At 45.0% G+C, this 55,288-nt stretch overlaps 1 protein-coding gene across 17 annotated transcripts; it reads right to left on the reverse strand.

The window, feature by feature from the left end:
* Nucleotides 1–765: 765 nt before the first annotated feature.
* On the reverse strand, nucleotides 766–36,650 carry LOC142563813 (uncharacterized). 17 transcript variants are annotated; one of them, XR_012824425.1, is made up of 8 exons: nucleotides 27,674–28,217; nucleotides 12,282–12,367; nucleotides 12,125–12,207; nucleotides 11,946–12,034; nucleotides 10,304–10,339; nucleotides 8,172–8,223; nucleotides 3,513–3,740; nucleotides 766–1,039 (listed from the first exon to the last, which is right to left on the reverse strand). XR_012824425.1 is itself a non-coding variant. In XM_075674447.1 (5 exons), exons 3-5 carry the CDS (start codon nucleotides 12,148–12,150, stop codon nucleotides 807–809), a joined length of 348 nt encoding a protein of 115 aa, XP_075530562.1. In that variant the 5' UTR covers nucleotides 12,151–12,207; nucleotides 12,282–12,367; nucleotides 31,532–31,683; the 3' UTR covers nucleotides 766–806. The 17 variants fall into 17 exon arrangements, 11 of the variants coding, with proteins under 11 accessions (XP_075530562.1, XP_075530567.1, XP_075530563.1 ...); XR_012824421.1 differs by having other exon boundaries at nucleotides 10,304–10,406; nucleotides 27,674–28,204; XR_012824423.1 differs by lacking the exon at nucleotides 3,513–3,740.
* Between the last annotated feature and the right edge of the window lie 18,638 nt (nucleotides 36,651–55,288).

Consider the following 55,288-nt stretch of genomic DNA (forward strand, 5'->3'; position numbering starts at 1 on the left):
CACCTCTTTGGCCTCTGCTTCACGTAGACGGCACTCCCGGACTGACCCACCCGGGGGAAATCGGCAGTCGCCTCTTCCTGTCTCTGTATACCCTTATCTTGGTCTTTCTCTTCCCCTTTTGATCTTTCCAGTCTTCTCATCTTTTCCATTCACTCCGACTTTTCAAGGCGGCAAGAGTTAACCTGGCGTTGCTGTCCTACCTTGGGTATATCATATTGGGTTATAGTAACGGCATACTGCTGGCGCTCTGCAGACTTATTTACATGTTCTGCCACGTCCCTTTGTTGGGCTCCGTGGTGGGTGGCAGACGCCGCTGCCGAACAACTTACTTTTTTCCATGAGATCCTGAAACCCGTTGTCACCTGATCGTGCCTCGAAAAGGGTGCGCAACGACGCAACCTCGCTACTAATTCCCAAAAACAATGAAACTTTCCCAAACTTTCACAAAAGCTAGAGTAATCTCACCATTTCTTGTGGCCAAGTGCCTAAAAGAGACCATTGGAGCTGGTTACAAAGTAACAAAGATGGCAAGTGGGGATTTGCTCCTCTAACTAAAGGACAGGGAAGAGTACAACAGACTTCCACACCTGGTAGCCTTTGGTAACATACCTGTTTCTGTCAGTGCACATCGAACTATGAACACAGTCAAAGGCGTAGTGTCAGACGAAGACCTAATAACACTGCATGAAGAACTCCTCGATGGATGGAAGGACCAAGGCGTAATCCATGTGTAGCGCATCAAAATCAGACGGAATGACAATGAAATCCGAACAAAACATTTATTACTCACTTTCAGCTCAGCTACTTTACCCGAGACTCTTGAAACCGGCTATGGAAAACTTCATGTTCGACCCTACATTCCTAACCCGCGGCGTTGCTTCAAATGTCAGAGATTTGGTCACGCATCCCACAGCTGCCCAGGACAGCATATGTGCGCAAAGTTCGGCGCAACCGGTCACTCTGCTGACGACTGCAATAACGATGTACATTGTGCGAACTGCGACGGCAGTCACCCTGCATACTCCAGAGCTTGTCCAGCCTGGAAGAGAGAAAAAGAGATTATCACTGTAATATTTAAGGATAACATAACATTCCGTGAAGCAATACGAAGGGTCTCTTCGTTATTTTCCCTGAAAACGTCTTTCGCTGAAGTGGCTAACGCCACCCGCCCCTACGGTGGGAGCAGCCGACGCTGCATTGCCATCTCTCAATGTGTCCCCACCAGTGGCCTCTTCAAGCTCCGGCAGCAGCCAGGGCTCCGCAGAGGCCACAGGGGTCCTGTCGACCTCCGGCCCCGTGGCGACGAAGACTTCGTCGCTTGAGATGAAGTCTAAACGATGTTCACATCGCTCTCTCGACCGGGTGTCCAGCACCTCGCAAGAGGCTATGGACACCAGTACAAACCAAACGGCGCAAGTAGCGTCGAAGGAGCGGCGAGGTTCTCTTGACCGTTCCAAAAAAGACAAAACACCAATTACAGGGCCTTCCAAAGCCTCTGTAAAGTAATGTCAATTTTGAGACACACAGTACAATTTCTTTTTAAACATGGATGACGTCCTACATTGGAATGTTAGGGGACCATTAAGAAACCTAGATGACGTCCAAGAAATCCTCTGTAAGTTTAAACCTAAAGTGCTGTGTGTTCAACAAACCCACCTAACTTCCAAGCACACTAACTTACTCCGGCAATGCATGACTTTCAGGAATGACCGCGAGGATGCTGTCGCATCATCTGGCGGTGTAGCCATCATTGCTGATAGAAGTGTAGCGTGTCAGCATCTGAAGCTCCAAACAGCCCTTGAGGCCGTAACCGTTGGAGCCGTACTTTTAAATAAACTCATTACCATCTGCTCTTTGTACATACCACCACATTATCAGCTTCACAGACGCGACTTAGAATCATTAATAGATCAGCTCCCAGAGCCCTATATGATTCTCGGTGATTTTAATGCACACAATAGTTTGTGGGGTGATCCACGCGGTAATGCGCGAGGTCGCGTCATTGAACACATGTTTTTTTCCTCTGAAACATGTCTCTTGAACACGAAGGAGCCCACATATTTTAACCTGGACGACAAGTCGTACTCTGCCATAGATCTTAGCATCTTATCGTCAATGCTTTTACCCTATTTTAAATGCAATGTGCTTAACAACACGTATGGGATTGACCACTTCCCAATCAACCTAACTACGCCGAAACAAGATCAACTTCCCCTGCAGGTCCCTCGGTGGAAGGTTGACTCAGCCGATTGGGAACAGTATCGAACTTTTACACAAATGACTTGGTCTGAGATGTCCGGTATAACCACAGATGATGCTGTTGCATATTTTACAGCTTTTATACTTGATGCCGCATGTAAATGTATAACTCAAACGAGCGGCATGGGTTCCAAACGGCCTTGTTCCCTGGTGGAACGATGCATGTAGGCAAGCACAGAGGAACCAAAACAAAGCGTGGGCGATACTTCGCGATTCTCCAACAGCAGAAAACCTGGAAAACATTAAACATGTCAAATCCCAGGCGAGGAGAACGCCGCGACAAGCAAGACGAGAGAGTTGGGCAAATTTTATATCAAGCATCAACTCTTACACAGATGAGAGAAAAGTATGGAATTGAGTGAAAAAAGTTAATGTGCAACAAACGTATTCCCTGCCTTTAGTAAATAGCCACGAAGAAAGTCTGGAAGATCAAGCCAACTTTCTTGGTACACACTGTGAACACATACCCTGCTCCTCACAGTACTCCGAAACATTCCTAAAGTAAAAAACACGAATAGAGAAGCAAAAGTTAGAAAGAAAATGTGCAAAAAGTGCGGCATACAACGAAGCATTCTGCATAGTACAACTGCAGGCAGCTCTGAACTGTTTTAATACATCCGCCTCAGGTTCAGACTGCGTAATATAAGAGTTGTTAAAACAACTACCCTCCGAAACACAACAAAACCTCCTTTCTCTTTACAACGTTATATGGTTTTCCGGCGAGATCCCCTCTGCTTGGAAGGAGGCTATAATAATTCCAATTCTAAAGCACGCAAAGGATCCTTCCTCTGTAACAAGTTACAGACCTACCGCACTAACAAGTTGTCGCTGCAAAGTATTCGAAAAAATGATTAACTATCGCCTACTACACTTCCTCGAGTCAAACAAATTGCTCGACCCATACCAGTGCGGGTTTCGGGAATGTCGATCCACCAGTGACCATCTCATACGTATCCAGGCACGTATCCGCGAAGCTTTTGTCCATAAGCAGTTTTTCTTATCAGTATTCCTTGATATGGAGAAAGCCTATGATACTACGTGGCGGTTCGGGATATTGAGAGACCTCTCACACTTAGGCATACGTGGTAATATGTTCAATGTTATCGAAAGTTATCTCTGTAATCGCACATTCCGCGTTCGAGTGGGCAATGTTTTGTCACGGAAATTTGTACAGGAAACTGGAGTGCCGCAGGATGGGGTGCTTAGTTGCACGCTCTTTATTGTAAAAATGAGTTCTCTTTGTCTACACTTACCCCATAAGATCTTCTATTCAACATATGTTGACGACGTGCAGGTAGTATTTCAATCAAGTTCTCTTGCAATCAGTGAGCGACAGGTTCAGCTAGGTCTTAACAAGGTCTCCAAATGGGCTGATGACAACGGGTTAAGACTGAACCCACAGAAAAGCACTTGTGTGATTTTCTCTATAGAAAGAGGCCTGCACCCTGATCCTAAAATTGTGTTACATGGTGAGCGTCTGCCTGTAAACAGGGAACATAAATTTTTAGGCATAATTTTAGACGCGGAATTAACCTCCGTGCAGCACATAAAGTATCTTAAAAACACATGTATGAAAACAATGAATATCTTAAAGGTGCTCTCACGCACAACCTGGGGCAGTGATAGAAAATGTCTCATGAACATGTATAAAAGCCTCATACGCACACGACTAGACTATGGCGCCATAGTCTAACAGTCGGCTACTCCAACTGCTCTAAAGATGCTAGACCCTGTCCACCACTTAGGAATTCGCCTGTTCATAGGTGCCTTTAGAACAAGCCCAGTGGAAAGTCTGTACGTTGAATCGGATGAATGGTCACTTCAACTGCAGAGAACATATTCGTCTTTCATGTATTTTCTTAGAGTGAACGGAAACAGTCAGCACCCCCCGTATTACACCATAAACAATTTGTCCAGTTGTCAACTGTTTCGCAACCGTCCCACAGTGGCAAAGCCTTTCTCACTGCGTGTTAGAGACATAGCCGAAGAAACAAGGGTTCCACTGCTTGAATATCACCATATGTCCCCTGCTATACGGCCCCCACCTTGGCAGTGGCAACCAATAGAGTATGATACATCCTTCGTAGCTGTTGCAAAGCGCGCGCCTCTCGCGCATATACGAATGTACTTCCTGGAATTACAGCACAAATACTCCTGTCCTGAATTCTTTACAGACGCATCAAAGTGTAATTCTGGCGTGTCTTATGCAGCAGTCACTCCATCCTTTTCGGATACCGGTGTTCTGCACACGAGCACAAGTATCTTCACAGCAGAGCCCTACGCGATATTGGCTGCCGTTAAACACAATAAAGCACTGAATATTCCAAAGGTAGTTATATATACAGACTCCTTGAGCGTCGTAAACGTATTGAAAACTGTCAAGAAATATCAAAATCCTATAATTGTATCTCTCTATTCAGCATTATGCACCACCTATACGTCCATGCACCATATCGTAGTAGGCTGGGTGCCGGGGCACTACGAGATTTAAGGAAACGTGCTGACTGGCCAGCTAGCCACATCCGTCTATGCGAACTCTTCCGACTCTTCCACGACTGTCCCTGTAATGGACCTTAAGCCCTCCCTAAGGAAAACACTCAGAGCTTACTGGCAGCGGTTGTGGGATAAAAAAACAGAAAATAAACTGCACGTTATCAAGCCATATCTTGGCAACTGGCCGCCGGTATCAAAGAACCGCCGCACAAAAGTGACACTTTGCAGACTTAGAATAGGACACACATACAGTACACACGCATACCTCTTGTCTGGTGGTGATCCACCCATGTGTGATAAATGTGGTGGGCCACTTACGGTGCTTCACATGCTGATACAATTCAGGGAATTAGACGCAAATAGGAAAAAGCATTTTCCATCACCACACCGCCAACAAATTCCAGTTCATCCTCAAATTATTATAGGTATGAAACCTCTCTTTAAACATCAATCACTGTTTCAATTTTTAATAGCTGTACATAGTTTTCATATTATAGACCCAGGAAATCCGTAGCACAGACTCTTAACAGAGGTTTCTGCTGCGGTAGCTGCATTAAAAGAAAGCACCTGCCTCCCAGCCTTTGGGCTCGAAGGCCTTAAGGAGACATATGTGCTATTTCCATATTTATGCGTTTTAGCCCATGATTACTTGTCATTCGTGCTATACCCAGACACCACTCCACGTATCACTGACACAATTTTATACTATGTACTGTTTTATGCTTCTACGATAGCGATTAATTTTTGGCCACTTTACAGCCGTGTTACACCCCATCATCGTAACTCACCAATCAGCGCTTAACACATCATTATCAGTCATGGCGCTCTTTGGCCCCACCTGGCCCTTGCGCCACTAAACAACACACATCTATCCAAACATTCTCCTGCAAGAACGGGTAAGCTGCCCAGATGCTGCATGTGGGATCGACTTTATGTGTTCTTTGAGCACAAAGAATGCATAAAGGTAGCAGTGCCTCGCTCACACATAGAAATTTTAAACGACAGCTGTTTCGTTTGGTAGCTCGAAAATGGATTGCTTAAAATTGTGGCCAGTCATGATAGCTTCACTCTAAGAATGTGCATGCATTTCCACCACATTTGTGTCATACCAACTGCTTGTTGGTCTTTTTTTCGACATTGTGCGACAAATGATGGGTGTGATACATATGCAGCATACTAAAAGTGATACTTTTACACTTTGTAGAAGGATGCGTGTTGCTGCAGGGAGGCATAACAACACCTATAAAAGAGTCTTGTATTGAACACATTCTTCTTTCTTGATTTCAATAAAAGCCTCCGTTGATATCAGCAAACTTGCAATATGTTCAATTTTCCATGCTCCTAGCTAAAAATTGATATTCAAATTTAAGTTACTTGTAGTGCGTATGTTGCAATTGCAAAATCGCAACCATTCACAATTATACCTTGTCCAGTTATTAGGAATTACCAAACCAGCAATTCTCAAATATTGGTCCTCAACGTTCGAGCTAAACTCTGACCGAAACACTTTGGTTGTGTCGTGAAGTAGCGTGATCAAGCGTCTTGTCTCACAGTTCCCGGGACAATCTGATTATGCGCTGTCTTGACTACTTTTAATAGTGTTCCAATAGAAAATTGTGATGAGCTTCAATTTTTTAATTACTGTAGGTGTGCCTGAATTATAAACGAGCAAGGCAATTTCTGATTGGAGCTCATTATTAAGAATGCATTTCAGTAATGTAAGGTTTGCTAACAGTCCTTATGGCGAATATTTTGAACAAGAAAGGTCTGTTTTATTATAACATACGTTTGCTATAACATCTTGCATAAACATTATACATTCTGTAATGCTACATAAGGCTGGTGAGCAGTTTTTCTCTCCAGCAAACTCTGCACCTGTCTTTGAGGTTACACGTTTTCGGTCACTTGCAATTCATGTCTTATCTATAGTCAGAGAAATGCTGTTTGGAGGAAAAGTGTGTCCTCATATATAGGGCTTAGAACATGAGAGTAGTATTTTGTGATATCTGAATCTTAGTGTTTGTATCGGCTGTTCCGAATGTTCACTCTTTATATCACGGTTTTAGATGCAGTGGCAGCTCACGCTTTTAAACATAAAAGGATGAAAAAAAATGTAGATCTTTTAAACAAAGCATTTCTGTCTGGCTTCTTTCTAGTAGCAACACATTTTGTTTGTTCCCTTCTAAATTACTCCTTGTTCTCTGTGTTCGATGCAGTCGAGCAGCTGTTTAGTACTTGTGCTTGCGTGGGTCTGGTGAGCGATGCAACAGCAACCTAACACAAGTGTGCTGCAAGCAAGCAAGGAAACGTTCCTTGCTTGCTTTAGTGGTTTTTATAAAATCCATGATACAGCAGTAAGTGTTCAGTAAATGAGAATTCTAATCTGTGACAAGTAATAGCTTATGCTGGGAACTTTATGCCTGTCAGCACGTTTACTTTCACGCATTGTCTGTACCTGTCTTTGACCTTACAAAGTGCCGTATATTTCATTTTTATTAATTTAGAAAAGTCCCATTTAGAGAATGTTGTGTCCTCGTATACCTTTTAAAAGTTGTGAGAGTGAATTCTAAGTTATCGATATTTTTTTAGGTGTACCTTGTTGGAGTAATGCTAAGACACGTGGATATGTTCGAACGTTTTGTGTTATAAAAATGAAGCTTTTTATTGGGCTTGACCTTGATTTTTATACATCTATTTCGTTTTTGATGCACTGATAGAACAGCTTTTTTAAATAATGGGGAAAAGAAAATATGATCTTCTATAAAAGGTATCATTGAGCATTCTTTTTAAAGATTAAAGATTATATTATTGACATACAGCCAAACATACAATGATGTTTGGCAATTATTTGTTGCTGTGGAATGGGGGCATGTTTCTTCTTTAGTCATTTGTATTGATGTTCTTGTTTTTGCATTGCTGCGGTTCTGAACAATTCTGTAATATGATTTTTACATAATAAAGTATCGAATAGAGCATATCTGTAATTTTTACAATATTGTTTCCTACAATTGAATAATTCCATTTTCATTTTAGAACAAGATGATTTCGTTTTCAGCATCATTTTCCACCGAGACTTCTAGCAGAATATTTTACAGAGTCGCTTCCTGGAATTGATCACCGTTGACGGCGAGGCTAGCGGAAACAGTGTTACAGACAATTTTGTACATAATATTCTGCCAGGAATTACAGTAGTGGAATTGTACAAAACGGGGTTCCAGGTATAAACATGTGGAACACCATTTTGCTTACACAATCTTGCCCTCAATGGTAGCGTTGTTCCACGTAATATTATGGGGAATGGGGTTTCTCTTACCTCATTGTAAACTTAAGAGCAACAATGTCCTACATATGTAAAATTTAGCCAGTTCACGTGTTACTCTTATATAAGGAGAACTATATTGCAAAAAAGTTGCCCTTACCAAGATGAACCTCTGTGTAACCAGATTAAAAGTGTATCGAGGGCACGGAAATCTGTAAAATCAGCATAGAAAGGCAAATGCAGAAGAAGACGTGGCAACCGATACTGCCAAAATTCTAACAGAAAACTTCTCCATGTATCATTCGCACGTGGGAGTTTGACTGTCTTCGATGTATCAGGTTCTTATTATCAGCATCTATCAGCTCTCTTTGACTTTGATGTAGTATCAGCATTGATCGCTGCTTCATGGCTTTTCCACAGCTATTAAAACACGATGATGCCTCACACCAGTTAAATAGTTCTTGTAGGTTTAGGCGGCGGCATTCCGACAGAGACGAAATGCAAAAAGGCATGCACACTTTAATATTGAAGACCGCTATTAAATCCTAGATTACTGTCGTTAGGGCCTGCAGTCTGAAACTACGCTGTCAGTCATACCACATGTGTCTCCTCACATAAGTCAAAATTATCATTCAACACCACCACAAGGCAAGCACCAACGTTTACATAAGTGTAGCAGATTCATAAGTACACCTGTTCCAGTGCACATCATAATGCTATGCAGTGCCGTACATGAAGCCAATAACGGCTCAAATTATAGCTGGCTTCGCATCAAATCTGTGAACTGGTCAATCTTGCTACACTGACGCACTTTGTTTGGAGTTGTCACTGCTCGTATAATAGGACATCGTATAATAAGACATCATCAGCCTATTTTTCTGTCAACTGAAGGGCGAAGGCCTGTCCCAGTGATCTCAAACTGCTGCTGACCTCTGCTAGCAGATTCTAAATTGAGTTTGCAATTTCCTTATTTTCACAAACATGCCTAATTTTCTGTCGTTCTTGACAGCGCTTTCTGCCCTTAACAGCCACTCTATATCTCAATAGCTTCAATGGACCACCCATTATCTACCATACAAGAGAGGTGGCCTACACAGCTTTAGTTTTCGCTCCTAAGGTAAACTAGAGTATCGGTTCCCCATGTTTGGTCTCTCGTCCAGACAACTTTGTTTCCAATATCTGAACGCTACACCAAACATTTCTGGCTCCATCCTCATTTCACGGTACTTAAGTTGTTCACAAGTTTCTTCGCCTGCGTCAAATTCTCTGCCCTATGTGTAAGCCCCAGTTAAATGCAGTGATTTTACACTTGCCTTTCAACTGAAAAGGTTACCATTCTCGTTAATGACAGTGACAAGCTCCTGGTCGTGATTTCGCAATGTGTGCCGTATGAGCTCCGACACATTTTTTTCTTTCTCTCTTTTGGTTCTCATGATCAGAATGTCCTGTGAGTAACTGACCACTGAGAAATGAACTTCTACAAAAATTTAGAGGCTGACCGCTGATCCTGAATACTTGTTCTTCGCTTGACACTTTATTCAACATTAGCTTCGTCTTCTGGACAGTTTTCATCAACCATACACTTACTCGGTTAAGTTCATCAATACCCTCCGTGGTTGCTCAGTGGCTATGGTGTTGGGCTGCTGAGCACGAGGTCGCCAGATCGAATCCCGGCCACGGCGGCCGCATTTCGATGGGGGCGAAATACGAATACACCCGTGTGCTTAGATTTAGGTGCACGTTAAGGAAGCCCAGGTGGTCAAAATTTCCGAAGTCCTCCACGACGGCATGCCTCATAACCAGAAAGTGGTTTTGGCACGTAAAACCCCAAATATTATTATTAAGTTCATCAATCATTTTTTACAATGTGTCTCCAGCGTTGCTTCATGGGACAATGTAATCTGCAAGCTGAAGATTGTAAACACAAGTTCGGCCCTCGGTGGTGGGTATTTGCATCGTTTCAATCTGTAGCATTGCGTGATGTCCCTGGAAATGGCTCAGCAGCATGCTTGAGAAGACCAAGTAATGAAATATTACAAATATTGTATTTTAATACATATTATATATACATATATAATAAATACGACCAAATAAAAAATACGAGAGGGCCAAATATGGATCCTTGTGGAAGGCGCCGCTTCTTGCTGAAAATACTGAAACATGTTTCCAACCATGTGGCACTGTAATTACACCAATAATGAAGTTAAATATTTCATGTAGGAGCAAATCAGATAATAAAACATGTGCACTTCACTTTTAAAGATCATCGGTCTCGTCAGTAGAACCGCATACCTTTCGTTCCTTAGGAAATGTCATCAGCTGAGGAGACTGAAACGAGGTCCAGGTAATGAAGACATAGTTTAACATTTAAATAACTCGAAGACTAACTTCTCGCCTGAAAGGAGATAAGGAATGTGAATGCACAGCTCAGCTCAAGGGAAGGGAAATGACACCGAGGTATCCTGCTGCTAAAGTTCTCAGTGACATTGAAAATTGAAAGTTTTGCGTTACTTTTCTCGATAATAGTATTTTACAAACTTCTGCTAGGGACAGTGGAAATAACAGCAAATGCGAAACATGTGACAACTTTACTTTCTGGGCACATGTTACGGCACGTGTTTCCGCAGCTTCATAATTCTGTACTCTTATTAAAAAGTGGAAGATATAACTGCAATTGATTTGTAATGACTAAATTGGGCTGGTCGCTTGACTGGAGCAATCAAACGTGCACGCATGGCGGGCTGGTCCTGCAACCTGTAGATGTTCTTGCAAAAGTTTGGTTGACCCCCTGTGGTAGGTTAGTTGCCATGGCGTTTCAGCAATGAGCTCGAGGTCGCTGGTATGATCCGACCCACAGCAGGTGCAGTTAGATCAGGGGAAGTGCAAAAAGAAGGAAATGCTGCGGGACCTAAATTAAGATGGACGTTAAATTTTCACAGGTTGTCAAAATTATTTCGTAGTCACGCACTTCGGCGTCTCTCATAGCCACATCGTAGGTTTGCATCGTAAAGCCCCAAAATTTAACATAATATAATGGACGGGGTAAATTTGGTTTTATAGTAAACCGAGTAGGCAGGCACGCGTGGGCCGATCCTAATAAAGCAATCGCAATAAGTCGCTCAGGCGTACAACGAAGTCATGTCTTCCTTCCCTCCAGCAGGGGCGTCTGCGTGAGCAGCCGTTTGGTGCGTTGCGCCACGTACCTGACCACATGAGGGTTGGACCCTCCCGCTCTTAACCGTGCGTGGCTTAGCCGTGTACGGGGAAAACGGGATCTTGGGGTGTAGCCGATGCTTATTGTCAGGATACTTAAGGTCCCTCGGCAGAAGCAACAAACCCCTGTGGCCTCGGATTCACGTATGTGGTCCCCCGCACTGAACCACGCGGGGGAAATCGGTATTTGCGTTTTCCTGTATCTCTCTCCCTCTAACCTTCGTATTTCTCTCACTTACCATGTTTCCTGTCTCCTCATTCTTTGAAACCTTCTTTGAGTAACCAACCTGTTATGCCATATTTCGTTATAGTGGCATCGTACAGCTGGTGTTTCCACGCCATATCTTTGCAGGTCCTGCATCATCCTCTTATAAGACTCCTTGGTGGGTGACTGGCGCTGCTGCCGAAAACTGCACGTCTACACATGGCTACTTGCTTTCCTCCACTTCCTGATCTCCCTCAGAAAAGAGGACGGCCTGCGTAAGGGTTTAAATTTTCTGGTCGAAGCACTGAGAACTTTCCCCGCTATCATGTAGTCCACTCTCAGAAACCAGGTAAGACAAGAATAGGATCTCCCCTTTCCTCGTCTCTGAATGTATAAAAGAAAGTATTGGTCCAGGCTTTAAACCAACTAAACTGGCAAGTGGCGACCTCCTCCTAGAACTGTATGACAACAAGCAGCACAATATACTACGCGACCTAGTCTCTTTCGGAGACATACCTGTTTCAGTGGCCCCACATCGCACCAGGACCACCATCCGTGGTGTGATCTCTGATGGGGATTTGATGAAACTTAGCGGCACTGAACTTCTAGCAGAATGGAAAGAACAAAATGTTCCCAATGTTAAACGAATCAAAATGAGACGTGATGGCGAAGGACACTAAAGACCTATTTCTTACATTAGCTTCCAGCTGCCAGCTACCATCGTGGCAGGTCATATTAACACCCGAGTAAGGCCGTATATTGCCAACCGTCTCCACTGCTGCAAATTTCAAAGATATGGCCACAGTTTTCAGAACCGGCTGGGCCGTCTGACCTGTGAAAAATTCAGCGCACATGAACACTCATCTGAATCCTGCGAAAACACTGCGCTGTGGTGACGGTGATGGGGAGCACGCCGCCTACTCGCAGTCCTGCCCATCCTGGAAAAGAGAGAAAGACATCATGAGAATCAAAGTAAAAGTGAAGCTATCATTCAAAGAAGCACGCAGGCGGGTTTAATACCTGCCCAAGAACAGCTTTGCCAATGTGACACACAGGGGGCGGCGACACAACGGCTTGCGGCGCCTGTCCGGCCAACATGCAGTGATTCCGCAGTGAAACCATCTGACACCCCCCCCCCCCAGTGTTTGCAGCTAGCGCTGCTCGGCCACCACCGCGGAAGGGGCCATCGGCGTGTAACGCTGGTGACCTCAAAGCTCTCGCCCAACGTCCCGAGGCCATTAGATCAAACACAGTGCTCGGAACAGCGCGTGTCCAGCGCCTCGTCAGATACCATGTACACCACGACCAGCCAGACGGCGCCATCGGTGCCAAAGGATCGGCGAGATTCTCGCGATCCCTCCAAAAATGACAAACTGTATGTCAAGGCGCCTGGAAACGATCCGAGATCTAATCTTCGTCTCGTACAGAAACAACAGTAAACACTTTTATCAATGTGCAGAAACAAATTCTACAGGAGAATGTCAGAGGACTTCTTGATAACATCAACGACATTACAGAACAACTACACAAACACAATCCAAACATGCTGTGTGTTTTAGAGACATCTGAAACCTGCAAACACTAATTTTCTACCGAATTGCTTCATCCTCCGTGTCGACCGCGACGAGGCTATCGCCTCTCTTGGTGTATCCATAGTACCCGACAAATCTGTAGCTTGCCGAAACGTCGTCCTTTAGGCACCCTTGAGAAAATGTCAGTTCAGGCCGTTCTTTTTAATTAATTAATCACTGTATGCTCAGTTTATATACTCCCAAACCATCATATCGAAAAAACAGACGTATATAACCTTATTACCCAGCTTCTCGAGCCCTACATATTCGTGGGTGAATTTAATGCTCAACACACGACGTGGGGAAACTCGCGATGCGACGCGACATGTCGATTGATAGAGAAATTTTATTGAACATGGGTACCTGTCTGTTCCATAAAAAGAAACCGACTTATTTTATTATGTATCACAGTTCTCATTCTTCTATAGACCTATCTGTTGGCTCAGTAGCTATTATCTTTTACTTAGAAAGGAGCGTTAATAAAAATCCCCAGTTACCCTTTTCCTGTACTTTTAACCTAATTGTACAACATGAAAGCCCTCCACCTGCGCCTCGGGGGAAGCTAGCTCCTGACGACCGGGACAATTTTAAGGAATTGACCTACCATGTCAGGAGATTTTATGACCAATTTTACTATTGACGGTGTGGTAGTGTATTTTACCATTTTTATCATCGAAGCAGTGCATAACTTCATTTCGCAATCAAGCGGTAGCTCAAGCCAAAGAAGTTATGTGGAGGAATGATATGTGTAAGGAGGCGCAGAAAGAAAAACAAAATAAAGCGTGAACATACTGCGCCGATCCCCAACTGAAGAAAATTTCAGAAAATATAAAAATATTAAAATACAGGGAAGGTGAACGTGACGGCAAGCTAAGAAGACAAGTTGGTAGAGGTTGTTGTCCGGTATCAAATCATAAACACAGGAGGCAAAAGTATAGAATGGGCTAAGGAGACTAAGGGACAACATATTCATTCATTGTGCATTGTTGGCATAGAGGGAAACAAGTTGCAAGACAAGGCCGACGCTATTCGTGAACATTGTAAGCGCGTGTCTAATTCGACTCACTACTGGGATAACTTTTCGAAACATGAAGCCATAAACGAACTGAATAGGAAATGCACCCCAAGTAACCCTTATAACCATCCTATATACCATAACCGGACTTAAAGCTTCCTTATCAGCATGTCAGAGCTCTCCACTTGGCCCCGTTAGAAACATGTACGATATGCTTAAGCACCATCACTCTGACCCACAAATCGCTCTACTCACATTTTTCATTACTGTCTGGGCTGCTGGTTATGTCCCATCTAAGTGGAAAGAAGCTATTGTGATCCCCGTTTTGAAGCGCGGTAAATATACTTCATTGCCGGCTAGCTACCGTCCTATAGTGCTTACGAGCCGCCTTTGTAAGCTTTTTGAAAGAAAGATCAATCGCCGTCTCGTACATTTCCTAGATTCCAGCAAAACGCTTGACCCATTTCAAAGTGGCTTTAGGGAACGACGACCTACAACCGACCAACTAGTGCGCATCGAAGCAAGTATTCACGATGCATTCGCGTATAAACCATCCTTCTTATCCGTGTTTCTTGATATGGAAAAAGCGTACGATACATCTTGGTGGTACGGAACCCTGCTCTACCATTCGGCGCTAGGCATCCACGGATATATGCTAAACATTATAGAAATCTACCGAGAAAATCATACATTTCGGTTTAAAATAGGAAATGCACTTTCATGCACATTCATATAATAAACTGGGGTACCCCAGCGTTGCGTAGTCAGTTGCACGCTCTTTGTCGTTAAAATGAACATGGTTCAAGCATCATTACCACCAGCTGTATTTTATTCCTTCTACGTAGGCGATATATAAATGGGTTTCAAATCCTGCAACACGTACAACATGGCTAAAACAAGGTATCCAAGTGGGAAAACCAAAATGGATTTAAAATCAACCCCCACAAAGGTTCTTGTGTTCCCTTTACAAGAAAGAGAGGCCTTGTTCCAAATCCTATTGTTGAACTGCGCGGACAAGAATTTCCTATCAACGAAGAGTACAAATTGCTAGGTGTCATACTTTACTCCAGGCGTATTTTAATTTCACACATAGGAAGCCTTAAAGCAACATGTCTAAAAACAATGAACTTTCATAAATCCAAATCCCACACAACAAGGGGTAGCGACGGCGAGTTTTTATTTAATCTTTACAGCAGCCTAGTTCGATCACTACTGGACTACGGTGCCGTAGTATGTCAGTCTGCCACCGAGCGCGCTAAAGATGTTAGACCCCGTTTACCATCTGGGTATCCGCATGGCCACTGGCCCTGTCGAAGCGCCATCCAAAGTCTGTGCGTAGAGTCAGATGAGTCGTAACTCTAATTTCGCAGAATATGCAACAGTTTCACCTATTTTCTCAAAGTGCGCTCTAATAAGGAACGACGGTGTTTCACCACCATTAAAGACTTGACGAGCGAAACACTTTGGTAACAGGCCCTCTATGAGATTTCTTTTGTCACTGCGTCTAAGAGAACTTAGCCACGAAATATGTGCCAATTCTCAAACATCGCGTAATGCCTCCAGCTAAGCTATTACCGCTCTCGGAGTGACAGGTGACAGACTGTGATGTAAGCTTTGTAGAGGTCACAAAGCATGCTCCTGACCTTGAAATCGCTATGCCTGTCCGTAAACTTCAATCGAAGTGCTTCTGCTCCTAATTCTACACAGACGGGTCAAAATCACATGCTGGCGAATCTTATGCTGCTTTTTGTCCGTCTTTTTCTAAATATGTCGTATTGAACCCCCAATCAAGTATCTTCACTGCAGAAGCCTGTGCAGTACTGTCTTCAGTAAAACATACAAAGAAATTAAAAAGTGAGAGAGCAACAATATTCCCAGACTCGTCACTTCTTGCAAAAGCGTTAATTTCTTCAAAAAACTATAGAAATCTTTTCATTCAACTTTACTCTCTGTTATACAACATTTTTTGCATATATGTGTAGTAAAATGCTGGCTACCTGACCTTATAGGCATCGAGGGTGATGTACTAGCTGACAAAATGGGCACATCACTCGCATCACTAGCTATTGTTCGTACTGCTGCTGTCTCTGTCACAGATCTAAAGCCTATCTTACTAAGAAAACGGCGAAACCACTGGCAACGCATGTTGGACGCAGAAATAAAAAATAAACGGCACGTTATAAAGCCACAGTTCGGTTTGTGGCCCGCCGCAACAAAATAACGACGAACAGATGTCCTATTCTGTCGTCTCAGAATGGGGCACACATTTGGAACCCACAATTTTCTGCTTACTGGAAATGAACCTCCAAAGTGTAGTAGATGGGTTGAGAGCCTCACCGACCTCCACATCCTGCTGATGTGGCGGAAAACCGAAGCTGAGAGCAAGAAACATTTTTCACTTGCGTACCCTTATTGCGTCCCTCCTCACCCGGCTATGCTACTTGGTAAAGAACCATTTTTGAACACCAAAGCGATCCTAGATTTATTGAATCATGTTGTCCTACTTGTAATAAGCCTATTAAATTGTAGCGTACCCTCTTGTTAGAGGATGCCACGGTGATAGTTGTTTTGTTTTACATTTTGCTCCAGGCCCATGTGTCGCCCCCTAGGGCATGGATGGATGGATGTTATGAGCGTCCCCTTTGGAACGGGGCGGTGGGTTGCGCCACCAACCTCTTGCTATTATACTGTCTAATGTCCTACCTAGGTTAAACAAAATAAAAAAGAAACAAATAAAGAAACTCTAAACATGTGGCGCCCCTCAGGCTTAATCTTCGTTGGCCCGCCGGGCACCGTGGCCTGCCATGATCGGTAGGCAACATTAAGCACCGCACCGAATAAACACCGACGAGCACAGCTGCTCGGCCGTTAGTCATCTTTCATCACCACCACGCTGCGGAGCCTCTAACAGAGGGTGCCTCAAGTCCCCTTGTTCGCGAACGTGGGCGGATCGTCCCACGCCCCCGCGAGCGGTGAAACACCACCCCCCGTTGCTGCTGCCATGCCGCTGTAGAGAAGCATCGAGCCTTTCGGGTAAGATTAGTCCGCCTGGCCGATTTGTGAGGAACAAGCCCACGCGTTCTTCCGGGTAAACGACACACCAAAGGCCAAACAGCGGTACATTTTCCGGGCCAGCTGCGGCACCCGTGTCTTTACCTTCCTGCTCGACCTTCTCAGCAAGACACGCCACATGTTAAGACGCGGGGTGAGCAGCTGGCAATACTGCGCTCGCTTTTCAACCTAGCATCGCCCACACTTATTGAGTGTTTCCGCTTCAACAAAAGGAGCCGCCGGGAAGGAGAGAACATTGCACAGATCGTTGTTGCGGTACGAGAGTTAGCTTGTGCCGGCGTTTTCGGGGACCAGCTGGACTGGCCGCTCCGGAATCGTTTCGTCTGCAGCATTAACAACCCCGCCATGCAGACGCGACTACTGGAGCTTCCCGGACCCTCGCTGGACGACGTTGTTAAGGCAGCACTGGCAATGAAAGCTGCAGCCAAGGTCGCCGGTGAGATTGCCAGTGCGACTTACTCACCATCGGTGGAAGCGGCGGTCGGCATGTTGGCGACAAAGGGCAGTACCTGCGGTCTCGGGGGTGGTGCCATTCTCCCTCACAGTGCCAGTTCTCTCAAGCACAATGCTTCATGTGCGGCAAAACTGGGCCCCTGGAACGGGCATGCCGAAGGAGGAGGACGAACAACGGGCAGCAGCATCATCCTGGTTAAATCCCATGTACCACACAAGCCCGCGGCCAGACTAGCCGTCGCAATGGTACGCGGTGGGGTGTGTGGCAGCTGGCTCAAGTTCTTCCGCTGCCAGGCTCCCCGTCGTGGCGGAGGAGCCGCCGATTTTCGACCTTTACCACACAGGCCTCGTACGCTCGTCTGTGCCACCGTACATGGTGACCGTCGAAATATGCGGGCACCCCATTTACATAGAGCTGAACACCGAGGCCAACTTGTCAGTAATGGCCGGGAAGCTCTTCAGGCATACCCGGGCAGCTCTCGCAGGACCAGGGTCAGACACAGGTCAGCATCCGCTTCAGCCACAGGGAGGCAACCATTGCCCTATACTTAGCCAGGGGTCGTCGTCGACGCTACTGGGCGCAAACTGGTTTCATGCACTGGGAATTCGTCTGCCAGATTACCAGGAAGCCATCCTGCATGTGGTAAAAGACGTCCGCAACCTCCTGATGGAGTTAAAGTCCCTGTTCCAGCCAGGGGTGGGCACATTAGCCGGCACGACGGCAGGAATGTGTGTATCTGAGGGAGCACGGCCACGTTTTTTCAAGCCTCACCCACTGCCGTTCACTCTGAAGGACGGGGCCACCCAGGAGCTGCAACGGTTGCAGCGAGAGCGCATCCTGGTGCCCGCCAAGACGTCTAAACTGGCCGTTCCCAGCGTACCAGTCCTCAAGCGAAACGGCAGTGTCGAAATCTGTGGAGATTTCAATGTTACCATCAACCCCATCACTACCGTCGAGAACTACACGCTGCTCCGGATTGAAGACCTCCGGTCAGCATTGTCCGGAGGACAGTTCCCGAAGGTCGAAATTCAGCGATGCTTACCAGCTGCTGGTGCTTCAGGATCTCTGCCGGAAGTATATCATAATAGCGACAAATTTGTGGCTCTTCCAGTACTCGCCCTTACCGTTTGGCGTGGTGTCAGCCCCAGCCATATTTCAGGGACAGATGAACAACATCTTCAGGGGCATGAGGCACGAGGCGCTGTATTTGGATGACATCCTGGTTAGTGGCAGTGACGACGAGGATCACCTGCAAAACCTGCATAACATCCCAGCGTACCTGCAAGACGCCGGCCTCACACTCAAGCTGGAAAAGTGCATTTTCCTGGCCCCCAGTGTTGAGTACTTGGGACATGTTCTTTTCCCAGGATTGCCTAGCCCCGGTTCCCCACAAAGTTGATGCTGTGCTGAAGGCGCCTAAGCCCCAGAATAAGAAGGAGCTTCAGAGCTACCTCAGGATCATCAACTTCTACAGGAGTTTCCTGCCGGACCTGCGCAGCATCTACATCCACTCCATCGTCGGCTTCGAGATGATCAGCAATAGGTCTGGAAGAAGGAGCAGGACCAGGCCTTCAAGCCTAGCAAGGAGTTAATCACTGAGGCTCCAGTGCTAGCACACTTCGATCCTGCTAAGCCTTCCACAAGTATATGTAGGGCCGGAAGTTCGAGGCGGTCACATACCACAAACCACTGTTGGGGCTGCTGGGGCATGACAAGGCAATTCTCGTGCAGCCATCACGACGAGTCGTACGCTGGGCCTTGAAGCTAGCGGCTTACAGTTACCAGCTGTGTTACTGTCTGGGAAAGGACCTAAGAATTGCTGATGCCCTGAGCCCCTTGCCCCTGCCAGAGGTACCTGATGCTTTTAGAGAGCCTGACGTGTTCATGTTGGAGCACGCGTACCCGGAGGTACTCGGGATCGCAAGCGACCAACCTGCACCCACTCCTGTCTCAGGTGGTCAGCCGGTGTCCCGTGTGGAGGAATTGGTACAGCGAGCCTATTGCCAGAAGGCCGCCGAGCTGAGCTTGCAGCAGGGCTGCCTACTGTGGGGTTCACCGGTGGTGATCCCACAAAATCCCCGGTCCAGGGTACAGCACTTGCTGCACGCGGGTCATACTGGCGTAGAAAAGACCAAGATGGTGGCCTAGTCCCATGTTCGGTGGCCTGGACCACGACATCGCTCACATGGTGCAGAGCTGCCAAATCTGCCAGGAACATCAGCGGGCCTCACGTGATGTGGAAGTCACCCGCTGGCCATTCCCACAGAGACCCTGCCCCTGCCTACATGTGGATTTTTGGGGGCCCCTCAAGGGCCATTACTTCCTGGTGGTGGTTGACACCTTTTTGAAGTGGGTGGACGTTGTACCTGTAACCACTCTATCAGCAGGTGCGACCATTGCCGTGCTACGACAGGTCTTCGTCGCCCAGGAGTTGCCGGACGTCATCGTCTCCGACAATGGTCCTGCTTTTGCCTACACAGTGTACCTAGCCTGGGTGACGAAAAACGGAATCCGCCATATGATGATTCCGCCGTACCATTCTGTTTCAAACAGTGAAGCTGAGCCGGTCATCCAGGACAAGCTCAAGAAGAGCCTGACTGGGGATTGCCGGACGCAGATTGCCCTGATACTGTTTCAGTACCAGACCCCACGATGTCACTGTCCGTGCCCCCTGTGAGCTCCTTCTGGGTCGGATGGTCAAGACACCCTTAGACGTCTTGCATCCGGACCTCCGATCCAAAGTGCTCCTGAAGCAATTGAAGCAGAAGCTGGCTGCTGACAGAGGGTGCCGTCCCGGGACTTTGTCGGAGTCGGGAGCTCCAGTGTTCGCCAGGAACTTCCGTCCTTGCCCACTCTGGTCTACCGGACAGGTGGCGTCTCCTGCCAGCGCCTCATCCCGGCTCATCCGCATGCCAGACGGGGCCAGGTGGCACAGATACTCCGAGCATGCCAGGCCTCGCCTCGGGACCTTGCCAGCATCCTCAACTGCCACATCAGAGTTCCAGCCCGCAGGAGGACTAGCCGCAACACCAGTCGCTCCCAGCGGAGCACCACCCAGCTCGGAAGCGGCAAGCATTGCCCGTGGTGCGGCGCCCGTTGGGGCCGGTGTCAAGTCCGGCACTACTCACAAGGCCGACCACTCCGAACCCTCCGGAAGGAGCGAGGATATCTCAGGCTGCACCCGGCATTGCCACACCCGGCCCGTCGACACCGGTGCCCAGGCAGAGTACTCGATGGCGGAGGCCACCGGTCCGTTACTTGCCTGGATAGCAGGCACTGTCGACCTGGCTAGGACGGATGCGGAGCCTCGTACTGTGAACTTAGAGGTTTGTTTACTTTCGTTAACAAATAAACTGGGGGTAAGGGACTGTAGCAAGCCTGTGACGCCCCCTCGGGCATAAGCTTCGCTGGCACTTCATGCTCGGTGGACAACATTGGGTATCGCACTTAATAAACACCGACGAGCACAGCTGCTCGGTGGTCAGTCATCCTTCATAATCGCCATGCTGCGGGGCGTTTGTGTAACGGAGGGTGCCTCGAGCCCTCCATTCTTTACGAACCCGGAAGGATAGTGACAGGGCTCTAACGAAGCAGTGGGGATCTAGTCAATTTTAGCATATGACATATTTTGTATATGGTATCATTTTTTCGCAATGCACTTTAATGCTCCTTGTACACGTGATTTGTCATTGCCATAATCTTATTACACTTCGATGTTACGCACTTTAGAGCGACCACGTCACATCAACTACATAGAACTCATAACAACACTGCGAACTCATTGCCATAGGCATGGCGCTATTTGCCCATACCTTGCCCTTGCGCCATTAAACAGCAAACAGTCATTCATTCCTTCATGGCTTTCTTGCACCTCTCGTCGCCGGTCAAGCCGGTTTCTCATAGTGTAAATGTCGCTGAGGGTCTGTCACAGAGCTGTGATGCACAGACGGGAAGCAGGGATAATAGATGTGTCCTCACAGTGGCAGACTTCACCGATAAAGCTCATAAAAAGTCGAGCTGGCTTATGAGTCACGATTGGTATTCGCATAGTTCAAAGCGATAGCAGTGCCTGACGGGTTCTGTATCTTTCATTTGTAATTGTGCCTTCGCGCTACATTATGTTAATAAGCAAACACCAACAGGCCCTACTACAGGTCCTTCTACAACGTTCTACATCTATGGACATTCGGATTGGGATGTGCAATTGATCTTGTCTTTGGAAGACCACAAAGCCGCTGTTATTGTTAAGTCAATACTCCTTATATCTATTCAAACTGCGCAGTGAGGCCGAACGAGCATCAGAATTCCGAGTGTGGTGGAAGCTTTCTCGTGCGTAGATATCATCATCATCATCATCATCAGCCAGGCTACGCCCACTTCAGGGCAAATGCCTCTCCCATACTTCTCCAAGTACACCGGTCATGTGCTAATTGTCGCCATGTTGTCCCTGAAAGCTTAATCTCATGTGTCCACCTAACTTTCTGCCACCCCGTCCTACGTTTCCATTCTCTTCGAATCCAGTCCGTAACACTTGACCACCGGTTACCTTCCCTTCTTATTTCATATCCTGCCCTTGCCCCCACCCCATTTCTTTTTCTTGATTTCAACTAAGATGTCATTACCTCGAGCTTGTTCGCTCACCCAATCGGCTCTCTTCTTATCCCTTAACGTTACACCCATCATTCTTCTTTCCATAGTCTCGTTGCGTCATCCTCAATTTAAGTAGAACACTTTTCGTAAGCCTCCAGGTCTCTGCGCCGTAGGTGAGTACTGAAGGGGCAGAAACGTGGAGGCTTACGAAAACGGTTCTACTTAAACTGAGGACGACACAACGAGCATTGATATACGCGAATGCAAAACAGTAGATTATGGTCACTTCGTTAAAGGAATCAAGAAGTCAACTCAATAGAAGCTTGTTCTTACTGCTTCTGATAGTGTGCGGGAGCCTTTGCTTTTTATACACAATGTAGAGGACATTAACGCCCATATGCGCAGGAACTACAGTTACTTAATATTATAAAATATTATTTGACTAACCCCATCTGTTTGCCACCTTTGCCACCGTCGTTTGCCACCGTCGTACCTTTCAGCCGATTCCTTATATAAGAATCATGAATTTTTTTTAACCTAGCCGCATCTTTGATTGTTTATATGAGCCCGACATTGTTGCAGGTCATGCACTCTGGTGTGTATCAAAGGCGCGGCACAGTCGAATGGCAAGGAAAACGGTAGCATAGAACGTTCGATTTGAAACCAGCGTGTGCACTCCAATCCTTTGAAGCAAGACATGAGAGCTGTGATTGCGATTGCTTATGACCATCGAGAAAAATCTATTTGTCTCTTTGAGGGCCTGTGACACCTCGTGTAACATAGCACGGGGTGTTGTCGCAAAACAAGCGCAAGATTTTTAGCATGTGGTAGAAGGTTGTGGTTGGATAAAGGTTAGCACAGACTCGGTACACTTGAGAGAAGCACGAAATAAGTAAAAAAAATTATAAGCTTGTCATAAGCGTCGGATTACCACCTATTAAAGTTCACTGGAGAATGAAAACCCCGTGTACTTGTCTAGTGCGGCTTCCAGAGCTCTTCATTGAACATAGAAGGCTACAAACATCGCGCTGTAGAGAGAGTCCGCGCATTCGGCTGGTCAAAGCAGCCCGTATTTCGTCCTTGACTAGATGAATAGCAAATGGGCATATAACTTCGTTTGTTGCTTCGTGAAGCTAATATAATAACATGTGTTTGTCCCAGCAGCCGAGGAGATATTCTGTAATTGTCTACCTACTGGACCATGCATTTCAGACTCTGCTGATACGCTGGAATTTACCTACCGAGAACGAAACTTCAGCATCAAACAAAATGGACATGTCCACAAGTGGGAGAACTACAGAGTACCCCCCCCGCCAGGTGCACGAGTGGATTAAAATGGTAGTGTTAATGCAAAATTGTGCCGTTCAATGCCTGCACTCCTCAGGTTTCGCCGCGGGTTATTATAACATGCTTGGACCGTTTCGAAAAGGTCGAGCAGTTAGAAGCCTACATGGGGGAAATAAGTCTCCTTGATCGTAAACTTTCTGCACTTCTGCGAAAATATTCGCTCGCTTAAATACATGCGTTCTTTAATATACAATACAATTTTCATTACAGCATTCTTCATAGCTCAGGGCAAACATACAGTACTATACCACAGTACCATATTACATAGAAAAGCTCGCCATCTGTTGACCAATGGTATCGTTAGCCCATTAGAGTGCTGTGATGCGCTAGTTGGTGCATAGCTTAAGAAGGATATTTACGAAGGTAACATCACCTCATAAAATATTATAAGTACTATCTGTAAATGCTTAGCCTAACTGACGGTGCAAATTAAGCCGAGGTCTTTACCGTGGGGACTCTATACAATGTATATAAAGGATATACGAAATGCAATATATACAAATGTATTTATGCAGTAATTGTTCTTTGGGAAAAATGCGAGACAGATGTCACGCTGAACAAAACGAAGGTGGCTGGCTTGTGGCAAGAAGCACTTTTGAAGAAGTCTTTCTAAAATTATTCCCAAGTGTCGTCACCTAGCTACAAGCATAGTCTTTTACTAGCGTCAAAATACATGGAGTTAAAAAAATTACAATTAAATAGTTTCCCTTTCGGCACGTTCGCTGCAGATTTCGAGAAATACCAGTTTATCGGAAGATGGTGCAGTGGAAGGAGCTTGGAATAAAATGAGATGAACTAAACAATTCGAAGGCAGCTACCAATTTAACATGGTTTGATTGAAAGGCTGTAATTTATGTAACGACACGTACTTAGAATAAGCGCTCGAAAACTTATAGTAAAACACATCTTCTCATGTGGCTCGCATGCCAACAAGCAATCGAGCAAAGTGTCTCCACGTGGGAAAGTCATTACACCAATAATTAATTGCAATATTCTCGGAAGAGCAAATTGAAATAGTAAAGTATTTACACTTCAGTTTTAAAGGTGATCGGTCTCGTCGTAGCACAGCATACCTTTCTTTCCTTAGGAAATGTCATGAGCTCAGCACACACACACGAGTCCAGGTAATGAAGACATGGTTTAACATTTAAACTAACTCGAAGACTACCATCTGGGCTGAAAGGACATAAGTAATATGAATGTACAGCTCAGCTCAAAGGCGTTGGGGGGTGATACGGAAGGGAAATAACACCGTGTTATTCGCCTGCTAACGTTCTCAGTGGCACTGAAAATTGAATATTTTGCGTTAATCTTCATGATAATAGTATTTGACAAATATCTGCTAGGGAGAGTGGAAATAAGATGAAATGCCAAACATGTCACAGCGTTGCTTTCTGGACACATGACACGGCACGTGTTTCCGCAGCTTCACAATTCCGCACTCCTATTTAAAAGTGGAATATTTTATAACTGCAATTTATTTATCATAAACAAATTGGGCTGATCACTGGACTGGAGTAGTCAAACGTGCTCGCATGGCGGGCTGATCCTGCAACCAATATATGTTGTTGCAAAGGTATGGGTGACCCCCATGGTAGGCTGCTTGCCATGGCGTTTCACTAATTGAGCTCCACGTCATAGGTCTGATCCCACCCGCCCAAATGCATGTAGATGAGGAGCAATGGAAAAAAAGGAAATGTAGCGGTACCTAAATTCGGATAGACTTCGCAGATGGTCAAAATTATTCCGGATTCAAGAACTTCGGCGTCTCTCATAGCCACATCGTAGTTTTGCATCGTAACGCACCAAAATTTAAAATAATTATATAAAAGGGTTATTCCCGTTTTCATATAAGCCGAGTAAACAGGCTTGCATGGGCCCATGCTAATAAAACAATCGCCTTACAATCTATTAATGGCAGAACGGAGACATAGATTGCTTGCCCCCCGCTGAGGCGCCTGAGTCAGCAGGCGTTTGGTGTGTTGCGACACCACGTACCCAAGTATATAAAGTTTGGACCCTTCCGTGTTTAAGCGGCGTGGCTTTGTCACGTAAGCGGGCTTGAGCCGATGCTGAGTGTCAGGACCTTTAAGGCCCCTCGGCAGAGGCAACACACCCCTTTGTCCACGGCCTCACGTAGACGGAACCCCCGGACTGACCCTCTCCCTGGGAATCGGTAGTTGCCTTTTCCTGTCTCTCTCTCCCTCGAACCTTCGTCTTTCTCTCACTTTCCATCTTTCCTTTCTCGTTTTCATTTCTTTCTTACTTAAAAGCTTCCTGGCAGCAAGGGTCAACCTTGTGTGAGTAACCAACCTAGGTTATGTCATATTTGCTTATTGTAGCGACGTACAGCTGGCCTTTGCAGGCCCTGTTTTTTCCGGCCCCGCAGCCTGCCCTTGTAGGACTCCATGGTGGGTGGCTGGCTGCCGAAAACTGCACGTCTACACATGGCTGCTTCCTTCTCCCCACTTCCTGATCGACTCAGAAAAGAGGTTACACCATGGAAGTGTTTACATTTTTTGATCGAAGCACTGAGAACGTTTCCGGCAATCAAGTAGTCCTCTCTGGGAAACCAGGAAAGGCAATAAGAATGACCTCCCCTTTCCTCGTCTCTAAATGTCTAACCGAAATTATTGGCCCCGACTATAAAACAACTAGCCTGAAAAGCAGCGGCCGCCTCCTGGAAATGCATGGAAAAAAGCAGTACAATATACTACGCGACCTTGTCTCTTTCGGAGATATACCTGTTTTAGTGAAACCACATCGCACCATGACTAATATCCGCGGTTTGATGTCTGATGATCATTTGATGAACTTAGCGACAATGAACTTCGAGACGAACCGAAACAGACAAATGTTACCAACGTTACACGAATAAAAAGGAGGCGTGATGGGAAATAAATTTACACTAAACACCTAATTCTCCCATTCGCTTCCAGTGTGCTGTTAGAAATCATCGAGGCAGGTTAAGTTAACATCCGAGTAAAGCCGTAAATTCCCAACCCTCTCCGCTGCTATAAATGTCAAAGGTACGGCCACAGTCCTGAGGACTGCCGTGGCCGTCTGACATGTGCAAAATGCAGTGCACACGAACACTCAGCTGAATATTGCGAAAATGCTCGACACTGCGCTAACTGTGATGGGGAGCGCGCCGCATACTTGCGGTCCACCGCATCCCAGAAAAGTGAGAAAATACTTAAGACAATCAATGTAAACCAGAATCTATCGTTCAAGGAAGCACGCAGGCGGATTTAATACCTACCCCAGGACAGCTTTGGCGACACAATGGCTTCCGGGGCCTGTCCGGCCCACACGCAGGGAGTCAGCATTGAAACCATCTGACCCCCCCCCTCCCCAGTGTTTGCACCTAGCGCTGCTCGGCCACCACCGCAGAAGGGGCCATCGGCGTCCGGGCAGGTGGCCTCAAAGGTTTCGCCCAACGTCCCGAGACCTTTACATCAAACACAGCGCTCGGAAGAGCGCGTGTCCAGCGCCTCGCAAGAGGCGACAGACACAACAACCAGCCAGATGGCGCCGTCAGCGCCAATGGACTGGCGAGATCGTCGCGATCCTTCAATAAAAAAAACTGCTTATCACGGCGCCTGGATAGGAACCGAGAACTAATCTTTATCTCTTAGACACACAGCACTAAACACATTTATCAGTATGGAGATACAAATACTACAGTGGAATGTCAGAGGACTTCTTGATAACCTCGACGACATTACAGAACTACTACACAAACACAATCCAAACTTGCTGTGTCTTCCAGACACACATCTGAAACTTACAAACATTATTTTCTTCGCAACTGTTTTATCTTACGAAAGGACCGGGAGAAGGCTCACTCCTCTGGCGGTATAGCAATTGCAGCCGACATTTCTGTAGCTTGCTGATACGCAGCCCTCAAGATGCCCCTTGAAAGTCTGATGCTTGTGTTTTGGTAATATTAATGTTTAGTCCATTGTAATCACTAAATATACTTATCTGCAATATAGTTCTGTTCCGCTGATTTATAATGTCTGATAATTATACGCCGGAGAATAGCAAAGTCATGTCATTTGCGTAAATTAAAACTTTTTCTGGTATCACTAGTTACTATTGACAATGTCGTTGTGCAACACCAGATAAATTTGGTCTAACGTCGCATGAATTGCAAGTTATATTCAAGAAGTGGTGCCTACAACCTACATACCAGCGGAGAAGGGCCAGGCTTTTGAGACGAAATCCATGGTTTTGTAGTTCTTTTATTGACACGTTATAGTTAAGACAGACGAAGGCTTTCATAACAACTACATAGATCTTTAGGGCCAAATGTTGTTTCGGAAAAGCATTCAATAATGAGCTCCTGTTTTAGTAGAGCGAGTTCTGTTGAGCGCTTTTTCATGAAGCTAATTTGTGCAGTATGTATTATCTCATGCTTATTGCAAAAGCTGGGCAATCTTATCAATCTTACTTTTTTCAAGCCTTTTGAAAGATTTATAATACTGACACTGGCGTCTAGATAGCGATAATAATTTTTCTCCGTTTTTCTGTAACCCATTTAGATTTGTGACTTCCATTTGTTTCAGAAAAACGCGTTTCAATAATACAGATAGAAAAAATGTGTTACGCAAGGTGCTAAATGGTCTATAATGTATTTGACGGGTTCTATTTTATTAGTAGCTGCGTCGTCGCTAGCACTGTTGTAAGTTGTGAAAAGATGCAGATCAACGTTAATACATTGCCAAGAAAGGAAGTTTTCTCATTGCAATGTTCCAAGCAGTGTGGTAGGTAAAGCCCCTCCGGTAACGAGATTGACAATATAATCGCTGTCTAAATGTGATTATTGTTTGCCAGTAAATCCAATGTTCTGGCCTATCATAGATAAATTATTCTTATGCGTTTAGCGATTCAGTGTGGTATTTTGCTTTTTCATGCTAATTCCGTTCTTCACGCTAACACAGATACGAGCTCGCAGAAATCGTCCTCTTTGGCCTTAAAAAAATTCTACAGTTAGGCGGTTCGTAAACGCTTTATAACCTCTGAGTAAGTCAACAGCACGTGTTTTACGAATTTCTTAAACATCCTATCCTTAATCTAAATCTTGCGTAATACTTCCAGTATAATCCATGGCTTACGAATTTTTTTGATGTTCGCAAGAACGGCTGTGGAAATGAAGCCCGGTATCGCGAAGAAAACAATTTAAAACCCTATCATACGCGCCGTAATGATCGCTTTCTTTAAGTATTCTGATCATATTGCCGCCAGGTGTTTTGAGCCAGTAAACGGTCAGCCTTGCATGCCCAGCAAAAACGATGAAGACAACAACGCCAATGGTCCCGCGCCAGCTGGAGAAAGGTCCCTTCGTGCCTGGCGTTTTTCGTGTCTGGCTGCTGGCACTGTTCCTTACACTTGCTTTAGCGTGTGACAAAGAGGTGTATATGCTGGGCAATCTAATCTATGCACCAAACCCATCCGAGCAGCAGGAGTTCCAGGCCCATACCTGTGGTTACGCCTGCACACCCCGCCAGCAATACAATCCGTGGACAAGCGCCTGAGTTTGGACTCCTCCAAGACAAAATGGTCGCTCTGACCACCCCAACCGCTATGGAAGTCACAACGCCGAATCATTGTACGTTACTTAATCTGCGAACGCCGAATCCCTTCCACGGTGCCATACATGAGGATGTTGAAGATTGGATGGTGCACAATGAACGTGTTGCCGCGCTCAAACGCGTTGGGATGATGCAGACAAACTGAAACACATATATTTCATCCTTAACGATGGCGCACGTGTTTGGTATGAGAACCGTGCAGATGCCCTAACTTCATGGGCACAATTCAAACGCCGGATTCCTGAGACGTATGCGACCAGTGATCGCCGAGAACGAGCTGAGCGTTATCGCCACTCCCGCATACAAATGTCGAATGAAGATGTCGCAATGTATGCCGAGGACATGACATGTCTCTTTCGAAGAGCCGATCGCAGCATGGCTGAAGAAAAGAAGGTGCAGTACCTGATGCGTGAGGTGAAAGAGCAGCTCTTCAGCGGTCTCGTGTGCAATCCTCACAAAACTGTGCCAGAATTCCTTTCCGAGGCGCTCACCATGGAAGAGACTTTTTGGCAGCGGGCACCATCATACGATCCCCAAGTGAACGCTGACTCACCTACGGACTGCTTCGGAGCTCTCGGAGGCCACGTCGATTTCTTTCGAGAGTCGATTCGTTCCGTAATCCGTGAAGGACTCCAGGAAAAGTCGGTACCTTCACAGCCGACGCTCAGCTCCTTGTCCTGGGTTCTCCGTGACGAAGTCCAGCATTCGCTAAGAGAACTACCCTTCAACAAAGAAGCTCGACCGCTAAGAACTAACAGCCCCCGTATGTCATATTCGGAAGCTTTGACGCAACCTGCCCCACCTTCTCTCCGCTTCGCACCGCCTGCCCGGCTATGCTAAAGTCCGTCCAAGTGGCCTCGTATTGCAAGGACCCCAGACAGGCCCCAAGGAAATCAGATGTGTGGCGGGCTCCTGATCGCCATTCCCTTTGCTTTAACTGTGGCGAAGCTGGGTATGTCTACCGACATTGCTCCTATCGAGAGCTCGTACTACGTGGATTCTCAGGAAACTTGCCGTTGCCTAGGTTGGGCCAGCGTCCTCCTGAAATTTAAGAATACCTTGCCCATAACCGCGAATTCCTATCAGGTCGACACCAGTGCGGTGTTCTCCGACTCGCCGTACGTGTTCGCGTGTGGTGCAGGGACGGCTGCCCAGCCTTCGCCGGGAAAACTAACCACACCGGCCTTCGGGGGCGAGGCAGCTCAGTCTGGATGTGCTCAAGGACCCCTACTGACAATTACGCGAACCGGCGATATTATGACGACGACAGTACCTGCTGATTACGAAAAAAAATTTCCTTGTACTGCTCGACGGTAGTGAATTGACTGCTTTAGTGAACACTCGAGTGGATTATTCTATAATCAGCGAAAAACTGGCCACCCTTCTGTAGAAAGTGACGACTGCTTGGAATCAAACGCAGTTCGTAGAGCAGGCAGGCACATCGTCACAAAACTCAGCATGTGCACGGCACGAATGCATATTCGCGGCTCTACATTTGTTGACAGCTTGAGAATTCGCTCTCAGTGTTCTGGAGACATAATCATCGGCATGGACTTTCTCAGGGTGCACGCAGCTATCATCGACATTCGACAATGCCTCCTAACTTTCTCGACAAAGAGCGCCTCTGCGACGATCAACAACATCCACCCTCAAGCCTCTCTTCGCGTCATCGACAACGCTGTCACGTTACCACCACCTGCAAATGTGGTTAAAGTGGTATGTGACAGACTCATACATGGTGAATCGGTCGCAGAAAGTAATCGCTCTCTCCTGCTTTCTCAAGGTGTTTGCGTAGAAAGAAGCCTTATTGATCTCCATGATGGGCACTGTGAGGTTCTTGTCACGTGCTTCAGCTACGAACACCGGCACCTTTTCTCCGGTACTTTCATCGCCTACGCCGACCCGATCGTCGATGTCACTGAGTATTTTGCTTCCGAGGCATTCGGCACTGCAGCAGCTCTTCGGCGCAATGTCAACTTTAGTCCAACGATTCCTGAAGAGAACAAACAACCCCTGCGCGTGCTGTTGCACGAGTTATACTCTTGCTTTGCACGTTCGTCGAAGATGCGTCAAACACCGATTACGAAACACCGTATCATCACTTACGAAGACCTGTCCCCCATACGGCAACAGCCATATCGTGTTTCCCCGACCAAACGACATGCGATTCAAGCGCAGGTGTAGGAAATGCTTCAAGACGGTGTAATACAGTCTTCATGCAATCCCTCGTCATCGCCAGTCATTCTTGATAAAAAGAAAGTTGGCACGCTTCGGTTTTGTGTCAACTACCGAAAGCTAAACAACGTCACAAAGAAAGGCGTGTACCCGTTACCTCGTGTCGACGATTTGCTGGACAGGCTGAGGTGCGCGAAGTATTTCTACGCTATCGATCTGAAAACTGGCTACTGGTAAATTGAAGTGGATGAGTGGGAGCTCGAAAAAACTGCTTTACTTACTCCGGATGGCCTTTACGAATTTATAGTATTCCCTTTCGGCCTCTGTTCTGCTCCAGCCACATCCCGGGAAATGATGGATACTGTTCTCGCTGACCTCAAATGGAAAGCTGCCTCGTCTATCTCGATGATATCGTTGTCTTTCCGGATACTTTTCACGAGCACCTTCGACGCCTTCGGAATGTACTCGAAGCCATTCGATCGGTTGACCTTACACTCAAGCCAAAGGAATGCCACTTCGGTTACGAGGAACTGAGATTCCTTGGTCGCGTCGTGAGTGCGGCAGGTGTTCAGCCCGATCCCGAGAAGACTGCTGCCGTAGCTGCTTTTCGCGCTCCAACTGACAAGTAAAGTGTACCACGATTATTGGGCTTCTGTGCGTATTATCGATGCTTCATTGAAAATTTTTCGAAGATTGAAGAGCCGCAATTTCATCTTACGCGTGATGGCGCGCCATTCCTCTGGAGTGAGGAAGAACAGAGCGCCTTTGCGGAGCTACAAAGTTGATTGCCTTCTCCACCCATGCTCGGTCATTTTGATGAGAATGCTGAGACACAAGTACGCACTGACGCCAGAAATATCGGTCTCAGAGCTATCCTGGTGCAACGGCAAGACGGGACTGAGCGAGTTGTCGGCTACGCGAGCCGCACTCGGTCACGCTCCGAGTTCAATCATTCCACCACAAAGAAGGAGGGCTTCGCAGTAATTTGGCCTACTACAAAGTTTAGGCTTGGCCGTAATGGAGGCATTATGGAATCAGGGTGTAGATGAGCCATATGTAAAAATACTGGAAGATATCTATAGCGGCTCCACAGCCACCGTAGTCCTCCATAAAGCAAGCAACAAAATCGCAATAAAGAAAGGCGTCAGGCAAGGAGATACGATATCTCCAATGCTATTCACAGCGTGTTTACAGGAGGTATTCAGAGACCTGGATTGGGAAGAATTGGGGATAAAAGTTAATGGAGAATACCTTCGTAACTTGCGATTCGCTGATGATATTGCCTTGCTTAGTAACTCAGGGGACCAATTGCAATGCATGCTCACTGACCTGGAGAGGCAAAGCAGAAGGGTGGGTCTGAAAATTAATCTGCAGAAAACTAAAGTAATGCTTAACAGTCTCGGGAGAGAACAGCAATTTACAATAGGCAGCGAGGCACTGGAAGTCGTAAGGGAATACATCTACTTAGGGCAGGTAGTGACGGCGGATCCGGATCATGAGACGGAAATATTCAGAAGAATAAGAATGGGCTGGAGTGCGTTTGGCAGGCAGTCCTAAATCATGAACAGCAGGTTGCCGTTATCCCTCAAGAGAAAAGTATATAATAGCTGTGTCTTACCAGTACTCACCTACGGGGCCGAAACCTGGAGGCTTACGAAAATGGTTCTACTCAAATTGAGGACGACACAACGAGCTAAGGAAAGAAGAATGATAGGTGTAACGTTAAGGGATAAGAAAAGAGCAGATTGGGTGAGGGAACAAACGCGAGTTAATGACATCTTAGTTGAAATCAAGAAAAAGAAATGGGCATGGGCAGGTCATGTAATGAGGAGGGAAGATAACCGATGGTCATTAAGGGTTAAGGACTGGATCCCAAGGGAAGGTAAGCGTAGCAGGGGGCAGCAGAAAGTTAGGTGGGCGGATGAGATTAAGAAGTTTGCAGGGACGGCATGGCCACAATTAGTACATGACCGGGGTTGTTGGAGAAGTATGGGAGAGGCCTTTGCCCTGCAGTGGGCGTAACCAAGCTGATGACGATGATGATGAAAGTTTAGGCTTTATCTCTACGGGCGGCCATTTAAAGTTGTGACTGAACATCACGCTTTGTGCTGGTCTACGAACCTCCGAGACCCTTCTGGACGATTGGCACGTTGGAATCTGCGACTCCAGGAATTTAGCATCACCATCGCATACATGTCAGGCGGAAAACATGAAGATGCTGACAGGCGATCACGAGCACCTGTTGAATCTCAGAATCCTGACCAAGAAGAGGACAGTGCCTTCCTGGCAGCCCTCATTGGGCTGCATTTGCTCGCTAAACAGCGATGAGGCGCTGAGTTAAGGCCCATCATCGCTCACTTAGAAGGTGGCATCGCGTCCATTCCTCGCCCTATTTTGCGACGGTTGTCGTCATTTTGCCTACTAAAGGGCATCTTATACATAAAAACATATGGGCCAAGGACAAAGCAAATCTTCTAGCAGTGTTTCAATGCCTTCGCGAACGACATCCTATTAGCCTGCCACGACGAGCCGACATCTGATCACTTGGGCTACTCAAGGACTCTGGACAGGGTAGAACAACTGTACTACTGGCCTAGACTGAAAGCTTGCGTCAAACTCTACATGACAGGATGCCGTGAATGCGAGCGGCGCAAGTCACCACCCTTCAAGCCTGCAGGCCTTCTACAACCCATCGACCCTCCGCGTATGCCGTTTGACCAAGTTGGAATGAACCTTCTTTGACCATTTTCCTTGTCGTCCTCCGACAACAAGTAGATCATTGTCATAACTGATTAGTTGACGCGTTACGCTTAGGCGAAGCCGCGACCACGCGGAACAGCATCTGAAGTTGCCCAGTTTTTTATGCATCACATTGTGCTTCGGCATGGCGCACCGTCATTCACCATCAATGACCTAGGGACGGCATTTACGGCGAAGCTTCTGGAGGTCATATTCAAGTTGAGTTACACGAGTGATCGAAAGGCCACTGCATACCACCATCAAACTAACGGCTTGACAGAAAGTCTAAGGAAAACACTGGCAGACATGACCTCTATGTACGTGAATGTGCAACACAAAACGTGGGACGCAATCCTGCCGTACGGAACGTTTGCTTACAACACTGCCACGCAGGAGACTACCAGCTTCACGCCGTTTCGCCGCGTTTATGGTCGAGATGTTCAAACTATGCTAGACGCCATGATTCCGTATGAAGATATCGATCAGCTCGACCAGCTAACTCCTGATGTAGAGTACAATCAGCGCGCCGAGGAAGCACGTCAACTGGCCCGTGCGCACATAAGACAGCAGCTGTGTACAGATGCTATATGGTACAATCTACACCATCGACAAGTTACTTATGAGCCTGGTGAACAAGTTTGGCTTTCGACCACCATTAGACGGCGAGGCCTCAGTGAGAAACTCCTGAAAAAGTACTTCGAACCATACACAGTTATAAGGCGTGTAAGCGACAATAAGGTGATTACACACGGAGACCTGCCATCGCCCAAGCGCTGTTTACCACGCGCAGAGACTGTACATGTCGTCCGCCTCAAGCCGTATTTTACGCGGTGACGTTAAGTATACTGATGAAAGAAACTTTTTTGATGTCTTTAACGACGAAACGTTTTTTTTTTCGTTCCCGACCATAGAACACATTTTTTGCCTCGTGTGAATATCCGTACGTGTGCTATCGCGTTTCCATTTTTTTCGGCCTACCTAATTTGTGTACTTTGCGTGTACGTCTTCTGTTTGAGCACTGAGTCGATGCTTCATAGGGATGGGGATAATGGCACGTGGTGTTTTGAGCAAGAAAACGGTCAGCACAGCGTTCCCAGCAAAAACGGCGAAGAAGATGATGAAGTCAGCAATCCCGCTCTAGCTGGAGAATCGTCCCTTCGTGTGTGGCATTTTTCGTGTCTGGCAGCTGGTATTGCTGTTTACTCTTGCCTAAATGCGTGACAACATTAAATTTTGAATTTTGGCTTGGAATGTTTTTATTGTGCGAGGTGTAATTTGTCGAAACGTCCCTAGTTGTGTTCTTCTTGTCTTTAGTGTATGTTTACGTACACATAGCTAATGCTATTATGATCTATATTATTATGAATGAGGAGGCTGTATATTTGTTGTGAGCATTAGTAATGAGTGCTCATGCGAGAGAGATCAGTAACACTTCACAAGTATTCACTATACACCATTATATATACATATCCTCCTCTACCAGCTGTTCTATTTAGAACAAAGTTCTCATACGCAGGAAACATAAACAGTGATCTCTTCTACATACCGCGTTTCAGTCAACATAATGACATCTAATCCATATTCTAGCTGACCAAAAAGTACCTATAATTGTGTCCTCTTATGTACAGCTGATTTTGTATTCAAATGAAACATTTTCATAGAGTGTGAACACTTATGTTTATATATTCTTTTGAATTCTTCCAGACTTGTGTATACAGGATACGCCGTGATTATTATTCACCATAGTAACTCATACAAAGCCCAGGCCTATATTCTATTTCATGTAATTCTCCAACCTTGCACACAATGATTTCCCTGTTAGCGTCCTTTTTCCTGATGAACATCTTTCCATTCTTGTGCCGCGCATTCCTGTAGCCATGCTCCTGGGCCGAAGTTCTCGACGTTCAAAGAAAAAATTTTGTAGCCTTTGCCAAATTCTTAAGAATGTAACATTGTTCCGTAGATTCTCTCAGCACATGTCTTTTGCTACAAAAATTTTTCTGCACTGACTGCTTCCCAAAATGAACTATACTTCCGGGCACTCTGTCACACTGAGCTCGAAGTCTGCATATTCACAATATGTCCGTGTCGTTGTGTTGAGGCAAACACATTTTAGAGCTATTTCATTGAGCTTTAGTAAAATGTTTCATTTTGAGCCACTGGAAACCAGTGGAAATTAATGTCTAACTTTCTACTTTGCCCCTCGAGTTTATGAATCTTCTGTTTGACATAATTTATTTCAAGGTTCGCCGCATGTTTTTTTTTTCATTTTCGGCGCTCTGTTCTATATATCTTCAATTTCTGTAACCTGTCGACATATATGATTGCTAATTTCATTATATTGGTTAGACGTCATTTCTAACGATTCCTTACTGCTTTCCACCGTGTCCTTAAGTCTTAAGAGTCTATGAAGTGTTTAATAAACAGTCAGGAACATGCTTGCGAAGTCTACATCGTCACTGTTAGATTTGGAACCCTGAGCACCTCTAGACTTGGTTGACTTACCAGTCGGACATCGCCATCACTTGCGTTACGCTTCCTGCTTCGACTTTGCATGTATTTACTGCTCTGGATGGGTTTTCAATGTGGTAGAGACAGCTACATCATTGACCGATCAAGGCTTCATCAACTCGAGCACGAACATTTGCACCAGGGACAGATCTCAGTTTCAATGGCAGGCATATCAGTACAAAGAGTCTCATAACTGTGGAGAAAGGTCTCAGCGCAGGTGCCGCAACGCAGGTGGCGGGAGAGCTACGAGTAGGCTTGTGCACAGAGGCTGCCGCTTTTGCCAAAGTGTTAGAAACTTCCGGCTGGAGCCAAGAAGGAAGCTGCCGGAGTAGGTCACACGAGAGTATGCAGAAAGCACGCCAGCGACTGTCGGTGTTTATAACCGCAGGAACCGAAGGTACGAGTGTCACCGAGCCGTTCTTTCGATGAGTGGGCCAAAAATGTCACGCATGAAGCTCACGTACGCCTGCGGGCACAGGCTGCTGCCGCTGCCAAGGTGGTCCAAATAACGCAAGCCAGTTTGCTTAAAGGGTACACATAACTTAATGCCATCCCTCTTTGGAGCTGGTTCACATTAGTGATACACAAAACTCGCACGACCGACGGCAACTTGTGGTTAAGGAGACATTATGTGACCAACCTTCACACACACAAAAACTCGACCTCCCCTCAGCCACACCGAACCGCCTCGTGATTACTGTGGTTCACGTATATTCGCAAACATATTGGAACTTAAAACAAGACTCAGCGGGTACAGACGGCCTGTTTCTGCGCATCCCTATGGTTCCAGAGCTTTGAGACTCCAGTTGCGAGGCTTACAAGTCCAGCAGTGAGCGACCAATGCACAACAGTGGTTTTTCCAACCATTTGTGACCATTTGCGACCAGTCGTCAGGTAGACAATACGCTCGCGCGACCTTTGCGAGTAGCGAGTGTGGATGAGGAAAGCTTGCCTCTCGAATTCGGTGTCACTGAGGTGACCTAATTTGTCTTGCTTGATCCGGTGCAACCACATGTCATGTGATTTTCTGTCGTTCTTTACGTTTGGAATTGCAAAGAGTACCTCGCCAAAGCTGTATTGCGGTCCCATGGTATTGCAAAAAGTGCTTTCCTGGACTCCGCGAGGTTGCCACATTCGAAAACTCATGTCCGCAAATTTTACAATTTTTAACCTGCTAGAAAGCTTTCAAATCCTAGAGCATGTAAAGTATGAAGAATGGATGATAGACGGCAAGCGTGCTGAGGATCCCATTTTGTTTTATCTGCGAGTCCACTTTATCGTAGCATGTGCAAATTATGGAGGCATTTGAGCGCGGAAAGCCGCTGGACAATCAGTAGCGGGGCGGCAAAGAATAAAGGTTTGAGTTGGTCCAGTGACTTTAATGATGGCCGCACGGCAATAACATTTGGTACCGTTCTCACACCGTGCAACTTTCTTCTCACGAAATGGCAGAGTAGTTGAATTTCGCGCGGATTCCAACAAGCGAGCGTGATGTTGATTCCGTTAGGTACGCACACGCGTGAGCAAAAGCATACGCACCAGATGTTTGCCAAAAAACAGAATTTCTTTGTAATTAACACGCATAAAAGGAAACTCACAAGTGCGCTAGAAGATTGATAATGCCAACTTTAGACTGCAGTATTATGTTTCAAGTTGAATTCCCAGACACAGGAACAAATGAGATCTATCGTCCAATCCCTGGTGCGCACACTTTTGCTCACGGGTGTACATCAATGTTGGGTGAAGCGCGGCATAAAACACTTATGTGAAAAAAAGCCGACAGATTCGGTTGCTTCGATTTATACCTTGCACCCTTTTCGTTGGTATGCGTGAAAGTTTTCTTTTGTATTGAAGGTTCTTGGAAATTATAATGAAAACACCTATCAAAGAAAAATAATACCATTTGGGTATGTAGATGTTAAACTTCAACTGCTTTACCAATAATTTTTCTTTCGTAAGAATGGATCTTGCTCCTTCATGATTTTCGCACCACGCTGCTGTTGTAGTGACCGGTGGTGGATGATATGTAAATCGAAATTGGGGCTTCTCTTTTATTTTGCATTTTGTGAGGGTTCAAATTATGCGCCACGGTTACGCGACAGTCAGGTTTTGACGTGACTATCTACGCAAGCAGTTTATGTGCCGTCGCCTTTCATTGCCACAGCGAATAAGTGCCTAAACACTGCAATTAACGATCGCTATTTTATTGTTGCATGACCACTGTCACAATCTTGGGACTTTCATATCTAATGTGTTCGTTATTTAGATCATGTATATACAATAGTGTGTGCAACAAAGCAAGTGTTTTGCATTGAATTCATGCGTGTCAACATTTTAAACGTGTTTATGGACTAGCGAACGCAAGGCAAAACGAAATAAATGAAACATTTTACAACCTCTAGAGCCATCTAAAATTGCATGACTCATAGGACAACAATCCCAATAACCGTAAGTTACAAATACCCAAGTGTACGCTTTGTGTGGTACATGAAGCAGTTTACGCCAAAGGTCCAGTGAGCAAACTTTGGTATTCTTTTCACGACACGTATTGCCAATATGTAATGCCATCAAAAAGAGATAAATTGTATTTCGAAGATTCAAAATTCTTACCGTCTTAGATTTTAGTTGTAAACAACACTTACAAACTGAAATTTTAATTTTACAAATCATCAAATTATATATATTACGGGAACCCCACATGTTCTCGGAATTTTTGGCTCGAAGCTTCTCGGATGTATTGTAGGTTCGATAGGGCTACCAGTTACATTGACTCTGGTAAAATGTAGCGTTTAGATTGCATCATAACGTTATGACTACGATTTCTTCATATTACGTGTGTTGTGATAGTGCATGCAGTAACGCACGATATGATATTGTATGAGGATGACTTCCTTATTCCTTGAACCAAGTGAACGGTCCGGACTGCTACACATTCGAAATTATCCACATCAAAGACAATTTCAATCACACTCTTAATATCGACACATTATTGGTCTTCCTTTGCCGGTGTGATTACAGCAGATAAAGATTTAACGCCGTAGAAATACCAAGAGTAACACTTGAAATTGAGTGTGTTGACGCCCCTTATAAAGATAGGGCTAGTTGTACCTCCAAATCTAAGCCTTGGGGCACGTCTTTTTGGGACGCACTGTATTATATTTGTGACGTGTAAGTCAGTTGTAATAGGCAAATGCTTGACAGCCCGTATGCTACAGGCTATCGTCGAGGCTTTCCTTCGTGTTTGCTCTGACCCCGCCGCAGCTGCATAGAAGGTTCTCTCACGTGCAACTACGCCTACTGCGTGAGACGCCGCCGCCTAAGTGAAAAGGTTAACGAAGCAAGAAGCTTCGTCGCGAGACTACACCTGAGGGACTTTGTATGTGATAGCCTTTTCACTAAAAGACCAAGGAAGCATTTCATTAAACTACCTCATGGATCGTCTCGCGTTGCAAACCAAAAGGACACAAACGCGTCAAAGTGTTGTTTGTATCTTGCTTTCAATGATTTGCTTCTCAGAAAATTAAAATTGTGCAGTGTAGAAGCCAATTTGGTGAATTTCGCTGTGGGTGGGTGTCGAGCCCGTGCCTCCGACGTGCTACCCAAACACGCTTTCCCCACATCACGGCGGCTCCGCGGTTATTTTTGACTAAAGGTGTGCCTAGTGCGTGCGTATCGCACATGTGATGACGCAGCGATTTGACAGAGTAAACGTGTGGACTAGTGCGTGCGTCGAGGGTCTCGTGACAGTGCAGCCAATGAGGAGGAGGTGGTGTCTTCAGCATCTTTTACGACCGCACCAGTAATACAGAAGGCACTAAATGGTATAACAACGTTAAACCCCAGCAGTTTTGCACAACTAGTGGGAACTAAAGCGACGTAAAGTTTGAATAAGTTACAGTAAGGTTATTTAGGGTGGAGTAATGCGAACTAAAAGGAATTAAAGTTGATCGAGATAGAATAGAGTAGAATAAAGTGGATTAGGCGAAATAAATTTGGCACGAATTAAAGAATGTGTATTGAGTTGAATTAAGGCAGAGCTGTGAACATTGAGCAAGGGGAATCAGGAGAATTAAACTGGATTAGGGCGAATTGAGGCGGATTTGCTTATCACGTAAGAAAATCTAAGTGATTTTCAATATTCCTATTTATTTATTTATTTTTTAGCATACTGGTGGCTGCAGCAGTTGAACACAATACCTCCTGCCTATTAGATGAATACTAACCATATAGGTCACCGCGGCGGGCGAAAAAACAGCTGCTGACCCAAGCCGCCTGTTCCCCAAGCGGTGGAATACCATTTGAAAACCGGGAGGAGGGGGGCGCTCTGTGATTCTCAGCAAAGCGGAAAACAAAGATCCCCTTTATCAGAAACTTTTATTACGGGCATCATCCGAAATTAAATTAGAAGTTGAGACAGCCCTAAAGGCAAAGTTTTCGTGCAGTCAAATCACCTGAGTATAAATAACATGAAAATGCTTGCATCAGATATTATAGAAGCGGTTCTACGCTGTGCACACTGCACGCAGAACGAAAAGGCCATTTTAAAGACGTTGCTTCTTTCAAGACACCCGTATGTTTCTTGAACAAGCTGCTAATAAAGCTACGCGATTGTCTTCCAGACACAGTTTAAAAGATGTGTAAAATGTCTGTAATTGCGTTTTATATTTAATTATCTATTCCCGACCCATAGAGGCGAAGCAACCTGGCGCACCAAAGTTTTGTTTGTAGCTAGAAAGAAAAGGCCAGTTTGTCGAAATCAAATACACGTTTTTGTAAGACAGGTCGAGAGGTATTTGTTTGAGGCTTAGTGCGAATGAACGGAACGCACCCCATGCGACACTTGCAGAGCTTCGTAGTTTGTCCAACAAGGCCGCTTACTCATTCATTAAAGTAAGCAAGCTATCTTGTGACTGCTTGAAGGAGGGCGCCTTCAACGGCAAATACAAAAAAATGAAAATAAAGAAAGAGCCTGTAAAGTTTGGATTCAATACAAGCCGTTCAAGAAACACTCACACACGGGGACTATCATATTAAAAACAATTTCTTTTGTCGCTCGAAGAACTTAGGACAGGGTCAGTGAGAGTAGCTGGCATGCAATGAAGAGCAATCGGGGTAAGTCTAACACAGTGAAAGGCGGATGGGCATTGTTCAGCTACACCTATAGAAATATATGCTACAGAAGTATATAGTATAGTATAGAAAAGACCTTTACAAAGTGAAATTCATGCTGATGAAATATGACTAGCACACACTCACAGCTATATAGCGGCAAACTACATATGCGGGCGCGTTGACACATTCAGTGCTTGCTGCTATGGAACGTCTCCTCGGAGTAGCGTATGATGACAAATTAGGATTGACGTCCATGTAGCTACAAGGCTATCTGGAATCGAAGACGTGATGAAAATAATGTGATTTTGACTTTGCGACGGCAATTGCATAATGACGGCGGCAACGCGAGAGTGAGGTGACGATGTTTGAACGACGGCAACGCAGCTAACGCAACGACATCCCCACGACTGTCTGACAACGTATGCAAGACGTTGAAATGAGGACCGTCCTATAATGTCGACTTCGCAATGATGCTGCATGATTACGACGGCATGTCGAGAGTCGGATGAGGACGACAGCATGAGAACAATATAAAGATAAGAGGATGACATCGAGTGTATGACGGCAGTGGCGTGACGACGACTGCATCAAGAAGGTTGCACCTCATGACGTTCGCATGACGAGTTCCAGATGACGAAAATGCAGTGACGATGACGGCTTGAGAGTTGGATGACGAACCTGAAGGCAGGGCAATGGAACCAGTACGACGGTGGCGTGACAGCAAATGTAGTACGGCTGCATGGTAGGTGACCTGGAGACGATGGCGTGATGAGAATTGGATCACAAAGCTGGATGTACCTTGATTCAGCGACCGTTATGGCATCACGACCATGAGCACGTATCTAGTCGATCAAGCTATTAGACTACTTGGCCCTATGGGTTGCCGTAGAAGGTGTGCCGACGACGACATAACGAGAGGAAGATCACGAAGTTGGAATTACGACGATTGAACTAGCACGACGGCCTCACGACCACGAAGACATGCCTCGGTCCAAGCTGGTAGACAACTTGGGCTATTTGAACAGAAGAAGAGGATAGCTAGACAGACAGACAGACAGACAGACAGACAGACAGACAGACAGACAGACAGACAGACAGACAGACAGACAGACAGACAGACAGACAGACAGACAGACAGACAGACAGACAGACAGACAGACAGACAATCGAATGGTGGGGGTTGATCACTTCATGCAGTAGAGCGCTGAACTGCTGTCTTTATACGCTGGGTTAAACATGGTTTCCTGACATAATGGACACTCTAAAAGTTGAACAGCGTGGTGTCGTAATGTATTTGACAGCCGAAGGTGTTTGCCAAAAAGAAATTATTCGCCGTATGACTGCCATGTACGCTGACCACTGCATTTCATTGGCCACGGAGAAGCGTTGGAGAAGACGGTTTAAAGAACTACTTGAAAGTTGCAAAGACGATCCAAGACCGTTCCAAAGCCACCGTGCAATCACTCTCAATACAATTGCAAAGGCTGATGAGCTGATTAGACGAGAACGGAGGGTAAGCATCGATAAATTGGCAGGCTGTGTGAATATCAGTCACGGTTCGGGTCACACCATAATTCAGTAACATCTCGGTTATCGGCACTTTTGTACGCAATGGATTGCGAAGATTTTAACCATCGCCGGAAGACGGAGAGGTTCGGCGCTGCCTTGACTCATCCAATCCGGTGTCACACCGGCTGCGTGTAGCAGTGACGACTTCTTGTCTGCAATTGTGCCCGAGGGTGAATGATGGCGCCACTACTACGAGCCTGAAACATGACGGCAATGCTTAGAGAGAAAACATTCAAATTCACCACCTCAAAGAAACGAAAGGCGGTCATTTCTGCCGGAAAGGTGTTGTTCAACTTTTTTCGATCGTCTGAGGCCATTACTGATCGAATTTCCTAAACCAGGAGAGTCTATCAATTGATTCCGATATGGTGAAACGCCGGATGGGCTGCGTGTCGCAGTTATGAACAAACGACGGGGAAAATACAGGAATGGGTTCATCTGGCTCCATTACAATGCCTGTCCGCACGTCGTTGATGTGGTTAACACACAACTGGCAAAGTTCAAGTGGGAAACGCTGCGACATCAGGCATACAACCCAGACCTGTGATCACACGACTTCCACACTTTGGAGCACGTAAAAAAAAACAGCTCAAGGGAACCAGCTTCGTGTCCGACGATGACGTGATTGTTTATGTTACAGAATTTTTCAAGCAGCAACGCAAGAAGTATTATAAGACGGGAATCACGCTACTGGTTAGTCATTATGACAAGTGTCTAAATGCTGATGGAGACTACCTTTAAATAAAGTACCCCGTTTGTCATATATTCGCATCGGCTCACTTTAATTTGACTCGCCCTCGTATATGTCGCAGAACTGCTGCTTTATATGTGTGCTTTCCGTTGCGACTATAATGTCGATGCAATTAGTCACAATACATGACCTGTGAGAGCTGCTCCTGCGAAATACTTTGTAACAAATTACAACATCATTGAGATTTTCCCTGGCCGTTTCATGTGTACAAAAACGTAAACAAATTTCTTGAATGACAAATTTTCATTAAAATATTCGTCCTCAACATGTTCATTTCATGACCTTTATATTTTTTTATATCAGCGGCGTGCACTGCTTTGCTGGTTCCAAACTGATATAGATTTGAAGCTCGTGTGTTATTTTCTTTACTTCTTAAATAGACAGAAAACATGGAAGCATTGATACCAGTTATTTTGGGAACAACTTTTGAGGCATACGAGCATATTCTTTTATGAAAAAGTACTTATTGTACTTGTTTTGACAGTACATTGCTTTCAAGGATTCAGTTGCAGCATGTCTGGCAATGGCAATGCAGTTACTATTCATGTGTTTGATCCCTCGACAAATTCTATGAGCACGAGACCAAGTTGCAACGTGGGACTCCCCCCTGACGAAACGAAATTTCTGACTACGACACTGGCTGTGAGTGTCCACGGGCCTGATCAAGCGGCAGTTTCGTTCTGCTGTGAAGCATAAAAAGTGACCCTGTGATTGTTATTCATCTGCATAGGATCTAATGAGGCGAAGTTGTTCGCTATTTTCCACTACCCAAAGCTCACTTCCCCGCCATGTTCACCTACCTGGCAGCCCTGAGCACCCAAAATTGGTGGTGGTGAAGTGACGAACATACTCCGTTACGATCTGTTTACACTGTTAAAAGGGGCACAACAGAGGTTCGCTTCAAATATAGGCACAATTCACATCATGCCAGCAAAATACCCGGTGGCGCATACACGTGCCACAGTGAACTCACAGTTCGGGAGTGCCTACCGGTGAGATTGGTTGTGAGCTTGAACATTTTTTTGCTCGCCTCAAGGAAAAACTTACTCGAATTAAAATTATTGGATAACAAGAAAGGTGGATGCGTATAATCAGCCATCACACGTATCTTTATCTTGAGGGCCTTAACAGCTAATTTACCCATGGGAATCGTCAAAATTACTTTATGCCATATTTGGAAGCAATTTATTAGAAAATACTTGATTTCTAGTCGAAAGTTATTTTTAGCAGACGCTAATAAACAAATACTAGATATGAAAGCATGTTCTGTCGCTGACTTTATGAATTTGCGTGCAAAAAGTTTCTGAAAACGCACAAGTTCTTGCTCTTTAACTGAGTGAAATAAAAATTGGATATTAAAAAGTGAGCTCACCTGTTACGACACATCAAACAACGACGCCACTAGAATATTCGAAGATAAGATTCTTCCTTTTCCCTATTTTCACAATTAATAAAAATTACCTACAATCATGTTTCGTTTCTTCCCAGAAACTTGAACCATTGCTTACGTCACCAAACGTTTTTTTACCAGAAAGATACTTTAGTACATCCTCATTCATACAATTTCCAACAACCAAATTTTTTTGCAAGAGAATCATGCTATGGTCAGTTTTTACGTCAGGGATGTTTCTCGTGATATGACCCAGTAACTATCAAAACTTGTTTTTTCGCTTAAAGCTCACACGAACTCAGCCTTGGCTCACCGAAATTATACTTAGCCAAACTCACTCGAACTCAGACTCACCAGCATCACACTAAGTCAGCATCACTCATACCTAAACTCACAAGAACCAGACTAAGCCTGGTTCACTTGTACTCACCCGACACAAGAATAAGACACAGGTAGGCCCCCTCAAAATCAAGCATATGCCCTTACTTGGGCTCTTTCGAATTCACGTACTTACTGACACGACCATACTGACTGAATTATGGGATCACGCTTCATTAAATTTTTCAGAATCACAGGAGAAGAACAGCCATGCGCACTGCAAAGGGATCGCGAAGCGTCCGAAAGGCTAGGCCTTTCGGTCTGAACGAGGAAATGGTCCGCTTAGGTCTAGGAAACGAGCGCGACCTAATGTACCTCAATAAAGCTTTTCCATCCATCCATTCATCCATCTATCGATCACTTGTTTATTTAATTGAAACTCTCAAGCTCGTAACTCATGTATATTACCAGCTCAATAAAGGAATCACTAATACAGAGCACAATTGGAGCTCGCTTTGAAATCACGTTCATTTTTACGTGTACATACATACGCCGCCCTGCCCTCACTTGCACACCCCTTCTGCATACTCTCACACGTACTCTTCCTTGCTCATAAAGACATGTATGCACACTCGCCAGAAAAAAAAAAGTTGTGGTTTGATTATCATTCAGCCCACTCAGATTTCTTAACAGTTCGGTTACAGCTCCAGAAACGGTGTATTTCATCATCATCATCATTAATTTTCCCTTAATCACGCCGATGGGGCACTACATAAGGGGTTGTAGCAGCAGAGAACATTACAGGGCGTGTTATGACATAAAAGATAACAGTGAACAAGAAAAAAGACCTAATGAAATGACGACCTGTATATAACAAGAACCACATAAAGAAAATATATAGTTTAGGGGCGATGGCGGAGAGATTTTGCCCCTGGCGTTCATTGACTGTGGATTCAATAAAGTTGTCTCTACCTTTCTGAGGGGAACACAAAAAGCGCAACAGATCATTTAGGTAATCAAAAGGGTTGTCAATCAAAAATGCTATCTGTTATTTTTTAGGGATTTCTTTTATTGACAATTGACTCATGAAGATTGTCAGACAGACAGACAGATTGGCAGGCTCAAAAAAGCCGAAGTCGGTAAACAATGTTGTTTGCATTAGAATAATATATTATTGATCATATGAAAAAAAAACTTTTCAAGCAAAACAATCCTGTGCAAAACAATCTCCCGATACATAGTTGCACAAATTTACCATATAATGGGGAAGCATAGGGATCACCAAGCGCCTAGCTGAAATTTCATAGGGAAAAACTAATTCAAATGAATTAAAAGGTAGCGAAAATAACACAAGGGGGATACAATCGTTGCACTTAGTAAGATATTTGCGGCGCGTTGAGGCATGCTCCCCAGTGCATCGTCATTTGCACTGCATTTAATATTTTTGCGGCGCTATATAATGTAACTCGTGGTAAATCCGGGTACAGGAATGTAAATTATTGGGCAAAATGTCGCATGTAAGTTTAGCGACTGGTGGGAATTTAAGCACGCCCTTACTTTGCCTATATTGCCGGAAACTTTTCACGACGTTTCTGGCACTGTAAGAAGCTATCTAAATTTCCTTTTGCTTGTTTCTGTTTTTAGGTTTTCTAATTTATCCATGTGTGCCTACACTAACAGGTACTCTTTTGAAATAATTTCATATTGTGGCCATCCTATAAATTCTTTTTTGTAACGCTGGCTTCCCGTTCTTCAATGTTGTATTGGCAAAAGACCAGGAGGGATAATAACATGTTTTCAAGAGCTGTATATAAAAACTAAATGTACGTTATGGGGAGCAAATATCAATTATTCAATAAACTTGAAAGGCAGTTTCTCTCTCACCCAAGTTTAACCAAATTTATGCATGCCAGTGTGTGGTGTAGTGTAGACAAACATAAGGATTATAGAATCGTCATGCGAGGCTGTCTATCAAGTTAGCGTATATGTTCTGGATTCTTAGCCATTGGTTCTGAGGCCAGCTAAGGAAATAACCAACTTAAGCACGCGAGTGACAACCCTAGCAAGAATTTTGCATACCATTGCAACCCTCACTCTTGACACGTGGGATTGTCATGGTAGGTATATATAAATTAAATGCAGATTTAATTTGGTGCAAACATCATTTATTCAATTTGAAAGGCTTGTTTCTCTACAACAATTTTCGCTTAATTTGTGCATGCCTGCATGTATGACTACTATATGATCGTCATACCAGCCTGTCTAGTGAATGAGGACATTAGCGAATTCTCAAAGTGCCGTATCGAGGACTGTCAGTACTGTTCGTCAAACGCTTAAGCTAACTGCTTGTATTTTAACATTTTGTAAGGGAAGTACATGTTTGTGGCAAGAAATTTTGTATAGACTTGCATAGAAGGTGGTTTTGATATAAAGGTTAGGGATACATTTGGTACTTGAGTTGTTGATTCAGAATGAATTGATTCAAGCAAACACAAACCACGTGTACAAAATAATACAGCTACTCTAGTTCTAAAAAGAAACAATGGTTGCTGTATTGCCAATAAGGGTAATAATAATAAACATCATCATCACCAGCCTGCTTACGCCCACTGCAGGGCAAAGGCCTCCCCCATACTTCTCCAAATACCCCGGTCATGTACTAATTGTGGCCATGTTGTCCTTGCAAACTTCTTAATGTCATCCGCCCACCTAACTTTCTGCCGTCCTCTACTACGCTTCCCTTCCCTTGGAATCCATTCCGTAGCTTTTAATGACCATCGGTTATCTTCCCTCCTCATTACGTGTCCTGCCCATGCCCCATTTCTTTTTCTTCCTTTCAACTAACATATAATTAACTCGAGTTTATTCCCTCACACAATCTGCTCTTCTGTTATCCCTTAACGTTACACCTATCATTCTTCTTTCCATAGCTCGTTGCGTCATCCTCAATTTAAGTAGAACCCTTTTCGTAAGCCCGCAGGTTTCTGTCCCGTACGTGAGTATTGCTAAGACACAGCTATTATACACTTTTCTCTTGAGGGATAATGGCAACCTGCTGTTCATGATCTGAGAAGGCCTGCCAAACGCTCCCCTGCCCATTCTTATTCTTACGATTATTTCAGTCTCATGACCCGCATCCGCAGTCACTACCTGCTGTATTGCGTACGCACTACCTGCTGTATCACTACCTGCTGTAAGTAGATGTATTCCCATACCAGTTCCAGCACCTCGTTACCTATTGTAAATTGCTGTTCTTTTCCGAGACTTTTAAACATTACATTAGTTTTCTGCAGATTAATTTTTAGACCCGCTCTTCTGCTTTGCCTCTCCAGGTCAGTGAGAAAGCATCGCGTTTTGTATTATTTCTTTTTAACAGAGTCGAGCCCGAACTTATTTAACCCACAAATAATACAATATTGCGTACACTGAATATTGAAAGAAATCACTAGCTTTTACCCTTTTCACCAGCAGCTAAAAAGCAAAGGAAAGAAATAAATGTGGGCTAAATATATTACCCTAGGTTGAAGTATTCACTAATACAAAGATGCAGAAAGCCATTAGGCGGAGGCGGTACATCAGAGGCACGTCTAAGAAGCCTCCAGCTTGTGGCCCTGTGTATCTAGATATCACCTTTTGCTTGAGTTCACATATGCTTTAAGAGCGTTCGCTGGCAATAACGTGTTCTAATGTCAGCGAAGATTTTCCTACTTGAGGCATTCACCCATACTCAGCTGTCAGGCAAACTCAAAATAAGTAGGAAAGGCGCTCCTGATATGACAGCTAAGTTAAACCAGAGATTGTGGACAGCTTTAAAGGTCTACTAAAAGTACTCATGGCTACTTGACCGCAATAAGATTTGTTTTAAATAAACTGTCTGAAATAATTTTTAACGTCCACATGTGTCCATATTGCTTACAGTAAGAAAAAAGTTACTCCATTATCACAAGACTTGTTTCAGGAACTTTGAGATAGAAACACACTTTGTGCCATGTCAGTCGACGTGATAGTTAAAAATGTAAAAAAAGTCACAAGGTGCTGGTTCTCTTACTAGCATGCTGGTGCTTTAGTGCCAAGAAATAAGCAATTACTTTGCTTCTTTTTTCGCATTACTTCAAGGGAAATGATGCCGCAGGCAATAACGTATACAGATGGCATCTGACAAATAAAGTAGCTTTACTTTCTGGCACTTGTACTTGTATAGGGCCGAAGTGTTCGTGGAGTTGGTTTTGGTGAAAATTACTGCATAAAGGAAATTTGTTAAGCCCTCAAGTAAAAAACACTTATGAGCGATTCCACTTTCTGCATCGCGATGACTACGAATATATGGCGCAGCAAAGAGCGTTACACAAGGATACATGTAATTATTTGCATCATTTGTTAATCGTAGTGACGATAGCGTTGTGATTACTCCGATATAGACTGCTTGGCTAGCTTACATGCTTAGACAGATCCTTGGCCAACGTCCCTGTACACGGACATAGCTGATTATTTGAAGGACTTGGATTCATGTGCAACTTAAAACAGAACTATTTTATCATAAATTGAGTCAAGCATTTCTTGTGTGCTTTTCAAATATCTGCACTGAAATCCGGAACGATTACGAGGAGTAGTGTCATCACGGCTAAACCATGCAAATTGCGTGGTTATGAAATTCTCGATATCACACTTTGGTTTGCCTGTAGATATTTATACAATGGTTAACACAATTCCGCCTTTCGTTTGTACGGCACAGTAATTCCCGCTGTTGGCAGCATTGTTCTCTTGCGAGCCAGGATGTATGGTTGCACACTCATTTTGTCCTCGGCGTATGTGGCCAAGCCTCCTGCTCGTGGGTTGATGTGCTGTTCATTGACGATTTCAGTATACCCATCGACTTGAAACAATGCATTTAGATTTATTTATTTCATATATTCACGTTTGGTATATTTATTGTTATTAGAGGGGTACAGCTTGAAGTTTTTTCTGTATCCGCTGCCGATGCGCCCGGGCCAATATTTTCACTGTGGACTCACAAACACAAACTACACATGGAACCCCAGCCATACACAGCGTCGCTGCAAATCATGCACGTTGCCGAAAATCAGACTAATAATTCGTGATTTTTCATATCAATAAACAGTATCACGAGCCTGGCCCCACATTGTTAATGCTAAGCGATCTAGCAAGAGCTGCAATCGAGCTCGCTTTTGAACGCGGTTCTTTTTCGTGGTTTCGCATTTCATCATTCTGCTTCTCAACGCAAAAGACTTGCTAGATCCTTATTCAATCTAGTCGACCATCACATCTCGCACCCTGTTTTCAGCGGCTCGCAAGTCGGCGTGGCATATCCAAGACTTGTTGTTAGTAGGCTGCGATGTGGCCGGGGTTGAGTGGGTTGACTAACGTAGGGTCCGTGTGAAGGAGCTTCTAGGCTTCCCGGTGCCAGAGAGACATGTTCGTGTGCACCTTGCCGGCGTCACCGTACTTCTCAAGCGTCTCCGGCGTCACTTTGAACAGCGTACACGTCTCGTGAGTGCAGGCCGGTACTCCTAGATCTCTGTGGCGACATTCGAGGTCGTTTGAAATCATTTTGTGGACGCGCTCGGTGGTCCTGTCCATGAGGACTTTGCGAGTCGCCGAAGGGTGTCTCCGAAAAGGGCACCACATGTCGGGGTCAAAATCCTTGGCCACTGTGTCACGCAGTTGCACCCGTAGCAGCACCACAGAGCACATTCTCTCTAGGACGCCCGGCTGGCGGCCCTGCATCGCGTCGAATCAGGTCTGTAGGGTGGCCATCAGCTTTCCCACACTCTTAGGCAAAATTACCCAATTTTGGAGTAATGGAGGCCATTAGACCTTCACGATTAGCAGTTAGTCCGCTAAGGAGCAACGACGCAGAGATGCGTGCCCCGTGCAAAACCTGGAAGACTAAACGTTACACCGCTCTTCGGATCGCGCTTCTCCACAGGACGAATGTGAGCATTTACTCTCACTGGCCACGCTGTGCACATGGTTAACTGATGTTTATGGGACGTGCCATGCATGTATATTAGGCATCGGCATCCTCCATACAGCTGTCGGCTGCTTGACAACTCAGTGGTGCGGGGAAATTTGCTGCGCATACGCACGGAATGAAACGGTCGGCGGTATGTTCCGTAAGAAAAATAAAGGCGATTTTATATATAGCTTGCCATGCGTAACAAAGTTCTGCTGTTTGCGAGTTGTCCTTATAGATTATTATTGACATTGCCACGTCGAGGAAAAAAGGCATGCCCCACCCACAGCAAGTGCAGTGAAAATTTAACGACGTGGGCTCCTAGCCAAGATTGGCCGGCATCGCCTGTCCCGCACGCATGCTGCTTAGCTGATCAGGCAGTTATGTGTGCTTCCTCTATAAATTCAGAACACGCGTACGTCCGCGTGTACATGCACATCATGTTGGTATTGAAGATAGTGTACAATGCGCAGGCAAACACACACGTACAGCTTTCCATATGCACATGCGCGAATCATTAATCTGTCCGCAGAGAGACGGGTGTAGACTGGCGCGCGCGCATATGCACACTCATGCATGATACAAGAGTGACAGGCGTTTGCATGTGCGCACCTACAGCATTTTCTATTGTGCCTACGAACGTACACGAACGTGTAGGTGGTGGCCATGGTGTACACACTCACTGACCAAGCCACGCCCGCCGCACATGCATGTGATGATGTGATGCCGCAAAAACCTCTTGGACGCTTAAGTCTGCGCCATTTCTTTCTTTATTTTTTTATTCAAGTACCCTAGAGGCCAATACGGGAATTAAATAGGGACGTTACAATAAATCTCTGGCAGTTAGAGTGCACTCATTTGAACAGATAATGCATGTGAAATTAAAAAAACGAGAACACTTGCGGGAAAAGATTAAAATATGTAAAAGCACTGCAACGACACATCGTAAACGTTCAAGGCAACCATGGCCATTCAAATGGGTGTTACAGAAAATAATCTTGGTTACATATTTCAAAGAAAATGGTTTCTGAAATAGGTACACATACCAGCAGATACTGGATGTAACAATGAAAGAACGTACCTTGACAACATTTTATGCAGTACAAGGAACTCGAGAAAGGCTTGTTGCGTCAGCACACTGGAGGTGTTGGGAAATCATTGTTCTTCCTTGAAGGCCATGAATTCGCTTGCGAATGCAGAGTCATGGACAACGATCAACCAATACACCTCCATCTGGTGCAACTAACTCTGAAGTCGTAAGTGGTGCTGTAGAAGATGGCTTGTTTTGTTAAGCGTTTTGACGAAACCTCATGATTTAGGCTCTTACTTGGAGTAATCGCCAGAGGCGTCCAAACCTTGTAACTAGAAGCTGTATCTCGTGAACGGGCTCAGGAGGTGCCGCTATACTACGGCGAGACAAGGCTTTACTATTCTCTCTAGAAAGGGCATCAGAAGAAGTTCTTGCAGCGATTGCAAATGAGGCTGTTACAACCATGAAAGACCGGTCTAGTACATAGGCTGGCGCGTCTTAGGTGCAATAAACAACAAAGCTACGAACTGTTTCCGCCTTCATTTTAACATCATTCTCGGCCAGGTGGTCACTTATACGACGACCGATTTGTAGTTCTCAAGTCGGGCGCGCTTTTCAACACGTGGCGCCTTCTGAGAAACTATATGAAGGGATATTTATAGTTATGAAAAAATCAACTTGCAGCAAAAAGTCCAAAGGATAAATAAAGCTTCCTGCAACTGCCACAGCAGGTCAACCCAGCGCTCATCCGCCTACCCTCCTCCTCCTCGACGCCTCGCCTCTTTTTTCTACTCACACTTCGGTAAGCAGTACATGGACACTCGTCTAGGTGGCAGCACTCTGCGGGTGCGGAGCGCGCTCCTTCGTACTTTCCCCGGCACGCGATTCTCTTCCCCTCCAGGCACTGTCCTCGTTCGCCTGATTCGCGGCCTCAGAAAGACCAGGCCGATTTGAAGAGCTTTCCAGTTACGCCAGCGCATGAAATTAGAATCCCATGAAGTCTGCTTCCAACCTTAGAAGTTATTTCGTAACTACCTAATAGGCCGGCTTCAAGTAGTCCATATAAATAGTACTTTCTCTTGACCTAAAAATATTTACAGAGACGTCCATGGGGATCAATATTTGGGTCATTGTTATGCTGAATATTTATTAATGAGTTGCACATATATTATTGCAAGTATAACAGAAATAATGTAATGCTGCAAAACAGTGTCAACAGTGTTCTTGCTATTGTTAATTTATAATGTGTAATGTGTATCACAAACATGTAATCCATTATTCTGTCAAATAAAACAGTTATTGTATTTAGTTATTCACCAACATTATTCATACCATTAATGTTTAATGTCATTTGACAATCACATAAATACAGATCTACGCCAAAAAAATGTATAAACGTTGTTTCAAAAGCGATACTTAAGTTCCACAGGCACTCCATGACTCTCATTCATGAAATTTTCTTTGTATTGATATCAGTATCATAAAACGCTTATTTTTACAACCAATAATTCTTTGTATTACGCGTATACGGGGTGTTACAGCAAACTATAGCTAAAGTTTAAAAATATGCGAATGCGACGTAGCTGGACACAACCAAGGTAAGTGTGTTTGCCGACACTTGCAGATACACGGCTTATTTGTTTTCATTCTGTCTAATTAGACAATTATTCCTAATTATTTATTCGACTTCAGTAATATTATAATGAGATTCAATCTATCAACGAGAAAATTATAGAGTGACATGAAAAACTCCCGATAGAGCGTTCTGTTGCTCAATAGGTGTTACAAAAAGTATTTTTCCTAGCGTGAAAGAATTTCCCAAATGGACGACAAATTTCCGCGCGACTGGCAGCTCTGGGCACTTTGCGTCTATTTGCGGGCTTCGTTCACGCTCCAAATGCACTTTTGTGGAGCACGTATTGAGCAACCGAAAGCTGAATCGTGATTTCTTCATGTTGCTCTATAATTTTCTCACTTAGGTTTTTCATGCGAATATAATATTTAAGAGGTTGTGTAAATAATTAGGCCTAATTGTGTATTTCTACAGAAAGAAAAACATAAACCGAGTGTCTCGAAGCTTCGGCAAAATATATTACCTTCTTACTGTCCAACTACGTGGCATTCGCATGTTTCTAAACATTGTCTAAATTTACCTGGGGCCCCTTGTATACACAGTGATTATTCCTACTGCCTGCCGTCTTGGGATAATACACACTCCACGCACCTCCAAAAGACATAACTCGCACAAAACCAAGAGCTTTCACTGGTCACGTTCCAGGCCTGTTCATTTCGCTCTGCTGTCCTTTTTTTGTTTCATAATGCGCCTTCTTTGCGTGATTGAATTATAATCTGGGACTAATCATGTTTTGTCTCATAAAAGTGAGTGAGGTTTTCGAGGTTTCACTCAGACTCGCATCATAGAAATTACACAACGCATTCAGTACATCCTTACGTACTCCTTCGCTAGATTACAACTGATTTTGGGAAAATTATTCTTATGTTTTCGGGTGCATATTTGTTGAATTTGGTCCTATCTGATAAGAAGTCATCCGCATTTTAACTATTGAGGAACAAAGCTAATAAGTATATTATTAGCACATTACTGAATTGTCAATATGTGGTCCTCGTGGAGCAAGGGCCAAGA

This window comes from Dermacentor variabilis, chromosome 11, assembly GCF_050947875.1.
Source record: "Dermacentor variabilis isolate Ectoservices chromosome 11, ASM5094787v1, whole genome shotgun sequence".
Classification (NCBI taxonomy): Eukaryota; Metazoa; Arthropoda; class Arachnida; order Ixodida; family Ixodidae; genus Dermacentor; species Dermacentor variabilis.

Excerpts from the sequence above, each read along its gene's own strand:
- LOC142563813 (XM_075674443.1), bottom strand. The coding sequence starts at position 27,765 with ATGAAAGCCTTCGTCTGTCTTAACTATAACGTGTCAATAAAAGAACTA. Across the intron at positions 12,368-27,673 it reads AGCCTGGCCCTTCTCCGCTG|GATGGGCAGGACTGCGAGTA; the intron begins GTATGTAGGTTG and ends TCTCTTTTCCAG. Across the intron at positions 8,224-12,281 it reads GGATTCAGATGAGTGTTCAT|ATTTCCGTGCCCTCGATACA; the intron begins GTGCGCTGAATT and ends CTGATTTTACAG.